The 72,089-nt window shown below is 38.0% G+C and overlaps 4 protein-coding genes across 4 annotated transcripts; 2 read left to right on the forward strand and 2 right to left on the reverse strand.

Annotated features, from left to right (window-relative positions):
• Window positions 1–6,689: 6,689 nt before the first annotated feature.
• On the forward strand, window positions 6,690–9,231 carry tbxta (T-box transcription factor Ta; the record flags this gene model as incomplete). The annotated part of the gene is made up of 8 exons (XM_079380418.1): window positions 6,690–6,874; window positions 7,178–7,442; window positions 7,580–7,714; window positions 7,796–7,857; window positions 7,949–8,010; window positions 8,100–8,273; window positions 8,758–8,881; window positions 8,967–9,231. 8 exons carry the CDS (start codon window positions 6,690–6,692, stop codon window positions 9,229–9,231), a joined length of 1,272 nt encoding a protein of 423 aa, XP_079236544.1.
• An 18,523-nt stretch (window positions 9,232–27,754) lies between these two features.
• LOC306846919 (nuclear migration protein nudC-like) lies at window positions 27,755–35,411 on the reverse strand. Its single transcript, XM_079380622.1, has 9 exons — window positions 35,177–35,411; window positions 34,640–34,717; window positions 33,621–33,833; window positions 33,244–33,318; window positions 33,023–33,136; window positions 30,173–30,367; window positions 30,018–30,101; window positions 29,724–29,842; window positions 27,755–28,036 (listed from the first exon to the last, which is right to left on the reverse strand). Exons 1-9 carry the CDS (start codon window positions 35,249–35,251, stop codon window positions 27,985–27,987), a joined length of 1,005 nt encoding a protein of 334 aa, XP_079236748.1. The 5' UTR covers window positions 35,252–35,411; the 3' UTR covers window positions 27,755–27,984.
• Window positions 35,412–36,962: 1,551 nt separating this feature from the next.
• nr0b2b (nuclear receptor subfamily 0, group B, member 2b) lies at window positions 36,963–40,181 on the forward strand (the record flags this gene model as incomplete). The annotated part of the gene is made up of 2 exons (XM_079381852.1): window positions 36,963–37,482; window positions 39,320–40,181. 2 exons carry the CDS (start codon window positions 36,963–36,965, stop codon window positions 39,574–39,576), a joined length of 777 nt encoding a protein of 258 aa, XP_079237978.1. The 3' UTR covers window positions 39,577–40,181.
• A 3,835-nt stretch (window positions 40,182–44,016) lies between these two features.
• On the reverse strand, window positions 44,017–53,281 carry LOC306846989 (uncharacterized protein). Its single transcript, XM_079380722.1, has 4 exons — window positions 53,055–53,281; window positions 50,584–51,519; window positions 48,582–48,650; window positions 44,017–45,587 (listed from the first exon to the last, which is right to left on the reverse strand). The coding sequence occupies exons 2-4, from the start codon at window positions 51,440–51,442 to the stop codon at window positions 45,508–45,510; spliced, it is 1,008 nt and encodes a 335-aa protein (XP_079236848.1). The 5' UTR covers window positions 51,443–51,519; window positions 53,055–53,281; the 3' UTR covers window positions 44,017–45,507.
• Between the last annotated feature and the right edge of the window lie 18,808 nt (window positions 53,282–72,089).

Raw genomic sequence — 72,089 nt, forward strand, 5'->3', positions numbered from 1 at the left:
AGACTGACATGGCATAGATTCACAGAATTGTTTTACTCATTTTCAGTGTTGTTACAGTATTATCCATATACGCACACGTGCCATGAAAAGGCACTGCCCCAGTGACAGCTTTTGTACCTTTTATTCTGAGTGTGAAAGTTTCAATATCTGTCTAGTGTCCTTATGATGATGACATTATTGCCAGAGGCTGAGAGGAAATGAAGCGTCAGCGTTACAGCATCAGTCGCATGCATATTCACTGCTGACGTGTTTCTACATACACTGTATTTATAATGACATTGTTTCCACGTGCATTCAAGTAGAACATCACTGGGATTCAAATCACTTGCATTCAAAGCCAGTCTGATACAGGAACCATGATGGAAAGAGGAAGTAAAACTCTTTATGTTTGTAAACAATTACAAATATTAGCAGTGACAAACATGTTTCCTTTATATAATCTGTTTGTGCACCATGAGAGAGTGTGTGTGTGTGTGTACTGGTGCTGCAGTGAATGTTTTAATTATGTTTTTTTCTTCTTCACACACTGGTGAGTGTTGACCTCAGTGAGACTCCACAAAACAAAATCTGTTTAAAGAAACATCTCTTTCACACACACACACACACACACACACACACACACATTTGTTTTTGTGAAAAGTGGGTACATCCCACAGGCGTAATGGTTTTTATACTGTGCAAACTGTATGTGCTATTGCCCTACACCAACCCCTTGCAGGAAACTTTGTGCTATTTCAGATTTTTAATACACTCTATTCTGTATGATTTATAAGCGTCCTGAAAAGTGGGGACATGGGGTAATGTCCTGAAAAGTCACCTTCTCCTTGTAGTACATATGTCATACCTGTGTCATTATACAAATTTATGTCCTCATTTGTCACACAAACGCACACACACACACACACACACACACACATGTTGGGTTTCCATGTTTTATGGGGACATCCCATAGGCGTAATGGTTTTTATACTGTACAATCTGTATGTGCTATTGCCCTACACCAACCCTACACCTAAACTTAGCCCTCACAGGAGACATGCTGCATTTTTAGATTTTCAAAAAACTTTATGCTGTATGATTTATAAGCTTGTTTCCTCATGGGGACCAAAAAATGTCCCCACAAGATTAAGATTTACTGGTATTACTATCCTTGTGGGGACATTTGGTCCCCAGGACGTGATGAATACCAGGTGCACACGCACGCGCACACACACACACACACACACACATACTCTCATCACTTCACTTGAATGCAAACAAACCTATTTTCATTCTGTGAATGGTGATTTGTGTAACACAGATATCTGGACGTTCAGTGCGCTTTCTGTACTCATTGTTTTCCAGATTTATTTGCAATTGCCAAAAATATCTCAGCACGTTATGGTAATGAGGTAAAGTCTGAATTATTTGAGGCAAAACAATAAAATTATAATTGATATCACCCAAACTAAATATATAATCTGCCAGTGTAGAGTTGTGTAAAATGAAAGTGCATGTTTGAAACAAGCATCAGTGTGCAGATCTTCTGTGAGAAGTGTGTGTGTGTGTGTGTGAGTGTGTGTGTGTGTGTGTGTGTGTGTGTGTGTGTGTGTGTGTGTGTGTGTGTGTGTGTGTTGCTGGGCAGCCTGAACTCAGATTGTGCTGTAAATCAGTGTGTTGTCACTCTCTCTGTGTGCTCAGACCAGATCACACTCCAGTGAGATCACACAGGTTTCCATGCCTACACATTAAGTATTAATATTAGACATAGAGACAACTGCTCCCTAAATATAGTCAACTATTCAGTGATTGTTATTCGTGCTTCATTACATAATTTAAATGTCATTGTGAAAAAAATATTTATTATTAATTATTATGATGGTGTGAGAGAGTTGACGAGGCTCTAGATTAGACATTTTGCTTTTAAATTGAATAAATAACAGAGAGAGAACAGCATCAAATAATCAAATAGTAATAGAAAAAGACAAAGTGATGTATATTGTATTATATTATGTATATATGAAATTGTACGAATGTATGTAAAGTGAAGATATTTATAATGACAGTAAAGATATTTATAATGTTACAAAATATTTATTTTCAAATTAATGCAGTTCTTTTGAACTTTCCATTTTTTTTTCTGTGAATCCTGAAAAATAAAATGTATCATGGTTTCCACAAAAATATGAAGCATCACAATTATTTTCAACACTGATAATAATCAGAAATATTTCTTGAGCAGCTAATCATCATATTAGTATGATTTCTGAAGGATCATGTGACACTGAGTAATGATGCTGAAAATACAGCTTTGATCACAGGAATAAATGACACTTTAACAGATATTAAAATAGAAAATGGTTATTTTAAATTGTAATAATATTTTACATTATAACTATTTTTACTGTATTTTCATCAAATAAGTGCAGCCTTATCGACTCCAAACTTTTGTAAAATGTTTTAAATTTTTTAATTGATTTGTTTAATATTATTATTATTTATTATTTATTGTTTTGCTGTTGGTTTTAACTGTATGTCCACACCAACACCAAGTTAAAAAAGTTCAAATGTAAAATTAGCTTAATCTGAGTACCTCTTGAAAATGAATATTTCAGGAAAAACATGGCTGTGCACATTATCTGGAAACACCGTCATCAAGAGTAAGTGTCTTCGGTGTCAGAGTTTGTCAAATACAGACTGAACAAGCATGTAATTTGATGCCGTGATGATCCTCCAGAGCGGTTCTTCTAGGATCTGTGTGTGTGTTTCTTCAGCTCTCACCTCACTGTGTCCTACAGGATGAAGTTCATCAGAGGCTTCTGAAGCAAAGCCATCTTCTCTCCCTCGCTCATTAGCATCCAAAAGGCCTGACATCTATTGCATGGAGGGGGGCGAGAGAGAGGGAGAGGGGAACAATTACTGTCCCTCCAGCCTTTTTTATCCTTTTCAAAGGCCAGGGTGATTAGGAGAGGAAAGTTTAGATTTCCTGAACTTGAAGTGGAAACGCAGCAGTGACAGACGCGTCTCAGGACTCAATCCACATCTGTCTGAGAGCGGGGGAGCGAGTCTGTGCCTCCACACACACACACACACACACACACACACACGTTGGTTTTTGTGGTTTATGGGGACTCTCCATAGGCGTAATGGTTTTTATACTGAACAAACTGAGTGTGCTATTGCCCTACACCAACCCTACACCTAAACTTAGCCCTCACAGGAGACTTTGTGCATTTTTAGATTTTCAAAAAAACACCATTTAGTATGTTTTTTAAGCCTTTTGAATTAGTGTCCTCATAAACCACCTTCATATTGTAATACCTCTGTCATACCCATGTCATTATACAAATTTGTGTCCTCATAAACCACATAAACATGCACACACACACACACACACACACACACACACACACACTGTCCTGCACTGCTAAAAATACACTCACAATACAGTCACTACTGCGCTACTGAAACCAAACCTAGCTAGTTTCAAACTGACTGTAATACACTTGTCAAATAAATTAACCAACCAGATTTATTTTATTTGGAAATGTTCATTTTATTTTATTTTATTTATTTATAAACCAAAATTAAAGCTAAACCTTAAACCGTAGAAACACATTTTCAAAAAAGTAATAAAAAAAAAAAAAATAAAAAATAATAATTTAATTTAATCTTAGTTTCTGAGGCAACATTTCTCAGTTTAATTTATATTTAATTTTAGCAATTGTTAATAATAATAACAGCAATGAAAATGAAAAGAAACGGCAGACAAAATTATATTATAACATGATGGACAGATACACAATATTAAAAATAAAATAAACAGTGACAAATAATAAAATGGTAACACAAAAAAGAAAACAAAGTAAAAAGTAATCGTTCTTATATTAACTATGAAATTGCATGCATATGCTGTACACTATAAAATGTAAACCACTAAATCAAAAGCTTGGGGTCAGAAAGAAATTAATACTTTTATTCAGCAAAGATACATTAAACTGATGCATTTATAATGTTTTCTAATATTTATAAAGATTCTATCTCAAATAAATAAATACATTTTGAATTTATCAACACAATACAAAATAACAGTACATTTTGGAGTTTGACTGTCTCCACAGATATTAAGAAAACAGCTGAATACTTATTTTGGTTCAGACAAAATGTGTGTGTTTATGTGTGTGTGTCTTTTATTTTCCAGGCACTGACTCATCCGACTGCCCTGTTTACTGATTTAGGCCGGAGAGGAGAAGTGTGGAAAATATGCATCTTCTCTTATAAGTGTCCTTTTGTGGAGCACCAGGCCTCTGTAATATTTCTCACTGAGGTGAGAGGCTCCTTATGCCAGAGAGAGACAGCATCTCTTCTTAACCCCTCCATCACCAGACACACACACACACACACCACAGTCAGCACGCACGCAAGCAGAACAAATAATAATCATAAAAAGAAAAAAAAAAACACTGTACACCGCAAATAATGCTAATTTTATAAAAAAAAACAAAAAAAAAATTGTTTAAAAAAAAAAAATAAAAAAAATAAAGTACTTTTATGGCAACATCTAAATGAAATATTCAGGTTTATCAATGGAAGGAGTTTTTAAGGGTCAGATGAGATATTCAATTATTATTGTGTTTCTTTTCAGCTGAAAAATGAAATCTATTTTGAGGAAACTGAGTATAGTGTGTGAGTGTGTGTGTGTGTGTGTGTGTGTGTGTGTGTGAGTGTATGTGTGTGTGTGTGTGTGTGTGTGTGTGAGTGTATGTGTGTGTGTGTGTGTGTGTGTGTGTGAGTGTATGTGTGTGTGTGTGTGTGTGTGTGTGTGTGTGAGTGTACAGGTTTATATATCCTGGTGGGGACTTTAACCTGAATACCCACAGACTCATGGGGACTCGTGTCACGGTGGGGACCTAAATTGAGGTCCCCAGAAGCTTATAAATCATACAGAGTGAGTTTTTTTGAGAAAGTAAAAATGCTGAAAGTTTCCTGTAAGGGGTAGGTTTAGGTGTAGGGTTGGTGTTGGGCGATAGAAAATACGGTTTGTACAGAATAAAAACCATTACGTCATTAGTCCCTACATGGATAGCTGACCAGATGTGTGTGTGTGTGTGTGTGTGAAACAGAAGCTCAGGAGTGTGAGTTGGTGTGTCTGATGACAGGTTGTTTGTTGCTCTGTAAATCAGCTGAATCTGAGCAGAAAGGTGTGTGAGGGCCCTTCACATTTACGGCCCCCGAGAAGCGCAGACTACATCAACATCCTCTATCATCATCTCCAAGTGCAGTGTTGTTTAAAACACTTGATCTTAAATGACCATCACAGTTTTCCCTAAAAATCTGGTGATTAAAGATTTGTGCAAATAAAGGTTTCATTGTACCATGATGCATAATAAATAAATAGACATTATCCCCTTTTTTCAACACTAAGATATTAGGTTAAATGTGTATGAATTTTAGATGCCTATTTATTGCTATCCTAGAAACTATCAAGTAACCTAATATAAATTCAAATCGGCACTAAGAAATAAATTATATATATATTCAAATATTAAAAAAAATTATAAAATAAAAGCACCTATATGGCTATTTCTACAATTACTTATAAAAAAAATAAAAAAATAGCCTATTTCAGTTGTAAATAAATATGTAGGCTATGCTTATTATTTGAAACATTCTAATTCTCTCTGGACTGGAGTCATGCTGGATTAAGGACATTCACACATATCATCTTCGGGCCATCACCCACACTTCAGTCGATGGCCCTGTCCTAATGGGCGTCCCAGTACACACCAGCTTTCTCACATGAGTATCTGGGCCAACAAAAGATTAGCATTATTCGCAAATATACAGCTGAGTTCAAAGGCAGCGCGGAGCAGACACTGTCTCTCTTCTTTAGTTTCAAAGACGAGTTCCTGAATAGGAAAACAAGTTTGGATTAGGGTAACTCTCCTGCCACACCGATGAAACTGTTCCCATGTTAAATCATTCTAATAATAACACATATAAAAAAGAAATAGGCTATATTTAAACAATTTAATATTATGCCCAATAAAATCAAAAGAACAAATAACAAAGTACAAAATGTGCAAAAGTAGCTAAATTATAATAATTATTGTTAATTAAAAAAACTAAGTTGCTATATTCAAAAACAGTAGCCTAAATGAATGAATTTAAAGTTGTGCTTATACTTTGCTCCTTGTGTCATTTTCAATTTTTTAATTTAATTAGGCAATTTTTTGGTAACACTTTATTTTAAGGTGTCTTTATTACACATGTTACACGTATCATAATAACAATTAATTATGCATAATTACATGCAAGTAAGCCTAACCATATAGTAAGTAGGCTACATGTAGTTAATTTATATTAATATTAAATAATATGACATATTAAAAAATAAAGTGTAACCTATTTTATTTTTATTTATTTTTTTACACAAAAGGCCTATATCTTAAACGTTTTTCATTGACTGTGGACTTCCACGCTTTGTAATGGGCCTCTATGCATGTGTTTTGAGGCGACGTATTATCGGGCGCTATTAGGGCGCGATGGGCCTGGTCTGGCGCTGCGGGTCACGCCCCGTAACAGCGGGAGCTCCGTATCGGCCCTTTAAAAAGGCTCCGGCGCGTTAAAGTGCAGATTGAGACGCGATCAAAGCATCGCAACCCAACGGGATTTAGTGATTTCGGACTTGTATTGATTTGATCGGAAATATGTCTTCCTCGAGTCCGGACCAGCGCCTGGATCACCTCCTGAGCGCCGTGGAGAGCGAGTTTCAGAAGGGCAGCGAGAAGGGCGACGCGTCGGAGCGCGATATTAAACTTTCCCTAGAAGACGCGGAGTTATGGGGCAAATTTAAAGAGCTCACCAATGAAATGATTGTCACTAAAACTGGAAGGTAAATTGAGATTTGACGAGATCCACTAAAACGCTTCCTTTTGATGAACGGAAATGTGCTGTTTTTGCACTTTTTTCATGAATGCTCCTAATCTATCTAAAAATAAAATGACGAAGCAGTAGGTGAAATTTGACTAGATGATGAATACATTTTTTTGTAGCGTTGCTATGGTTTCGATCGCATATTAGAGGTCTAATTTTGTGACAGATAATAGTCCATAATAATTTTTCTTATCGAGTTTGAATGCTATTGAAATGTTTTTGACCAGTCTATTTATTTATTTATTATTTTTTGGTCTTCTAGGCGAATGTTTCCCGTGCTCAGAGCCAGTGTCAGCGGTCTGGACCCCAACGCTATGTACTCGGTCCTGCTGGACTTTGTGGCGGCCGATAATAATCGGTGGAAATATGTGAACGGTGAATGGGTGCCGGGAGGGAAACCCGAACCGCAGAGCCCGAGCTGTGTCTACATCCATCCAGACTCACCTAACTTCGGCGCACACTGGATGAAAGCGCCCGTCTCCTTCAGCAAAGTCAAACTCTCCAATAAACTCAATGGAGGAGGACAGGTAAAGACACTCTTTAGTGCTCAATGGAGAAAAATGCAATTCTTTTAAATAATAATTAAATTCATTCAGTATATATTATATTCAGTATGAAATTTCATAACCATTATGTTTCTTCTTCTATTTATTAATTTTTTTAGATTATGTTGAACTCTTTGCACAAATATGAACCCAGGATTCACATTGTGAAAGTCGGTGGGATCCAGAAAATGATCAGCAGTCAGTCTTTTCCTGAGACTCAGTTTATTGCAGTCACAGCTTATCAGAATGAAGAGGTGAATGTTTGTTAAGATGCCTCCTCGACCTTTAAAATGTTGCATTTTCCTCTATATTAATTTGCTCTAATTAATTTTCAGATCACAGCTCTGAAGATCAAGCACAACCCATTCGCCAAAGCCTTCCTGGATGCCAAAGAAAGGTATACAATTACTTGACATCATTTCTTTATACAATTTATTTAGATTTTGTTATGCACTTATTAACATTATTAAAACTGAACTTTTCAACAGAAGTGACCACAAGGAAGTCCCAGACCACAGCACTGACAACCAGCAATCTGGATACTCACAACGTAAGTAAACCAGTTCAACTTCATGAACAAATAAATCTCCCCTCAAACAGTGTATTAGCATATTTAACACATGTGTCTTCCTCCAACAGTTGGTGGCTGGTTCCTGCCCAGTAACGGCCCTATGGGCCCCAGCAGCAGCCCTCCTCAGTTCAATGGGGCCCCCGTTCACTCCTCTGGCTCGTACTGCGAGAGATACTCCAGCCTGAGGAACCACAGAGCTGCTCCGTATCCCAGCCATTACCCCCACCGCAGCACTACCAGCAGTAAGAGCAAATTAACTCTGATACATGTGTATCATTATACACTCTTAAAAAGAAGCTTCTTGATTGGCATCTATGATTCCATGAAGAACCTCAAACATCCATGGAAACTTTCCATTCCACAAAAGCTTCTTTAGATTTTTAGAATGTTCACCACACCAAGAAAAAAAAAGATTCTTAATATTTTTAGAATGTTCATCACACCAAGAAAAAAAAATGTTTCTTTGGATTTTTAGAATGTTCATCACACCAAGAAAAAAAGGTCTTTAGATTTTTACAATGTTCTTCACACTGAAAAAAAGGTTATTTTAAGAACTATTCACTGAAAGGTTTCTTGAGGAACCACATTTGTTCTTCTGTGACATCACTGTGAAATCCCCCTTTTGGAGCTTGATTTTTTTAAGAGTGTAGTTTTCTGGTGTATGTTTTTATTGTATATTTTGAGTAATGTCTTTGCATTTATTTATTGCTTGTGTTGTGTTTGTAGATAACTACATGGACAACTCTTCAGGAAGTCTTGCTTCTCACGATAGCTGGTCGAATCTGCAGATACCCAACTCCAGTGGAATGGGCACCCTGGCCCACACCACCAACACTACCTCCAACACCAAGTCAGTGCTTCCTACATCTAAACAAAGATCTCTTTAAGGTTTTACAGTGGATTCGCTGGCTAACCGTGCGTTTTCTGCGTTACAGCCAATACCCGAGCTTGTGGTCCGTTGCGGGGACGACCCTCACCCCATCTGGCTCAGCATCGGGGTCCATCACAGGCGGCTTGACATCTCAGTTCCTGCGCGGTTCCTCGGTGTCCTACACGGGGCTGACCTCCTCTCTGCCTGTGTCTTCTCCCTCCTCTATGTATGACCCGGGCCTGAGCGAGGTTGGCGTTGGAGACGCCCAGTTTGAGAGCTCCATCGCCAGGCTTACAGCGTCCTGGGCGCCTGTGGCACAGAGCTACTGAGATCCATCTGACTTCAGACTGTGACTTTCAGGACTTGATCTGAGGTGAAGATCCTACAAACGCTGGTCAGAAGTCTACTTCCAGAGGGAATGTAGAAGAGCCTCTCGTCGTTTCGACAATCAGAAGGCCTGTGCAAAAGGAAACGGGTTGATTTTCTTAATTCATATCTGTATGGTACCATGGCACGAAGTAACGCAATCAAGAGAGAGACAATCACTTAATCATAGAGTATCTATATTTGCAAAAACCATCGTATGAATTTTAGAAGTTAGCCATAAAAATGGGGGCAATTATGGTGTTTATTGTCCTTAAATAATATCTAAAAGATTAATACGACCAAATTGTGCTGTTGACTGACTAAAATGTATATGTGTGTAAATAAATAGAAATTAGCGCCCATTTTCAAGGTTTTACCGTATGTAACAGTAACAGTCTTACATGTGCTCTCTGTAGAGCGGGAGAAAGACAGACTTTGCTGGTCTGAAAACGCTTTGAAAAGTGACCCTGTAGTTTTGTCTGCAATCCATCCAATAGAGAAATCATTTGTACATATCTATCTATTGTATTTGTTGGACTCTTGTGAGTTTTATTTATGTCATTTTAATAATAAATTAAAGTTGTTGGGTTTTTTTTTTCTGTCAAACATTTGTCAGTAGTCTTTACCTTGTTTTTTTTCTTAAATGCATATCATTTACTTTTGGTTTGTTACACAGATATAATTATGAGAATATCAATTGATCATTTTAAGAAACTGATCATTTATTACCCATTTTTGCATTGACCTTTAACCTCAAAACATTTTGAGAGTTCAAAAGCTTAGGGTGATGAAGCTGTTTTTTTAAAAATCAGCAAAATTAATTAATTTGATCAAAAGTGAAAAAGACTTCTAAACTACCGCAAAAGATGTCTGTTTCGACTAAATGCTAATGTTAATAAAAATGTTACATAATACATCACATTTCTTTTTTTTCTGTCAAACACTTTTACTAACCTTTTATTTTTCTTAAATATATTATTTACATTTTGTCTGTGCAAATGATTTCATGATATTGTAAAGACCCCTGTATCGGGGGGATATCAGAATAACAATAGTATGAGAATATAATAATTTTTAATAGCTTGAAAACAGAACTCTTAATTTGCTAATTGGTGGTAGTTTCCAAGAAAACAGTTCAGTATTAATAGCAGGTTTTAAATATTTGCTTGTTCAAAATACATTTTAGCAATTTACTTTTTTACATTTTACTTCTTTCTAAATTAAGCATTATACGTTAATAATCTGATGACAATCGTTTCCAGGTCTTTCTGTACACAAATATATCAATCCACTTCAAGTCTTCTTACAGTTCTATTCTGTCATGTGTGTTGTTATCTAGTGGAGTTATTACTGTGGTTTCAGTAAATTGGACAGCAGGTGGAAGATGTTCCTTGAGTTCAGATAAAGCTTGTGATGAGCAGCAGCAGGTGTGTGTTAAGTGAACGCTGTAATAGAGAGATTCACAGCATGTGATGAGCTTCAGTCTCTCACAGCACTTCGTTACAATCTGCAGATCTGTGTGACAAATGGTCAACACATCGCAAAAAAAAAAAAAAAAAAAATCAATAACAAATTGTAACTGATCCTGACACCAGTGAAGAAATTGAAATAACAAAACTTAAACACTTCAAATATAATATCATATTTTAAATAGTAAGTGAAACGTTCACAAACATAATATTAATGTTGTGCACAATTTCATTTTTGACATTTTTTTTGTGTCATACTTCTTTTATGTACTGTTGGAGGTCTCTGAGATTTTAATCCAGGGACTAACCTAATAAAACAAGATTATTCTTATACTAATACTACTAATAATAATATCATAATTTTATTATTATTAAACCCGTTTTAATAATACTACTCGTAATTATAAACAATACTAATATTCATGTACTCATACTAGTAGTAGTAATAGTATATGATGTATTGTTTTTATTATTTTAATATTTCTTCTTATTATTATTACTATTAATAAAATCAAAACTGCTAATGATACTAATTATACTACTATATACTACTACTACTACTAATAGTACTAATGATATTAATATTAATCAATATAATAATAAATAATAATAAACAGCTTTGATGGAACAATAATAAGCAGCTTAAATAACACTATTAGTAATAATACAACAATACAAATGCTAAGAATACTAATTAGCAGTAGTAGATAATGTATTGATTATTATATAATATATTGTTGTTATTCTTTGTATATTTATTGTTATTTTTATTAATTATAAAATTGTTATAATAATACTACACTGTAAAAAATGACAGTGAATTTAACGGTAAAAGATTGTAAAAATGCTACAGTGAAAACCTATTAAATGGTTAACGGTAAGTTCCCCTACTATATATGGTGAAAAACTGTATGTAACCATTACATGTAATTTTACAGTAGTATACATTTTTTGAAGTGAAAAAGAACGTATAATTTACAGTGAATAACCGTAAATTGACATTCCCAGAATTCCCTGCATTATATTTCAAATGTTTCTTCTTAGTTTTTTCTTATCAGTTTTGCACATTAGGGTTGTATGTTACACCTAATGTTGTTAAATTAATATTTATTGCATTATTTCAGTTTCATGTGTGTTACCATGATTGTGTTTAATGTTTGTGTGAATGACACTGCACCTTCTATATATATTAATATGTTAATATATGTTAAGCAATAGCTGCTTGTGATTAGCTTTGGTTCATCATGTGACTTTCTCATCACCACCTGCTATTGGTGGCTATCAGTGTATTACAAAAGTACTTTCAGTACTTCAATATGTTTGTATATTAACATTATATAAGTTAATGAAATTACGGTATTTAACTGTAAATTTAAGTTAAAACCGTAAAATCGTGGCCTAATGGTTAGAGAGTCGGACTCGTAATCCAAAGTTTGCGGGTTCGAGTCTCGGGCTGGCAGGGATTGTAGGTGGGGGGAGTGAATGTCCAGCGCTCTCTGCACCCTCAATACCACGACTGAGGCACCGAACCCCCAACTGCTCCCCGGGCGCCGCAGCATAAATGGCTGCCCACTGCTCCGGGTGTGTGTTCACGGTGTGTGTGTTCACTGCTGTGTGTGTGTGTGTTCACTGCTGTGTGTGTGTGCACGTTGGATGGGTTAAATGCAAAGCACGAATTACGAGTATGGGTCACCATACTTGGCAGTATGTCACTTCACTTCACTATTAAATCTAAAACATTTTTTTTTACGGTAAAATTCTGGCAACCACAGCTGCCGTTTTTTTTACAGTAAATTTTACGGATTCTTTTTTTTACAGTGTAATATACTACTTTAAATGTTACTACTACTACTGCTACTAATTAACATGGTTATAATAATAATAATAATAAAAATAATAATTCTGAGTAATTATTATTACAACAACCTTTCATTGAAATAAAACAATTGAAAATGGTGGGAAATATCATTATGAAATTCATGTTTTTCTCACATGTTGGACACAATTATTGGTACCCCTAGAAATTCTTATGAGTAAAATATCTCTGAAGAATATTTCTATTCATATTCACAATTTTGAGCACTCCAGGGTGATTATGAACATGAAATTATCCAGCCATGGCTTCATGCTTCACAGAAATATAAATAGGAGGGAAAACAAAGCCCAAATTCCCTTAATCATCCATCACAATGAGAAAAACCAAAGAATATATTTCTGATGTGCAGCAAAATATAATTGAACTTGACAAATTAGTGAAGTGACTTTAAGAAAAGAGCTAGAGCAGTGAAAATTCCCATTTCCACCATCAGGGCAATAATTAAGAATTTCCAATCAACAAAAAATGTTATGGATCTGCCTGGAAGTGGACGTGTGTCTATATCATCCTAATGCACGGTGAGAAGGAGAGTTTGAGCGGCTAAAGACTCTCCAAGGACCACAGCTGGAGAATTGCAGAAAATAGTTGAGTCTCGGGGTCAGACAACCTTAAAAAATTGCCAAACAGCCCCTACATCACCACATGTTGTTTGGGAGGGTTTCAAGAAAAATGATCCTAGCTCATCCAGAAACAAACTCCAGCATATTCAGTTGTCAGACACGACTGGAACTTCAAATGGGACTGGCTTCTATGGTCAGATGAAACTAAAAAAATACCTTTTTAGCAGCAAACACTCAAGATGGGTTTGGTGAACACAGGGATAAAAGTACCCCATGTGTACAATGAAATATACTGCTGTATTTGTGATGTTGTGGGCCTATATTTCTGCTGGAGGTCCTGGACATCTTGTTTAGACACATGGCATCATGGATTCTATCAAATACCAACAGATAAAAAATCAACAAGTGACTGACTCTGTTAGAAATCATATAATGGGTCATGTTTGGATCTTCCAACCGTACAATAATCCAAACACAAACTTCAAAAACCACACAGAAAAGGGTCAATGAGCACAAAACCAAGCTTCTGCTGGCCATTCCAGTCCTCTGACCTGAACCCTGTGGAAAATGAGTGAGGTGAACTGAAGAGAAGAAGCACTGGAGCTGTGAATCTAAAGGATCTGGAGTGATTCTGGATGAAGGAATGGTCTCTGATCTCTTGTTAGGTCATCAGGCATTATAGGAGAAAATGTAGAGCTGTTAAACTGGCAAATGGAGGTTTCAAAAAGTCTTGAATAAAAGGGTGCCATTAATTGTGGCCAATGTGTATTAGAGAAAAACATGTATTTCATAATATTTCCACCCATTTTAAATTCTTATATTATTAGGTTGGTATATTAACATTATATCAGTTAATGAAATTACAGTATTTAACTAAAGTTAAGTTAAAACCTGGTAAAATTCTGGCAACCACAGCTGCCGTTGTTTTACCGTAATTTTTACGGATTTTTTTTTACAGTGTATACTACTATATATAAATGTTACTTCTACACTAATTAACAATGTCATCATTATCATATTTTTTATATATATATATATATATATATATATATATATATGTATCATATATATAATATAATCATAATACAGTTTTTCTCAGTGGCTTTGGTGTATTTCTCAGATCAGAAATGAAATTCTCAAAACTATTGTTCAAGCTCCACATCATCTAGTCACTTGTGCACATCATAAAAGCATTTTCTCATTCTTTTTAACAAATTGCGATTGCTTTGGTACATTCAGGCAACTGATTATGTGCATTTGTCTGCGGTTTCTTACATTTTCAGTTGTTAATATCATGTTGCTCAAAATGTATTATTTAGTTACTCTGTGCTATAATCTTTCCCCTCAAAACATCCAGTCATTAGTTCATAGTATAAGTCATTAGATGCAAAATGATTGATCTAGTTGTCATAAACTGTCAAACATATTTTCTACACATCTCTATTAAACTTTTTGTAAATTTGCCATGAATTGTTCAAGTGAATCTTTCACTAATGAAGAGAATGTAGATCAACCAATTATAAACCAGTTCTCTGAAATAGCTCAAAGGTACATCGCATGAACCTTCAGTTGGAAAGCATATATAGACAGAGGACAACACAAGAGTTACAAATTCTGACAATGGATGGACATCCAGGAAACGATTACGGTCAACAGCTGAGAGGAAGAAGAGGAGTAAGGATCCATGGTGGAAAGGTTCAGAGGCAAAACAGAGGAAGAGGCAGAAGAGGCCGAGAACAGAGGCACATATCAGATGAAATAAGGGCCTCTATTGTGGACCACGTTGTCAATCATGGCCTTACAATGGTTGAAATGTGCAGCTAAATATTGGGTGATCAACCATATTCTCAATAATTCAAACATTTCGAAAACAATCAATATCCCACATACAGTAATGTGTAAATTTGTACTTTTGAAAGGATATATGGCATACATAAGAAGCACAGCCTTCTGCATTTCAGTACAGTAACTGTCATCCAAACTGTTGCCATAGTTTTCATCTTGTTTGTGAACAATGACGTTTCATTCTGATGGCACTGATATGTTCATTGACATAAATACTTACTTTTGAGAGATGAACTAAAGATTTTGAGTAAGTTACAGGCTTTTTCAGGAAATCCATTGTCTGGTGCTGTTTGTACAAATAGTTTTGAGAAATGCGTATACTTCTTTGCAAATATTAAGAATGATTTGAGAAATGCACCAAAGTGACTGAGAAAAACTGTAATATACACTCTCACACACACGCACACACACACACACACACACACACACACACGCACACACATGTTGGGTTTCCATGTTTTATGGGGACATCCCATAGGCGTAATGGTTTTTATACTGTACAATCTGTATGTGCTATTGCCCTACACCAACCCTACACCTAAACTTAGCCCTCACAGGAAACATGCTGCATTTTTAGATTTTCAAAAAACTTTATGCTGTATGATTTATAAGCTTGTTTCCTCATGGGGACCAAAAAATGTCCCCACAAGATTAAGATTTACTGGTATTACTATCCTTGTGGGGACATTTGGTCCCCAGGACGTGATGAATACCAGGTGCACACACACACACACACACACACACACGTCTGTGTGATGTGTGGCGTGACTGAGCTGCTGATGTCACTGACAGCGCTGGAGATCTGCGCTCTGAGGCTGTGATTGAGCACTCAACACCTGAGCGTAAATGAAGCCTGGAGGGTCACAGGGCCACAGGCAAACAATAATGAAGGAGCAATGTGACAATCAGCTGTGTGTGTGTGTGTGTGTGTGTATGTTTCCAGAGTAAAGAGCACAACCCATGAAAGTTAGTCTTTCTAAACTGATCTCTGTTGACCTGTGCAGGATCTGAACTCTCACAGCATGAATCCTGAAAAGCTCTTTGTAAACCACATAAGACGCAGACTGCGGTATGAGCACTTCTACATAATGCAAGGGTTTTAAATGCATAGAGACAAAATCTTGTAATAAATGAGTAAATACCACGGCAAGAACAAGCTGTATATGCGCTGGTGCTGTTTGAAAAATTTGCACTTAGAAATACATGAGCTGATATGAGTGCATTAAATGCAATAACAAAACTCACTCATTGTGTTATTACCCATTTTTGCACTGACCTTCAAGCCCAATATCTTTTAAAAATACACTATCTTTCACAAGTTTGGGGGATTAAGAGTAGTTTTTTTACTGATACTTTAATTCAAAAGTGACAGTAAAGACATTTACAAAATATTTTTATGTGCTTTTCTTTTTATTCTATTAATCAAATAATCCTGCAAGACATTTATCAAAGCTGTGGGGAGATATGACATCTTGAATGTTCAGCAGGAACCTTTTTTAATGAAATGATATATATATATTGTAAAGGGGTGGAAGAATCACGCAACAAGGAGAGCTCAGATTAAATTCCCCGGAGGGTGCATTTATTATGGAAAAAGCGTCTTTAACTGCCGTGATTCGTGCTCCGGTGCAAAGGTGCTCTTTGAATGGGTGATTCCAGGTCCGGTGGGTCCGTGCGTTGCTCGGGGTGGCTGCTCGGTCACACACTGCTCTCTGGAAGAAAGTAAGGATAAGCATTAGTTCACAGCTTCCTGGAGAAAGGTCTCACCTTCGTCGGTGCTCACGCAGCTTATCTAGCCGTGGGCTGATTAAGAGCAGCTGTGACCGATCAGCCTGAGATGATGTTTCCAGGGCAACGCTGATGAGAACTCAGGATGCTCGTCACAATATATATACACTGTATATAAATCCGAAACCTGTACATATGAAAAACTGTAGCCTCAAAAATATAGACACTTAGAAATGTCTGAATGTCATTACATTGCATTAGAAAACAATGTGTCACCTGCTCTCAAATTCTGTTAGCATCTCAAAAATTATTTTACATTTTCAATGCATTTTTCCAATAACTTTTAATCAACACTGTTTTGCTGATGTTTAGTGGATGCATGAAGTCACTTCTCCTCATATTCACACAGGAGTCCTATATAGAGCCACCACAAGTGTAGAGAATTACATTAACAATCAACATCATGCACTGCTGTATGAAACAGTGTTTCTTTAAATGCCACCTGCCCTGATCACTGATGAATCTTAGAGTATGAATAAGCACTTTGTGTGTGAGGTGGATCTGCAAACTCTCAACACACACACACACACACACACACACACATGCACACACACACACACACACACACACACACACACACACACACACACACACACGCACACACGCACACACACACACACACACACACACACACACACACACACACGGCAACCTGCCTGTGTTTATCCCTGTTCATAATAGCTTCATTGGGTCTTTACATCTGTCTTCCTGGCAAGTGTGTCTTCTAAATACGCTCTAGAAAGTGTGTTTGGCATACAGGCGAGGAGAGGAAGGCCTGCAGGACCCTCGCTGTGAGGACTGTGCTCTGAAGTGTGCTGTTTGGTCATATAGAGCTCAACCGTCCGCAATCTGCTTGTTAACACTGCTAACATCGCATGTGACTGAGAAGATGCCATGTGTTTATGAGACATTAGCCATTCTCTGAGACTGATTATGTGTTCCGTATTTATGTGGTTATTCTTTCTATGTAGTTCTTTCAATCAATTTGTAACATTGCCCATGCTATAGCACATTTGAGCATGTTTTGACAGAAATAATACACTTCAAATAATTAAAGTTTTAGCAAATATGCATTTCCAGTTAGCATTATTTGGCCACTTAAATAGGACTTAAGTAAATATTCAGATGTAATGTCATAATTACTTCTATTGTATTGAAATATTAAGTAATGTACTGACAAGCCTTTATGTTAAAATAAAATATACTTTAATATCATTTCTATTGAAACTTGTAGGCCATCAATTGAAATATATTTGTAATTACACATTTGTTAAGATGAAGTTGCAATTCAATATACTAGAAAAACACACTACAGTTAAAATTGTAATCAGCAGTGTTGGGGAAAGTTACTTTTAAAAGTAATGCATTACAATATTGTGTTACTCCCTACAAAAGTAACTAATTATGTTAGCTACTTTTTATGGAAAGTAATGCGTTACGTTACTTTTGCGTTACTTTCATGTTACTTTTTAAATATGAGCAGGGCTTGATTTGTTTTTAATATGAGAAGTTCTATTTATAGCAAATGTAAAAGCTTTCACACCAAAAAGTGTAATGAATAAACCTCAGGCTGAAGGAGAAGTAAATTCACGTCTGTACAGTAGAATATAAGAAGGTTCAACACTCTTCAGCAATAAAAAACAATGAAGCACAATTGTTAGCTTATTAGTATGGTTGAACTGGATCATCAAAGGTCAGCAGCAAAGACATTGGTTAATAAAATGAGATTAGATACATTTGTGTTATTTAACATATTTAATTATTGCAGGTATGCGTCATATTCTGAGTTTGCATTTCACTGTTTTAATTCATTTTGATGAATACTATCTGTTTTTGTGGAGGTGAGATGAATAAATACATGTTCACATTTAGTGTAGAACTACAGTAACAACATGTTCACACAAAACGCCTCTGTACTTCCGATTTCTCCCAATATGGGGACAGGAGATTTGTCAGTCAATAAATGGGAAAACAAAGTAACTGGCTGTCATGAATCTGGTTCATGAACTTCCGTTAACTCACCACCAGAGATCACTCGCTAACTGGTGCACCACACTAACTGTTGCACGCCACCTCAGACTACAATTCCCATCATCCATTGCACTGACGACACAGCTGATTGCACTGATCACACAGCTGATTGCACTGATCACACAGCTGATTGCACTGATCACACAGCTGATTGCACTGATCACACAGCTGATTGCACTGATCACACACCCTACATAAACCATGGACTTCCTCTTCCTCTCTGCCGAGTATTGTATTGCGTTTATCACTCTCATAGCGATAGCTACTCTACGGAGTCCTAGTCCTAGTCCTAGTCTTGCCTTGTGTGGCCTCTTGTGTTTTGACTCCTGCCCATGTTTTCTAGATTTACCCTTTTGCCTTGCCATTCGGACTCTGTTTGCACCTCGATTGGATTATTGCTCTCGTACCTGGATTACCCCTTCTGTCAAGCCCTTTGGGTATTGTACGCCGATCGCCGACCACGCCTGTTTACTTGAGTACTCTTCTGTCTTGCCCTCTCTATACCTGTTTGCTGTTTGTTCGACCCTGCCTGTTATTGACCATGCCTGTAAATAAAAGCTTGCACTTGGGTCCGCACGTCTCACCTCACGTCTTGTTCGCCCCGTTACACTGGCGTTACTTTTTTGAAAAAGTAACTCAGATATTTTCTTGTAATTAAAAAATAATGCATTACTTGAAAAAAGTAATCTGATTACGTAACTCGCGTTACTTGTAATGCGTTACCCCCAACACTGGTAAATCAGGTACTTTGCATGTGCTCTAAGTTAGTCAACACATAAAAATAAAGTGTACTTTAAAACACACACACACGAAAAGATTATTAATACATAATGATTTGAAATGTACAGTACTTTAAAGCTTTTCATTTGACGTTATTATAAAATGCTCTTTTTTTTAAAGTCTGCTCTCTTTAAGTGCACTTAAGTGTCCTTTTATTTAATTAATGTTATATTATCTGCATGTATAGTTTATTAAACATACAGTATATCTTTAAGATTTGAGGTACACTACAAGTGCACATTCAATAAAATTAAGTGCACTTCTTTTTCAGAAGGTCAGAATTAGGAGAAAGATATATTTATTTATTGTTGAGATGAAAGATAACCTAACCTAACAGGAATCTAATATGATCGCAATTTCAAAGCTAAATTAGCTGTAGATCAATGTTGTGATATTGTTCTGTTGGATGAATGGCAATCTTACTTAGTATTTGTTACTTAGACTTACTTAGATTATAACTTAGACTTTACTCAGTATTTGTTACTTTAAAGGACTAAAATTGAATGAATACCCTAAATTTGGCAAAACAGTGTTTTCACCTGAATGAGTGGAACAAGTACACTATATTCTCCTTAACATGTTATGGAGTTAAGAGTTTGTGTTTTTGGAAGAATCAAATCCAACAAAATGTTTTAACTCTAAACTGTCTCTTTTGGCCAAAATATAATCATCCATAATCCATAATAATGCTTCCTCCAGTGAAAAAGTCCATCTCCTGTTGTCTTTCACATCAAAATGCACCCACATATCTGTTTAGGACTGTTTTTGTAAATGGTGTTTTATCTGTGCACATTTCTCTCCTGATACAGACAAGACAACCTTTTCACTGGAGAAAGCAGCTCTAATACAGACTCTAGATGTTAACTGATGGACTGGAGTGGTGTGGATTACTTGTGGATGATTGTGATGTTTTTATCAGCTGTTTGGACTCTCATTCTGACGGCACCCATTCGGATCCATTGGTGAGCAAGTGATATAATGCTACATTTCTCCAAATCTGATGAAGAAACAAACTCATCTACATCTTGGATGGCCTGAGGGTTGGGTGAACTATTTCTTTAAACCTCTGGTGCTCTTCAGTTACTTTTAACCGAAAATCTTCTGTTTTGAATTTTTTTAAAAATCACAGCTTCATTGAAATGGTACGAAACTTGGTGACTTTTATGGCCTTTGGAATGTGAACAGACACTTAGCCTGCTTGATTTGATCAGGCTAAGTGGTCATAAAAAAATAGTCACACTTGTGGTCTTGGACAAAAATGACCGACCATAGGAAATGAATGGGAAATTGACAAAAACAGAACAATTCTGCGTATTTTGTGTGTACAATCTACAAATCTGCCACAATGCAGAAAAAAAAAACACACAGCAATGATGGGGTGAAACTCTAAAACATCAAGAGTGCAAAACCAACACACACACACATACACAAATATACACGTTCAAATGAATTGATATGGTTATAACCATAAAAACTCAGAAAACTGAAATAAGAGGCTGAAATCAGATCAGACCCAGATGGATTAAGCTCTGATAAAACATTCCTGTTCATTTTGGTTTCTTTTTATAGAATATTAATATTGGGCAAACAAGTATGTAGTCAGCCACCAATTGTGCAAGTTCTCCCACTTAAAAAGATGAGAGAGGCCTGTAATTTTCATCATAGGTACACTTCAACTATGAGAGACAGAATGGGGGGAAAGAATCCAGGAAATCACATTGTCTGATTTTTAAAGAATTTATTTGCAAATTATGGTGGAAAATAAGTATTTGGTCAATAACAAAAGTTGATCTCAATACTTTGTTATATACCCTTTGTTGGCAATGACAGAGGTCAAACGTTTTCTGTAAGTCTTCACAAGGTTTTCACACACTGTTGCTGGTATTTTGGCCCATTCCTCCATGCAGATCTCCTCTAGAGCGGTGATGTTTTGGGGCTGTCGCTGGGCAACACGGACTTTCAACTCCCTCCAAAGATTTTCTATGGGGTTGAGATCTGGAGACTGGCTAGGCCACTCCAGGACCTTGAAATGCTTCTTACGAAGCCACTCCTTCGTTGCCCGGGCGGTGTGTTTGGGATCATTGTCATGCTGAAAGACCCAGCCACGTTTCATCTTCAATGTCCTTGCTGATGGAAGGAGGTTTTCACTCAAAATCTCACGATACATGGCCCCATTCATTCTTTCCTTTACACGGATCAGTCGTCCTGGTCCCTTTGCAGAAAAACAGCCCCGAAGCATGATGTTTCCACCCCCATGCTTCACAGTAGGTATGTCAACTCAGCATTCTTTCTCCTCCAAACACAACGAGTTGAGTTTTTACCACAAAGTTCTATTTTGGTTTCATCTGACCATATGACATTCTCCCAATCCTCTTCTGGATCATCCAATTGCTCTCTAGCAAACTTCAGACGGGCCCAGACATGTACTGGCTTAAGCAGGGGGACACGTCTGGCACTGCAGGATTTGAGTCCCTGGCGGCGTAGTGTGTTACTGATGGTAGCCTTTGTTACTTTGGTCCCAGCTCTCTGCAGGTCATTCACTAGGTCCCCCCGTGTGGTTCTGGGGGTGAGATCTTGCGTGGAGCCCCAGATCGAGGGAGATTATCAGTGGTCTTGTATGTCTTCCGTTTTCTAATAATTGCTCCCACAGTTGATTTCGGTTGATTTTCACACCAAGCTGCTTGCCTATTGCAGATTCAGTCTTCCCAGCCTGGTGCAGGTCTACAATTTTCTGTCTGGTGTCCTTCGACAGCTCTTTGGTCTTGGCCATAGTGGAGTTTGGAGTGTGACTGTTTGAGATTGTGGACAGGTGTCTTTTATACTGATAACGAGTTCAAACAGCTGCCATTAATACAGGTAACGAGTGGAGGACAGAGGAGCCTCTTAAAGAAGAAGTTACAGGTCTGTGAGAGCCAGAAATCTGGCTTGTTTGTAGGTGACCAAATACTTATTTTACCAAGGAATTTAATTCATTAAAAATCCTACAATGTGATTTCCTGGATTCTTTCCCCCCATTCTGTCTCTCATAGTTGAAGTGTAGCTATGATGAAAATTACAGGCCTCTCTCATCTTTTTAAGTGGGAGAACTTGCACAATTGGTGGCTGAATAAATACTTTTTTGCCCAAATGTATTTTGTTTAACAAAATGCTATCTCTGTGTTCAGGTTTGACTGTAGTAATAATAATTCAAAAACTGAAGCTTCAAATCAACATTTCAAACCCAAAAAAATCTAAACTTTTACAAAATGTTGTCTTTGAGAATATCTAAATATATATATCCAAACACACAACTTATTTATGTCTAAAAACAATTAGAGAATATATAGGCCTTTAAAGTTAAATTTTAGGTGTCACTTTTGACCTTGAAGATCACAAGGGTGATTCCCAAATAAAGGAGCACCAGAGGGTTAAAACATACTCCTCTAGTGATCAGTGTCAGTCCATGTTTTATGATTTTCCCGAGGCGCAGAATAGCAGCACATGACAGGGAAGGTTCCAGATGCCTCGTTTTCCATCAACGATTCCAAAGAGTCTTCGTTTCCCGGTATCGGTGCAGTCAGTACAGATGAGTGCATGACTGGGTAAACACTTGGGTCATAATGGCGAGTCTGAATGCAAGGGCCTGTGGATGAGTTATGGGTCCCTGCTGCCAAAAACAAGTCGTCAAGTCTGGAGCGGCCTGTCGTGGAGCTGTGTTTGCCCATCATCTCTCTTGCCTTTAACCCCTACACAAACCCACCTCGCCCTCTGATGTCTGTGTGCCTTCGTTAATGAAGAAATTCTCGTACCTGGGTGAGACATAGCTGTCAGCTGAGCTACTCCAGCTCTCTGTCCCGGGCCGAGCTACACACACCCACCCACAGCAGTCCCAAATAAAACATTACAGATGACCAGCTTTACCACGTCTCTCAGAATAACTGATGAAAAATCACAAAGCAGATCTCTTTAATAATATCTCTGTCGTTCCTCCTAAACAGCAGTGAGATTAAATCGAGAGCAAATGGAGACAAAACTCTTAAGACTCCTGATCTTTTTGCTTGAAAAACTTCGGTCACACTTTAGTTTGGGGACCAATTCTCACTATTAACTATGACTTTTGCCTCAGTAAATTCTTAATTTGCTGCTTATTAATAGTTAGTAAGGTAGTTGTTAAGGTGTGTTGTAGGATTAAGGGATCTAAAATATGGTCACACAGAAAAAGGCATTAATATGTGCTTTATAAGTACTAATAAACAGCCAATATGCTATAATATGCATGCTAATAAGGACTGGTCCCTAAACTAGAGTGATACCACATTTTCATATAGAGACAGATTTGCCGATGTCTGCAATAAAAAGATCTCAATAGAAACTCAAACACTTCTTGTCAAATTATCAAAATAACCATTGCTAAAATTAAGTCCACTTTTAAAAAGAGTACTTATTACAGAAATAATATACTTTAAAATACTATACTTGCATGCAAACTGAATGTAATGCTTTCAGACACTTAAATGCATGCTAAAGTATTAGGTATTAAATGTTAAATAAATTATCTGAACATTACCATACTTTTTGGACCCACTTAAGTCCTACTTAAGTATGATGGGCAAACACAAACACTTAAGTCCTACTTAAGTATCTTTATGTGTAATTTCATATTTATTTTTTACTTTTGTACTGCTGAATGTACTGACAAGCATTTATGGGTAACTAAAATATACTTTAATGTAATTTCTATTTAAACTTAAATGGCATATATGTGTGACCCTGGACCACAAAACCAGTCATAAGGGTCAGTTTTTTTGTTTTGTTTAAGATTTATACACCATATAAAAGCTGAATACATAATCTTCCCATTGATGTATGGTTTGTTAGGATAAGACAATATCTGACCGAGATACAACTATTTGAAAATCTGGAATCTGAGTGTGCCAAAAAAGTCAAAATATTGAGAAAATCACCTTTAAAGTTGTCCAAATGAAGTCCTTAGATATGCATATTACTAATCAAAAAATAAATTAGGAAATTTACTAAATATCTTCATGGAACATGATCTTTAATTAATATCATAATGAGTTTTGGCATAAAAGAAAAATAATTTAAATATATTTGAAGAGTTCAGATGCAAAAGCTTTTAAGTGGTATCTGATATTTTCTTCTAAAATGAACATTTTTCTCAGGCTCCTATGTTTATGTTCAGTTATTTTACTTTAATGACTTAACTTTTTTTAATAACTTTAATTTATTGCCATTAAAGTGAAATTACTGAACCTACACATCAGAGAAAATTTCAAACGGCACTTAAAGGCTTTTGCATGTGAACTCTTTTGAAATTACGAGTTTGTTTTGATGAAGTTTACTTTGCATGCTTTAGTATGTTAGTCAACACATCAAAATAAGTGTGCTTCTTTAAATACAAAGATAGTATTAATAACAATATTAATACATTTTTAAACTCTCAAGTTGTGTTAACTAACATAAGTTAATGCATTAATAACAAACATGAAATAAACAATATAACAATGCAATTTATAATATGAACTTATTAATAACTGCTGTACAAATGTTGGTTATGTCAGTGTTAATGAAGATACTTTATGCAATAGCTATTGTTCAGGAATTATTAACATTATTGTGAAGTGTTACCAATTATTTATGTATTATATGGACACACATTTGACAAGCCAGTTTATGGAAAAAAGAGAATAAGACTGAAAAATCTTTTAGGTTGTAACTGACTAGACGTCTATAGTTCACTAAATCGTTGGTCTTCTTCTTAAAAAATAAATAAATGTGGCTGTGTTAAACATCATCCAATGTTTGTCTACCATTTTGACAAGTGAGCTGTGAAACTGTCTACAAGAGGCAAAGTTACTAATAAGTTTTGGGAAACATATGTGCCATTTCACGTACAACAATCACTTGCTGGTTTGCAGGAGCTAATGTATCTGACAGGCTGGAGGAAGATGCTCTCTGACGCTCTCACCATCATGATGAAGAGCCGCTGAAGCCGAGAGAGCGGTTAACAAACGGCACACTCTGCTCCAAACCATTAGCAGTGATACAGAACATGCTATCAAGCCTGGGTGAGGAATAACTCCTGCTGATGTGAGAGAGAGGAGCTCAGAGGAGGCACTCATTCGAAATAAATAAAAGAATGCATTACATACTGACATTTTACATTTACATTTAGCAGATGCTTTTATCCAAAGCGACTTACAAATGAGGACAATGGAAGCGATCAAAAGAGCAATGAAATGCAAAAGCTATGCTTTGCTTTTTGTTAATTGTATAATAAATAAAACAAATAGATAGAATACAAAAACAGAGAAGCCAGAGTGCAAGTTTTTGTAAAGAATAGAATTAGAATAGAGAGTGCTATAATTAGAGGGTCAAATACAAATGGAAGAGGTGTGTTTTTAGCTGATTCTTGCTCGGATTGAGTTGGGCAGGTCATTCCACCGGGAGGGAACGTTTAATGTAAAAGTCTGTGAAAGTGATTTTGTGCCTGTTTTGAGATGGGCTAAAATTATTTTTAAAATGTAATTTATTTCTGTGATCAAAGCTGTATTTTCAGTATCATTATTTCTCCAGTCTTCAGTGTCACATGATCTTCAGAAATCAGTCTAATATGATGATTTGATGCTCAAGAAACATTTAATAACAGTTGTGTACAAAGCATTAGACGTTTGAACACTAGTAGCATAGATTAAATCTGACTTTTCTAAAGAACAATCAATGTGAATAGCCTAATTATTCTATGAATAATGCTAGAACAATTGTATGAATAATTCTGTATAAGACGACAACTGTGAATTGATGAAAAATGTACTTTTTCATGTTAAAATTGTCAGTTTGGTGATTTGCTCTAAAGTGCTCCCAAATACAAGGACTGCTTAACTTCTTTGTGGTCTATATAGTTACAGTTACATTATCTGCCTACTGGGTTTTAAACTATTATTTTCTACACCTGCAGTTCAAAAGAGTCTCTAAGGTCTTTAAAAAGGTTTCATGCAGGCTCCATGTAATTCTACCATTGCTACTACAGTCCCTTTCCTATACTGTAAAACTGTGCTAATTTAGTAACCACTGTTATCAAATAGTTACATTTAAAATACACTGTTTGACAGAGACAACATTCATTTATTTTGACTTTACAGTAGTAGCAATTGTAAGTGACAACTGTAGTGAGTGTTATGTTAGCAGTGGTTACCATTGTAAAATGTGCAAGGTGGGTTAAAACACGTGTTCAATGGCGCCACCGGGTGGTCGGGAGAGGAACAACACTTCAGTTTTCACAGAAACGGCACGTAGAAGCAATCTCTAAATAATTATTTGCCAACACTGCCCTCTTGGGGTGCTAGAGATTAATTAGACACCGTTGACATTATAGGGATTAAACGTTAAAATGTTTAAACATTCAAATTCATAAAATTATAAAATGCATAACATTGAAAAAAGGCTTAAAATAAAAAATCACCCTACAAAAGTCATTTTTTTATTTGAACAATTGATGGAAGGTTTGTGTTTCATAGGGACAGAGAGAAGTTGACTAATCATTATAGTTTGCGGTTAAAGAAATGTATTGTTAAATTTGCCCCCAGTTAAGGTCAACTAGTATAAAAGCACCTGTTAAATTCATAAATGTTAAAGCAAGAAAAGCTTTCATGGGAATCATCATAACCACACTATTAAGCTCTTAGGGGTTTTCAGTCAAATCTAAAAGTCGTGACGTATTGTCAAGTATGGTGACCCATACTCGAAATTGGTGCTCTGCGTTTAACCCATCCAAGTGCACACACACAGCAGTGAGTAGTGAACAAATGCACACACACACACACCGTGAACACACACCCGGAGCAGTGGGCAGCCATGCTGCAGCGCCCGGGGAGCAGTTGGGGGTTCGGTGTCTTGCTCAAGGGCACCTCAGTCGTGGTATTGAGGGTGGAGAGAGCGCTGGACATTCACTCCCCCCACCTACAATCCCTGCCGGCCGGGGACTCGAACCCGCAACCTTTGGATTACGAGTCCGACTCTCTAACCATTAGGCCACGACTTCCCCGGAAAATTCACCAGAAAGTAATTTCATAATCTTACAGCAGGGTAATACTGGACTCTAGCCAGAGACTCCCAACACAATAGTGACGCAAAGAGGCAGGGTTGGAAATGATTTATTAAAAAAAGACAAGAAATAAAAACACAGCATGGTGTGTTAAAACACTTCCATCATGACAACGGTGAAATTGTTAGACAAACAGTCATAGAACTGAAAACAAACTCCTCTGAGGTAAGATGAGACTCAAATCACATGTCACGGTGATGATGCGACTCAGATCACATGTCACGGTGATGATGCTTCAGAGATTGACGCAGCACATGCGGCTCTCAGCTGAACTTGGCTTTGGAGAAGTCCATCTCTGGATGCTGAGCCATGAACCTGCAAACACATCAGTGAATTCAGAAGAGTACACTTCAAATGAAAACATACAGCGAGAGGATTTCTATACAACACCGTTAAAAAGTTTGTGGTCATTAGGATAGTTTTATGTTTTTCTGCTGTACGGTGACCGGGAGGGGACATGTCTGGTTCACTCAGTTTTGTCGTGGCCACCAGATCATTTTGTTGAGGGAACAACATTATTCTTGTGGCCAGGAGTTTAATGCGTAAACACACCTGTGTGACCATAACCTGGGATTATCAGAGATGGATAAAACATTTGAACTAATGAACTAATAGTGTCTTTTTATTCAATATTTGCTATATTTTTGTATTTGTTGTTATATATGCTTATTTCCCCTCTCAATTCGTGTATCGCGTTACCTAATTAATGTTCTGTATAATTGCGCTAGTATTATTAATATGCTATTGCAAATACTGTAAACGCCTGACAAATATGCCAATCACGTTTTGACTTTATGATTGTATTTACGCCCATATGTGACGATAAATGAGCGTGTTGTATTTACAAATGAAACTATGTGAATGATTTATTCCTCAATGAAACACTGTAGTATTTATAATAGTCTATTAGCCGAAATAAAATTAAATATGTTAAATTCAACTTTTAAACTGCACTTGCAGTAAAAAATCCAGTCATATAGACTGGTCGGGCATTTACAGTAGGCTATTATTAACAAAACCATTCAGAACGTTAAATAAAGAGACCGAAATGAAAAAATCAAATACACAAATATAAAAAATATAACCTATAATAATAATGATAATAAATATTATGGAAAAAAGACGATGATGTAGGATGTGGGATGGATAAAAATGTTTTCTTGTGGGCCTATTGTTAATATAATAATGTAATGATTTCTATACTCATTTCTTAATTCAGAATAAAATATAAATCAATATCTGATAATCCCAGGTTGCTATGGTCAATTAAGTTTCGCTTACGCATTAAACTCGTGGCCATGACATAACTCGTGGGAACATGATATATCGTGACAAAACTAAGAAAACCCCTCCCGGTCACCAAAGCTGCGTTTATGGATTTATTTGAATAGAAATCTGTCATATTGTGAAATAATATTACAATTGAAAATAACTGTTTTCTATGTGAATATATAGTAAAACGTAATTTAGTCACATGATCCTTCAGAAATCGTCCTAATATGCTGATTTGCTGCTCAAGAAACGCTTCGTATTATCAATGCTGAAAAGAGTTGTGCTGATATTTTTGTGGAAACCGTGATACATTTATTATTGCAGGAATCTTTGATGAATAAAAAAAAATAAGCATTAATTTGGTATAGAAATCTTTTGCAACATTATAAATGTCTTATTACTTTAATGCAGTGTTTCTCAAATGGTTTGGCCTTGGAACCCACGTTTTTACTTGAACTGCATCTGACAGAAGTGTCAACAGCTTTCATGCACATTTTAAAATAAAAGTCTTGCATCAGAAAAACATTTAGAATTACGTTGATGTCGTTTCTTTGGCTGCACGCTCAGAACGGTTTGGCGACCCACCAGTTGAGAAACACTGCTTTAATGTGTGCACACCGAATAAAAGATATCTAGTACTTTAAGAGACGGTCATGAGGGTCTGCAGGTGTTCTCTCAAGGACATAATTTCCTGTTTTTCTGGTCGCACCACATGACTGTGTGTTCTTACTTCTTCAGGATGTCCTCTTTCTTCTGCTCTTCAGAGGTGGGCAGCCCCATGGACTTCTGCCTCTGATCATACATCATCTTCTCCACCATACTGCGCGTCTCACCGTCCAGATCCGACAGCTGAGCACGTTCGATTTAAAACCCGACACGAGATGCAAGAGTGTGATTAATCACCTTGTCTTGTAATAATCAAATATTAATTAGTCTGCACAAAAATCCTGAAGTTTCATCAAGCTCGAACAAGTTTGAAATCAACTGTTTTGAAAACATTGACTAGGTAATAGCTAGCTCTTACCTTGGAGTTCTCTGGGCAGATTTTCTTGGTGTTGATTTCGGGGTCTGTGGTCACTAACCTGCTCCACCACTCCATTTTGTTTATCTGGAGTAACCGTGCATCATTAGTCATCTGGGCAAACCACAATCTCCATCTATGCATGTTCTCCTCCATACCTTCTCAAAATGGATGGTGACCACTTTCCCATCCTCTATGAGCCAGGAGCTCTCCTCCACCTTCACCTCATTGTACAGCTGTCCGTCGATCACAGGTGGATGACCCTTCAGCCCCACCTTCAGGGTGCGCCGCTGTATGTCCACCACCACATCCTTCCCCTTCAGACGGAAGTTCACATCGAACGGCACAACCAGCTGCGAGAGGTCACAGATCAGATAGTCGTGCTTTTATATTGTGACATTGTTTTCATGACAATTTTTCCTCAGTTTCCATTAACATTTTTTTTAATGCGACAATGTCTTTATGCAAAAAAACTATTTTTCCCTTTTGATTTGGGGTAAAGTACCAAGTGCACAGCCGCCAATCCCGTGGGTGCTCGAACGGCCGAGCACCACCGAAAAACACAAGACTTCATTAACTTTAACTGATAAAAAAAGAAAGAAAAAAGAACAAAAAAAAAAGATTTGGGAATCTCTCTGATTGGTGGATCTCACATCGTGTCCCCGAGGGTTGTAATAATTGGCGCTCCGATTAGTCATCGTTTGTTCAGTGCGCGCATTCGCTGACTGAATTCTGCCATCATACACTACAATGTGCAGTCAGGATGCAAGTAAGAGACTTATTTGCAGCTTCTGTGATTTTAACAGGAGTTTTAATGAGTGCAGAATCCGTGCTAGACTTGAGTCATGGACTGCTTTAGTGATGGGGAATATTCTTTGCTCACTTTCTGCATGTAATTTATTCCCAGCTTGAATGACCATTTTGTTTGCACTTACCTGGCTACTAAAATTGCGTAAAAAGCAATAAATTAATTCTAGACGGTTCTAAGCTTGTTTTGTCTGTGCAGTCAGAACATGAAGTGACACAAAAACATTTTTATATATTCTAGTGATCAGTCAAGTTTACTTTCTTACAGGATGTTTTACAGTACAATGACCTCTTTAGGGCTGGACCAGAATATTAGATTATTCGAATATTCGTTCGGTGGGTTGGCATTCGATTTTCAATTTTGAGATTCGAATATTCTTTTATTTTATTTTTCCCGAACACCTGGCATCCCCCACGAAACGGTTCTCATGCGTGCTTGAATATGAATCGCCCATGAGTGAACGTCATGATTCAGTTCGTCTGGAAGAGAAGACAAAAATGCCAAAGACCTCAGCTGTGTGGGAGCACTTTAAATGGAGTGAGGACAAGATAAAGGCAGTGTGCCAAATATGCAAGCTGGAAAAATCAGTTCTGGAAGTAGTACACCTATACTATATTGTTGGTGTAAAAAAAACGAGCTGCTTTTATCCGCCATGTTAATCAGTAGCTTTACACATGATAAAAACGTGCACTTAATTTGCTTGGAAAGTACTTGCGATTACAGCAGTAAAAAAAAAAAAAAAAAAAAAAAAGTACAGTAGCCCAGCCTAATAATAATTTGTCTATAGGTACATCCCCAGGTATTTAAATAGCCTACCTTTCACGATATCAGTAAATACATGTGCTGCTAATTTCTGATTTGGGAGTGATTTGTTTGTTAGAAAAATGTTAGGCTACCTTATTAAAAGCATTGCTCTTAACAGACCTGTGTGTTTTGTATCACTAGTGCAATGTCCGTTCTCGGCATGAGGCACGCCGCTTCCGGCTCACGCTGTTCTGTAGATTATTAAAAGTTTATTAACTCTGAACGTGCCGCGTGTCCATATTGCACCAAAGCGCGACACTGCACTCCCCTGGGTCCGAAGCAACACACCGATTGGATGAACAGTAAAAATGCAACCAGACAGAAATTCTTGCCTTTTTTAGAAAGAACGCTCAGCTCCCTCCCTCCGAAGCGTCGGTGTTGATTACTACAGAAGCTCCGAAGCTCAATTCTTTGCATATTGCGACGCTAGCATAGTTTTTGCTCATAGTAAAATGCCCCACTCCAGGGTCAGACACTAAAGGTGTCCAAAATCCCTTGGTCTTTTGACATATAAAAGGTCTAGGGCTGGTCCGAATACCATTTTTTGAGCTTCGAAGCTTTGGTAGTAATCAACACCGAATATTTGACGCTCAAAAAATGGTATTCGGACCAGCCCTAGACCTTTTATATGTCAAAAGACCAAGGGATTTTGGACACCTTTAATGTCTGACCCTGGAGTGGGGCATTATACTGTGAGCAAAAACTATGCTAGCGTCACAATTTGCTAAATTTCTTTGGTTGAAATATCAAGACTGGCTTGTTGTCAACATAATTTTACTTTACGTTTCATGTATCATCTAAGACCATACTTGCTTATGACAATGTATTTCTGATGTTTCTAATTATTGAATTTTCCACTGTTATACTATTTAAAGTCAATTGGTGGAGTACATATTGTTGATTGTTTATTTAAACTGTAGGCTTGTATAATAATGATAAATGAATAAGATAATTCTTGCCTGAGTCACGGATGTGTAGCGTGATATACTAGTGAATATGTTGTGAAAATTATTTAGTAGTTAAAAGGAAATGGTTGTGGTGATTCAACATTGACTAATGAGTGATGGCGTCAACATAATTGGTGAAAAGTGGAGGGATGTAATTGCTTTACACACCGAGGAAGGCTTTGTAGCCGAAACGCTTGTGTCTTTTCTCCATTGGTGATCGTCAAATAAAACAGAAAAAGAAGACTGCTCTCGTGAGTGCGGATCATAATTTCTTATATAATTTATCATCTAAGAACACAACATCCTGAACAGAAAAAAAAAGTTCAATTACCTAAATATTTCAGTAAAAAAAAATCATGTTGCATTACTAATAATCAACATGGCTGCATAATCCCATGCACAGTCTAAGTGGCTGACTCTCTGGAGCATAAAGAAAAAATAAGACTCACGTCAAGTTCAGACAGCGTCTGAGTCCAGCGGTAGTTTGAAAGATCTGCTCCGTTTCCAGCATTGGGCTTTATCTTGTCTTTGTCCTTTTCATCTTCCTCTCCTTCTGAGTCCGACTGAGACACACACACCAGAGAGCATTAGACATTATCTAGAGCCGCTCAAACACACATAATCAGTTTTCACTGGTATATTTAACAATGATGAAATATACCCCACTTACCCCTTTTTTGTCTTTTTCTAAAGTATCGCCGTCTGTTTTATCAGGTACCTCTGCGTTTTTCTTTTCTTCTTTTGTCTGAGAAATAGTGAAGGTTACAAATAAATCACATTTGATGCTTGCATGATTTTAAAGGGACACTTGAGTCACCGTTGCCTAACCATCATGTCGTTCCAAACCCAGTAGGCTAAGGTTTTATTAAAAATATCTTAATTTGTGTTTGGAAAGACATGAGGGTTGAGTAAATGATTCATTTTTGGGTGAACTATGCGTTTGAGTTGTAATAGTATTTGGTTTGTGCATATTTGGTTTTATAAGGTAATACATAAACAGGGAAGAAATCAATTTGATGAATGTTAATGGCATAAATATGCTCTCACTTGATTTAATTGTGCCTGGAGTCTCTCGGCCTCATCGTCTGTGAGTTCTTTGATTCTGGGCTCCTCGGTGTCCTGCTTCCTCTTTTTCTCCTCTTCCTTCAGTTTAGCAGCTCGGTCAGCCTTCTCCTTCTTCTCCTTCTCTTGTCTGGACTGTTTCTCTTTCTGGACTTTGAGGGCGAGCTGATTGTGATGAGCAAACACCTCTTTAACCAGCTATAGGACAAAAAAGGGAACACAGATCAATCATTGATTGGTGCTCAATATGTGCTGAATTTAAATAAAAAAATAACTCAATTGAATGACAAAAAAATGGAGCTTATGGAGCTTAATAGCCTGAATCACAACTGATTATAATTCTGTGGAAAAGAGCTAATTTTATAACATACAGGCTTATATATACACTGATTATGATTCAACAGTTTGTGGTTTGCAAGATTACATTATGATTTTTTTTTAAAGGAGTGTTATGTGCAGCAAAGCTTAATTTATTAATATTTTGAAATAATATTACAATTTAATAATTAGTTTTCTACGATAATATAATGTATTCCTGTGGCCAAAGCTGTATTTCCAGCATCATTCCTCCAGTCTTCAGTGTCACGTGATCTTCAGAAATCAGTCTAATATAGTGATTTACTGCTCAAGAAACACTTCTGATTATTAGCCATGTTGAAATGTTGTTTTTGCTGCTTAAAATTTTTGTGGAAACAGTGTTTTTTTTTTTTTTTTCGGGATTCTTGATGAAATAGAAAGTGTACAAGAACAGCATTTATTTCAAATAAAAACATTTGTAATATTATAAATGTCTCTACTGTCACTTTTGATCAATGTAATGTGTCCTCACTCAATATTTAATTTTTATTCAAAGAAATATATCTTATTAGTGCATAGAATATATAAAATATTATATCTTATTTCCATGCTGATGGCAGAATATTTGAGTTACTTCTCTAAGATAAAAAATAAATAAATATACTGAAATATACACGACTTTCATGAAATTCAATCAAAATCCAAACCTTCTCTGGGGCTCCAGGCTCTCCTCCCGTGAAGAAATCTGTTTTCCTTCTTAGAAAACTGAAGAATGTGTTCACCAGCTGTTAATAATAATAATGAAGAATAAATGAGATGCCAAGAGTGATAGAAGGTATATCACAACAATGAATCATAACTTCTCACTGGAATTGCCTATTATTATTATTGGTTGGATCTTAATCATCAGACATAGAGCAAAATACATTAGTATTTATACAAAACCTAGTGAGCTGGATTTTTTGACACATTTTAACACGCAGAAATAAAAAATGTAGTCTAGGCAGCTCACTGGGTTTTATAACAGAAGCCTGACTCTCTAAATTAGAATAACACTCTAGTACCTAATCCAACTCCTACATATAAACAATAACTGATAACAGCGGATTAATGTGCTGTCCTGCCAAGCCAACACTAACAAACAGTCCAGTCCTCTTTTACTAATAACATGTGTTTATATATGATAGCTAAGTTAGTCACCATGCATCAGTTAGCTTGGATGCTAGCATGTGTTGGCATGTTACCTCCTGCACTCCTCCTTCATGCTGCTGCGCCATGGCCAGCAACATCCCATCGTATTTCTCGTCTTCATCACCCATTTTCACTATTTACTTCAGATAACAGATGATAATAAAAATATGATTACTGCGTGAAGCTAACAGTCACGCTATCACCGGTGTAACGCCTAGTCTTCTTCCTAGATACAAGGACCGCCCACGTTTTGGTTAGAACCAATCAGATCACAGACATTTGAAGAACAAACGCACGAACCAATCAGCTGGCGTCTAGAGCAGAACTTTCTAGAGCAGACACAAATGATACACTTATACACGTGTGTGTATGTATATATATATATATAGGATAATGGCCCGGTTTCACAGACAGGGCTTAGACTAAGCCAGGATTAGGCCATAGTTCAATTAGGACATTTAAGTAATTTTTATAAACATGCTTAGAAAAAAACATTACTGGGGCGCATCTTGAGACAAAAGAAAGTCACTGATATATTTTAAGATCAGTCAGTGCAAGTTTATTTCATTTGAAACAGCTAAGATTTACATTTTAGTCTAGGACTAGGCTTAAGCCTTGTCTGTGAAACCGGGGGATTATTTTATATTACGTTTAAGAAAAAAAAACTAAAACATAAATACACAATAACTACAAAGATCAAATGAAAACAAAATATAATAGTGCAGGATTAATCGCATCCAAAATAAACGTTTTTGTTTATATAACGTGTAATGTGTATATTTATTATGTATATATAAAAGCACACTCATACAGTATATATTTTGAAAATATTTAAATGTGTATATTTATATTCATGAAATTTATATTATATATAAATATATTTATTATGTAAACATATTTTCTAAAATATGTGTTTGTATTTATATATACATAATAAATATACACAGTACAAACGTTCATTTTGGATGCGATTAATAGTTTGACAGCACTAATTTAAATATATTCTGTATGTAAATATTTGAATATATATATATATATATATATATATGTGTGTATTTATATATACACAGTACACATTATGTCGACTTTTATTTTAGATTAAAAGTCGCTTGACAGCACTAAAATAAAATAATAAAATGATAGCTTTCATTATTCCCTTATTAGATTGTCAGTTACATTTCATTTGTATATGGCTTATATAGTATATATAAGATTTAATTAACAACATTGTCATGATGGTGATAATGATTTATTATATGGTTTTAGACTGAATATTCAGCTTGCCTGCTTCTGAACACAAATGCTGATTAATATGATGATAATTTGAGGTGAACGACCGAGAGCGCAACCTTTGAGTAAGATAACAAATCCCTGGCTCTGTTATCTCAGACTCTCAAAAGGTTTTAGTGAATCTTATAATACACGCTGAAATAATAAGAACATTGATATAACTTTTCAAACAGTAGGATGTAGCCACTTATAATGAATGATAAACAGTGATATATAAACCTCCAAGAAAAAGAAAAGCAAAATACTTTTATCTGATTATATTATCAGTCTTTATGCAGTGGCATACTGAACTTTTGGCCCAGATTCAAAGCCAAAGCCCAAAGCCAAGATAGTATGACTCTATTAGTCCTTGGTGACTTGGTACAGACTGAGTTAATGACAGCTGAGCATGATAAATGTCATTAACCCCTACTTTCCCCGTCCTGACCATGATTCAGCTCGTGAACCTTACCGTCTCCACGTGGAGGAAACTGGTCTTGTCCAGGTCAGAAGAAAGGTCAAGGCTGAAGATTAGTCAAATATCACATGAGCTGCTATAAATAAGTCACAATGGCAACAGCTTCACATCAGAGGAAAATGAAACAGTACTTCAGCGGCCGGGATCCTCGTGGGATTCTCTTCAGCATCCTAAGCCGTGAATGTGACTTTGCACACTTCGGTTCTCCAGACACACGCAGCTGTCACTGTAAGCGTTTGGTGTGCTTGAGAAACCCAGAGACCACCTGCTGTGTGGCTTTTGGGGTTCTGATAAAAACCATTCACTTCATGAAGAGCTTACCTTCCTTCCAAAACCTGGCGCTCAGAGACCGGCTCGTCCTTGTTCAGAAGCGCTGGGTGCCGCTCTTCCTCTTGGGTCTTGCTCAGGAGCACGTCACTTTCGATGTGAGGGCCGTCCCTGCGGACAGCATCCTTAGAAACATACTGATGCACGGGCGGCAGAAATCAGACGACTGTCCGCCCACCCTGGCAGGAGTGCACAAGCTCAAGACGTTCCTGAACAAAGTCTGGAGTCTGGATCTGAGTCTCAGAGAGTATTCATGTCTCAAACGTGCAATACTCTTCAGTCAAGGTGAGTTTTAAAAATAAATGCATGAACATGGCAAAAATTGTATTGAATGTGCACTTGTGTGCTTCAAATCTAAAAAGTGTTTTTAAAAATATAGATAATGTAATAAAAGGCCACTTACGTGTACTTAAAGAGAGTTCACTTTCATGGCTAATGCACACTTAAATACACGTTTAAAAAGAGCACTTTACAATTATGTTGAATGAAAAGTTTTACTTTAAAGTACATTTTAAATAAGTACACTTATAACTAAAGCACATGAGTTATTTCATTATCATTTTAACTGTCTGTTATTAAATATGGTTTCATTGTATTTAAAGTATATTTATTTATATATGTTATACTGTATATATATATACCCCCCCACACACACACACACACACACACACACACTTAATATATTTTACATGTAAATTGCAACTTCATTACAAATATTACAAATTACATGGCATACAAGTTTCAATATAACATCATTTTAGTTTATCATTACTGTATGTAATTTATAGGCTAAATGAACATTAAGTACAAAGAGTGATGTTTTTACAACCTGTGTACATGCATTAGTTAGCATAAGTAAATTTGTCCTATTTTTAAACAGGAAATTTAAATAATCAAATAATAAATAGGATTCTTATATAAGAATACATTTTACATAAGTATTTTTAAATGCATTTTACACAATAATAAGAATAAATTTGTAAATCTAATTAATTTGATTTTTACAGACGTCCATATGAGAAACAATTACCGTCCGAATCGGGCTCTAGTTAATGTTAGTTAATAAAAATACAATGGTTCAACGTACATGCATATAAGTTCAGTGAATGAGGAAATGTGATGTTATAATCGTCTCCGTTTGCAGATATAATGTTGCCAAGTTTATTTTTAAACATGCATATGAAGGTTCAGATGATATATGCACTCACTGCACTCTCGTTTAGCTGCACTAACTGTACTGTGGCCCTCAAGCGGTTAAAAATGCACTACATAAATCTAGCGGAGGAACATTGTTTTGGTCGTGCTTCGGTTCTGCTGCGGCGGATGAATACGCTTCGAGGAACCGATATATATGGATAAATCTCATCACAGCGGATGGGCAAATAAATTATGATTTTTGCTTGTTTCTACAACCGTGATTCCCTGGAGGTTTACCGTTGTGAATGATCCATGGATGCCCATTTTTTCAGTTTCAGCCAAAGATTATAATAATATCCTATTATTTTGTTCTTATAGCCTATATCAAAACAGTATAGCTTTAATATGCATTGACCTGACCATATTCATATATAGATCATAAATCATATTAAACAGTTATAAAATGATTTTTTTCTACTTTTTTGTCATGCAAGTCCTTTATATTTATACTCAGAGATTTATGGGCCTTCATTGGATAGCAATTGCATCCCTGCATCTAATTTAAGTTAAAAACTGATGTTACAATGCACCCCAATCCTGATATGAACAAAGCATCACACACAAACTGTATTCAAGTAGGCTATATGTCACCGTGTTGCACACAAAAATGCCTGAATGTCTTTGCATTAGAAACAAAACATCAAGTAGCATTTATTTTAAAAGAACATAGCACACCTTTCAAGCAAAACATTTCACAAAAGTTCATTATATTTGAAATGATACAAAACTAGATTCAAAATGAAGCAACACTGTTTACAGTGTCCATGTTCATAATGTGATGAACTACACCTTTGGTTACTCTGCTGTATATAATCTGTTATACCTATTATAAAGATGTGCGGTGCGGTTTCTGTTTTCTTCACGTTATATAATGTTGAAGTGATGATGATGACAGAGTGTTGTGTATAATTCTGTGTTGTGTCAGATGCTCCTGGACTGAGGAGCTCAGCAGTGATGGCAGGACCGCAGGAGGAGGCACAGAGAGCTCTGCACATGCTGATTCTCGCCCATCCTCACCCCACAGATCACCGCACATTCACGGACATGCTGTTTATGGCCAGCGCTCTACAGATGGAGGCCCAAAGCCTGGTGACAGAGCTGTTTTTCAGACCCATCGCCGGCCAGACGGATCTCCACAAACTTCTCCATGAGATGATTGTCAATGAACTGCTGCAGGAATGAATACTAAAACCTGTGAATGAGTTCGTATTTTTGGACTTTCGGTTCCATCATTTCAAAGTCAATATGTTTTTTTAAAAGTCGGCTGTTTTTTTTTAATCAAACTTTTTTTTTGTAGATTTTAAATTAAGTCTTGAAGAGGTGTCAGAAGCTCAGTGATGGTGATGCTGAAGTCATGTGACCATGGTGTAGTTCCTTTAGCCTACATTTAGCTTTTTACTTAAAGGGATTGTTCACCCAAAAATGAAAAACGAAGCTACGAGAATGCTTTTTGTGCACAAAGAAAACCAACAATTTGTCTCCTCCGCGTCACCCTATAGCACTTTGGAGAGTATCACATACATAAATGGCGTACAAATGATGTAAATAAATGAATTTTCATTTGTGGGTGACCTATCCCTTTAAAAGATGCTGGCACTGCAACAGTTCATTATTCTTTCTGACTGTAGTTGAACAAACGTGATTCAATTCCAGTGGATCTAAGGATGGCTTTAGTATTTCCCCCCCTAGACTGCTTACTTCCTAGACATGCACTGATATAATAATCATATTCAAATTATTATTTTTCTTTCTAAAAGCTAATAAGTAGCCTAATAAAGAGAGCTTATAAAACACAAAGATGTTGCTTGTTGTTTGGACCTTTTATTTTGCACTGCACGTTACATAACAATGTTAAAGGGGTCATATGATGCGATTTCAAGTGTTCCTTTCTCTTTGGAGTGTTACAAGATGTTTGTGCATAGATAAGATCCCTGAAGTTGCAAAGACTAAGGTCTCAAAACCAATGATTGTCAATATTAGTTCTTCTGTTCTTTGTCAATAATCATTTGTGCTTGTATAACTGCTTTCATATTTTGGATGTAATAATGACAGACTAAACACCATAAGATCAGGAATAATATCAAGATCAGTCTCTACAGCACACAGCTTCCTGTCTATGAGAAGCAACAAGTCTATTGTTGATCCACCCAACTTCAAAGATGACAGTATCACCTGGAGAGAGCTCAAACTCTGGCATGGTACAACAAAGGTCTGTCATTTCTGTTTCAGTAATAAGTGTATTTAACAACTTCCACCAGCTCTAAGCTTGTGACAATGCATACCGAATTACAACATAAATGAAAATAACTAATTATGAACAAATTATTATTGTTGTTTCATCAGCTTTGAATATGAACACGGTGGTTCAGCTGGTGAAGGTTAGTCACTTATTTGTTAAAACACATTAATGCAACAAACCCTCTGTTTTGAAAGTCTCAATTTTGAAATTGTAGATAGCTATCTGTTAGTTTATTTTAATTTATAGAGCAAAATTTTGGAATTTCCTGCGTGTTTGTTGTTAGTGTAAATGTTGCAATTTTATGTATGTATGATTTACCTGTCCTAATCCTTGTAAGAGTGAAACTTGGTTCATGTTCTGCCAGATAGTCTAAACCACCACTCCTCCAAATAAAACTGAAATGTCAAACTTGTGAAAGTGATTTATAGTCCACAAACCAAGCTAGAAAGTGCAAAGTCTAATATGCTTAATCAAACGCAGGTTAGAATATACTCTGCACTGTATCTAAAGATTTACTGTAATTTGATCAACCTTTTCTGTCAGAGAAGTGTTGTACAGCTTTGGCCTCAGCTGTCAGTTCAAAGAACTCCTGCAGGGAGCTAAACTTAAATGGAAATGGACTGAAGGATCAAGGTGTCACAGGTCGAGTGGGCCAAGCTAGACTGCACCCACCCCTGAACCAGGACCACCTCGAGGAGCGTGTCAGAGGGAAGAGTCAGAGACAGAGAATAAATTTAACAAGTTTTATTTTGAAGTAAAAGCAAATTGGAAATCCTAATCTAAAATCTTCTTCCTTGTTGCCCTCAAAGATCGAGGGTGAACGGTGCTGCGACTGGAGACTCCCCCGCCCTCTTCCTCAGTGCAGACCCTGCAGCAGATGGCCGGCGAACAAGCGGATGGTCAAGTAGGTCTTTCACAGGTGGAGATGCAGTTGGCAAGTGAGCGGTCCGATAAGTCTGCCCTGGTAAGGAGGTAATTCCAACCTTCCTTCCTTCTTTCACAAGTGCGAAATTTGGGGCAGATGGATATCAGTCAGGTGCGTATACGGCAGGTACACGGTCTTATGGTGGGGTGGCTAGGGGAGTCTTTCTTGGGTAAGTAGATAATTCCAACCTTCCTTCCTTCTTTCACAGATACGGAATTTGGGGCAGGTGGATATCAGTCAGGTACGTATACGGCAGGTACACAATCTTATGGTGGGATGACTAGGGGAGTCTTCCTCGGATAAGGTGTGATCGGGCTCTTCTACTTTCTTTGCAACACCAGAGCAGGGCCTTCAGCAGGTACACAGCAAGCCGGTGAGTAACTAGGAAGGGGGCACACTGAATGGCGGCTCCAACACGGCACACTGTTCCCACGCTTGCTCGCAGCGGGAGCGGGCACTTCTCCAGTGCAAGGGGGTTACAAGTGGTAACGGACTCCACGTCGACTGCTGAACGGGGATTCTTCTGACACCGACAGAGTGGATATTCCAGACAGAGTGTGCCAGCCTCACGTTCGGGACAGAGGGACAGCCCCTTCTCCCAACACAGGTGACTATAAGGATGCAGCAGACTCGAAGTCGACAGGCTGCACGGGGCTCCTACTGAGACAGACAGAATGGATGCTGCAGACAAGTATACAGTTCACATGCGCTGACAGGAACGAACACTTCTCACAATGCAGGTGAGTTGCAGGAATACAGCAGACTCGAAGTCGACGGGCCGAACAGGGCTTCTTCTGACGCAGACAGAGTGGATATTTCAGACAGAGCGTGCCAGCCTTACGTTCGTGACAAGGGGACAGTCACTTCTCCCAGCACAGGTGGGCCACAAGGATACAGCAGACTCGAAGTCGACAGGCTGCACAAGGCTTCTACTGAGACAGACAGAATGAATGCTTCAGACAAAGTATACAGTTCCACATGCGTTGAAAGGAGCGAACACTTCCCACAGTATAGTTAAGTTGCAGGGATACAACAGACTCGAAGTCGACAGGCCGAACAGGGCTTCTTCTAACACAGGCAAAATGAATATTTCAGACAGAGCGTGCCAACCTCACATTCGGGGCAGAGGGACAGTCGCTTCTCCCAGCACAGGTGGGCTACAAGGATGCAGCAGACTCGAAGTTGACAGGCTGCACGAGGCTTTTACTGAGACAAACGGTGAACATTGCAACAGGGCATCTCCTCTCCTATTAGGGCAACAGAGGGGTTAATTCAAATCCCAGATGATAATTCTTCAACATCCAAACAGTTAAAACAGATCAATGTCACAGAACTCTCACTATTGACGGTAGACCAGCATAACACAGGGAGAGTGCACGGCAAAAGGGAATGTATCTTCCACACACACGGCAATTCCACTTCAAGCATATAATGTGGGGGGAAACGTCAATCATCGGCACTGCAAACTCACTTCACAAGTGCAATTTAAAGCCAGCACTCACCCTTGGGTCTCTGTGCGAGTGGCCGTGATCATCAATACTGCTGAGGATGGTTTAGGATGTCTTTCTTCACATACACAGGCAGAGTTCACCTCACCATTTTTAATGGAGGGAGAGATAAGAGATCGGTAATGAATCAATACAATCCACTCAGTGATATTTATAAACGTGATCCAAACACTCCCAGCCACATCCAATTCAGTGTCAAACACATGTAATTACGAGACTCCGTTCTCAGTTACTTAGCTCTTCTCCAATGCAAACGGGGTATTTCACTCTCCCTCTGTTGTCCTCAGGTCTCTCATCAAGCCGACACTCTCCTCTTCATTCACCCGTACTCAAATAACTGCAACCACCCAATAAAACAACTTCTCACGGGGGAGAAAAGACCAACAAACAACCGCCTCTCTCTCCTGCCTTTTATCCTCTCAAATACTGACGGGGCTTCTTCCAAACTCTCCGAGTAAATTCCCCACACCTGTCGCCAATCTGTTGGGGTTGTCATGACAACAGACACACACTCAGGCCGGGGGACGGAGTTTCACTCACAAGTGTCCCACCGGAAACACTGCTTCAGCGGGAATAAGTTCCATATGCTTTTTGTCACATCGTGACAAAGGAGCAATGGACTTCTTTTCTGGTCTGGAGAGCATTGTAAACTGGAGGTACTGAGGTAAGTATAGCAAGGTTGCAATCCATGAACATGAGACAAGGACACCCTCACAGGCAGTCATTTGTAATGGAGTTGAAAAAAATTCTGCTGATAGTCTTAGGAGTGGGAGGTTAATTGCGATGTATTTATTTTGTATATTTACACTATTTGTATCCATTACTCATCTTTGTTTTTCAGGGACTTTTTTTTCATGAATCTCTATGCTGCAAAATATTTTATGAATTGTACACCATAATTTCATCTAACACACAACGGTGTTAATAGGAGTTTCCTTAGAGATATAATTCATCTTAAACTGTGGAACATGAAGGATTTTCAGTTTTTATTGAAGTTTACATTGAATGATTAAACAATCAAAGAAAGCATGTACATCCAAAATCTACACAATGTGTATTTGATAGGAATAAAACATGTCGTCCATTAATTAAAAGGATTATTATTGCCGCTTTCCACAGAAATCAGTGTGTAGCCTATTTAACGACCTAAATGTCTTTTAATTAATTGAAGAGTATTTAAATGTCTGAAATAAACTTTATTCGGTTGAAAACACTGAAGTTATGAAATATGAAAAGCACTGTGCTCGTCTATCTCCGTCTCAGCGCCAGCCAAAGCGTGGCGCGTCAAAGGAGTAAAAATCGATCGTGTTTTGGGGGTGGAGGGGGTCAAATTCAACATGGGGGTTTTGTGACAAATCAGGGGTGCGTTTCTCAAAACCATTGTTCGCTAAATATGGTCGTTATTTCCATTGAACTATTGGTAACGACAATTTTTTTCCTAACAAATTACTTTTGTAACATTAAAATATACATGAAAATAAAGCATTGATTAGATGCTATCCTAGATTTTGCTTACGGCAAGTGCATATGTTGTTTCTATGGAAATCTAAATAAGCACCCAGGCCCATTTAAAACTCTTTAACATTCATTCAAAGGCTCAAAGCATTTCGTTTGGTCCAACAAACTTCACACAGCCAAACTTTCACTCAAGTGCCAACATTTGACCAATACATTCTTCATCTTAAAGTCAAACATTTACAAATGAAAACTTTCATTTTTCTCACCCTGCACACCCTTTTTTTCTTCACTGAATTTTCCAGCCAATCTTTGGGGATACCATTAAATTATCATAAAAGTAGTCTGACTTATTCGCTATATTACAAGTCTTCAAACACCATTGTGTTTTATATGTATTGTGACCAAACCATCAACAAAACTGCTTTTAAGTGAGAGTTTCCATTTAATTTCAATATACTGAAGAGTGGCCATGATATTCCTCAAATTCACCACTTAAGTGTTTTATGAAAGAAGGAAATCTATATGATTTTGGAATGGCGTGAGGGTTAATAAATGACACAATTTTAATTTTTGGATGAAATATCTCTTGAAAAGGCAGAAGTGAATGGAAAGTTAAATCATTATGAAAAAAATCAGGCCTATTATGGCCATATTGCTCCTACAGTATATGTGCATCTGTTGGCAATAAAGAGGTCAGACTGTTTCTTATTCTTCATTCTCAGCAAGTCATTTGTTGGCTTTTGTCTTCTGGACAGCAGTGTTAAGATACTTCACACATCCATCTCAAGAAAATATGAAATGGAAGCATAAATACACCTACCATTTCAGATACGTTGAAAACTACCCATGAAATCACAATTTTTAGGGGTATACTTCAAAAACAACCCACTGACTCCAAGCCAAAGGACATATTCTTCACAGAGACGAAGTATTCATTGTTTATGGACGTCTGGAAATGAAAATGCATGTCTGACGGGACACTCTCACGCTCGTATGCTGCTGGGGAGTAAAGGAGTGTCTGAAGTGATCGGCACACCGGTTTCCTGGAAACTCGGAGAGAATGCTGCAGGGTAAGAGAGAGAAAAAAAGATTCAAATTAATGTGCAATTTCATCTCATAGGAGTTAAATCATGAGAAACAGAACATTCATTAACCCTTTAATTAATAACCACCGAAACAGAGCTCATTCTGAAATCCTAGATTCCTGAACAACGATTTGCACAAAACAAACAAACAAAAAGTCCATTTATGGAAAGATAGAGAGAAAACTGTATAGATTATGTTCACCAAACCATGTGCTGTGTGTGTATGAACTGCTGCTCTGCATATCATTTAATTTTTCACAATGTAATGCGGTTCTACAAAGAGGCTGTTAGAGGCAGCTATGAACTACACTTCCCTTGTGATAAAATGAAGTGCACGTAATTGTACTTGAAGTGTACTTAAATCAGTTTCAAAACACTGTACTTGCAGGAAATACAATTTTAACTAAATAAAAGCCCAATTAGTGTACTTAAGACAGTTTCATGACTATGTTCCTTAATATACCCAAGGGGACTTTTAAAAACGTGCACTTTGTAATCATTTCAAAAGTTCCACTTTAAAATACTTTTAATAATCTTTTACTGTGCTTTAAAGTACATTTATTTCGATGTGTTGACTAACATACTAAAGCACGTTAACTACTTGATTATTTTAACTGTATTGTGTTCATTATTTCATTAAAAGCTAATATAATTTAAATGTACTAAAGTGCAACTTCATCATTACGACATGTAATTACAAATATATTTAAATTGAAATTATATTAAAGTATGTTTTAGTTTACCATAAAGGCTTGTCAGTGCATTCAGCAGTACACTTTAACCAGATTTCAGACAAAAGAATTATGAAATTACATATGAAGATTGGTCAAAAGGTCACCAAGATTAACCAATTGCACTTAATATACATTAGTACATTTTAATTAGTTTGTAAATAACATGCAATTAAGTGCCAGAAAACATTACATTGGTTCACTCAAGGTTAAAGGGGGTCATATGATGCGATTTCAAGTTTTCCTTTCTCTTTGGAGTGTTACAAGCGGTTTGTGAATAGATAAGATCCCTGAAGTTGCAAATACTAAAGTATCAAACCCAAAGAGATTTTCTTTATAAAAGTTCAAACTCGTCCACGCCCTCCTAAAACACCTAGTTTAAACACGCCCCACGTCTATGTCACTGTGTGGGACGATTAGCAAAACACCGCCCAAATGTATACGCAAAGTTTTTTTTTATTGTTTTTGTCTCGTCGCGCCGGGACACGCCATCACAATACGATAAGGGGCGTAACATTTCCATCACACGCTTGAGGTATTCGGCCAATCACAACGCACTGATAGCTGACCAATCAGAGCACACCTCACTTCTCAGAACGATGAGCTTTGCAAAAATCAACGCTTTTCAGAAAGACAGGGCATAGAGGAGCAACAATAATGTACAGTATGTGGAAAAGTGTTTTTTGAACCTTAAACCGCATTACACCAAATACACAAAATAATGTTCTTTAGCAACATCATATGAACCTTATTACGGTTTTTAAAAGTACGCTAAAGTGTACTTGTTTTTCACAAGGGTGACCCGGCAGAAAATGCACAGCCTGTGAATAAGCTTTCATCTCACTGCATTTGAATCTCATTTCACCTGTGAAGAGGATATTTACATAGTCTTAAAAACACAGCAGGAAAAAACAGCCAGCTTGTTTTTGGAGGTGAATATGATTGTGATTATGACTGTGTCTGACCAAAAAAATAATAAAGAGAGAGAGAAGAAAGCAGTATAAGTGAAACATGCAGAAAGACACTTAAATAGTTTTAAATGGTAAAGCATGATATGACCCTACTGAAAGTAAGTAACAAATCTGTGACCTCAGAAAGGCATGCTGACAGTTATTATACTCTTAACTTCATGTTCTAACAAATGTTTATACAATGGCATAAAGGCAAAAAATCCAGCTGCTTGCCAACTTTGTACAGCATGCAAACAACATCAAGCAAACAGAGCGAGAAGGGGTAAACCACCGCTGATGAGGAAAAGAGAGACATTCAAATTCAGAGGAGTGAAAGCGATCAGATGGCTGCCAGACAAGAGAGCATTGTTTGTGGCAATGTGGTTGGTTACATCACAAACCCCTCAAACTCAGAGTCGCCACACACCTCTCGCATTCTTCCAGAGCCGATGCAGCCACTCAACAGCCTTTAATACAGGCAGGGAGCGGCACTCAGCTCATATATGCAAGTCAACTATATTAGCATGAGGACTTTGCTTAGTTTTATGCAAAACAAACTGTGGGTGAATCTCACGAAATTCCAGGTCATATTTAACCCCAAAATCAAACAACAGAATTTTTTTATATATTTTGCAGGTAAAAGCAAAAAAAAAGTTTTTGAACCATTGAGAACTTTTTTTTTTTGGCATTGCAATATTATTTTATGATATTTTATAATAATTCCCACTATCGTTTTTTCTTATTCCCATTACTGTTTTTTTATGTACTCTACCATTCAAAACTTTGGGCTCTGTAAGATTTATTAATGTTTTTTTAAAGAAGACCCTTATGCATTTATCTGATCAAGAATACAGTAAACGGCAATAGTGCAAAATATTAAAATGTAAAATAATATTTCTATTTGAATATATTGTAAGGTGTAATTTATTTCTGTGATCAAAGCTGTATTTTCAGCATCATTACTCCAGTCTTCAGTGTCACATGATCCTTCAGAAATCATTCTGATTCAAGATTCTTTGATGAATAGAAAGTTCAAAAGAACAGCATTTTTAAAAACCTAAATCTTTTATAACATTATATTATACCTTGTTTCATTCTAAAACTTTTGAACAGATTTGTATTACTGAAATACAAATATTTAAATTGCATTTATACATCATGGGAATTTTAACTGTCATCAAAATAGTTTTGGGGTTGAAATGCATCCATGTTTTCCTTGCCATAATCAATCACAATTTTGTGTTTTAAGAAAAATCAATGTAAATATCACAAAATCAAATACTCTACTTACACTGGCTACTGTTGTTGCGTAACTTCCTGGCTTCAATGTCATCTGACCTCTCCATCGAAATCTGCAACTCTAAAAACAGAATGAAATGGTTTATTTACCTATCCAGATGCCATTATATGCAACACATAGCATGCAGTGATTTCCAGGGTGCAGTCAGGATACTAAGCCAAACAGTGTTACTGACTCAATCTTGCTTTCTGCCAACAAGAACTATGACACACACTGAAAATTCAGAGCGTGACAGCATTTAAAACCATTCGCTTTTAAAGGAATAAAAAAAAAGCCTTGTGTTCCACTAAAGTTAGGAAAGAAATGTGTGTAAATGATGCTGAAAGTTTAACGTTTGCAAAAGGCCACTGAGAATGAAATTTCAGGAACGTCAGGACTATCCTGGAGAAAAATAAATTGTAAAATGCATTTGAAATTAATTTATTTTGTGCCAAGCATACTACAAATAAAAGTACATATTTATGATACTTTTGATATACTAAAATGGTAAACTTAAAGTCTGCTCAATTGGAACAACTAATTTAGTCCTTAATGCACTTTAATTGTGGGGAAGTAGTGCAACTAAAGATATACTGAAGTATATCTGATTGTGCTAAAGTCGAACTACTGCAAAGATAGTTTAGGTACACTTGAAATCATTTTTATTTAAAGATCATACAATCCTCATCAATAGTGACATTAAAACACATTTTTGGCTTAATATTAAGAAATGTGCATTGTGCACAAGTAGTACCCCAAATAAAGTTGAACTCTTTCCCCGCCATTGTTTTTGAAAAAAAGTTGCGTCACCACCAGCGTTTTTTATGATTTTCACAAAAATTTCATGGCCCCCATTATATTTTGTTGTATGAATATCTGAACATGCAATACATCCAAATAAAGAACAGACTCTCTACTATTAAACAAAAAATCCATTTCACTATAGCTTCAAGCATTCTTTGAGCAAAAAGCATTATCAAATACTACATCTGGATCATATTCAGTACGATGATCAACGCACAGATGCAGTAGATGGCTTCCATCAGTACTCCCAAAGCTTGCACACTCCTTTACCACTTCCTGGATCAACATTTCACTCTGTAACATTAGGCAGATTTCATTTATATGCGGTTAGTGTTGATGATTGCATTATTTTTCATATGCATATGCTTACAAATGAGATCCCTCGTTTCTTCCTCGCCTGTGCTTTTGATCGAGTGATTCTAGACTCATTCAGGAGATGCGTAATAGCACCCCTGAGCGTATAACAGCGAGAACACGGAAACCTGGAAAAGTCTGTGTTTGGCGGGGAAAGAATTTTTTTTTTTTTAATATCAGTTAGTTTCGAGTGATATGTCAGCAAATATGTTAATAGGTTTGAACTATACTCAGTATGAAATAAATGCATTTCATATAGATACATTTTTACTAGCGCTACGACGATAAATCGATGCAGAATGCTTTGCGATTCTCTCCAGAATTGATTCGGAGCTTAGTTTTTAACAGCAGATGGCACTCTAATCTAGTTTTTATCCGCACACTCAAATGCTCATGAAGAAGAGCGTTGTGCATTCGGCTGAGTCATGTAATTTCACCTCGGCTCAGAATGCTTATTAATGTAAACACAGCCCACTGTGAACACCCTTGTAATTCACTTCAAACTTTTTAAACTTTATGAATGATTATTTTAGGCTCAAGTGTGTTTAAGGATTTGGAAACAAGCGGAGTACGGCTGTTTCTAAAGCATCTGCTGTTCAAAACTAAGCTCAGAATCGACTTGAGAAAGAATCGCCATGCTACCCAATATCGCGTTCATAATCGAAGGCGATTCATCTGCGATTATGAACACAATATTGCGTAGCTTGTCAGTGATCTACGGCTCTGTGTATTAAATGCCGCTCCATCTGAAAGCACGTGATGGAGATTTAATCACAGAACCGGCTTTACTGACTAGATGCCCATGACAATCGCATGCGATTTATTGTGAAAAGACAGAAGTGTGGTTGCCACTCACTTCCATCGCTCATGGAGTTGAAGCTGCTCTTCTGGCTGTTCCTCTTGCTGTTCCAGGTGTCATTGCCACTGTCCCGCTGCAGCTCCTGCGGCCTGACTTGCGGCTTCTTCTTACTCTTGCGTGTGCTGATGCGAATGATCTCTCGCACCAGCCTGCACTCGGCCTCCTGCTCCTCCATCTTGTGCTCTTCCACGATATCCGAGATCAGCTGACTGATCTCCCGGGAACGCCGCAGGAACATGGAGTCCGTGGTGCACTTGGCCAGCTCGTTGATCTCAAACTCAGAGAAGACCTCCATGAGCTTCTGGGTGATGAGTTTGTCCACGTCTTCCATCCCGCTGCCGTTGATTAAGTCATCCTCCGGTAAGCTACTGAAGTAAATCTGACTGTCCATCTCGAGTTTGGAAGTGGAAAACGGCACGTGATCGTCATCATCTTCAATGACGGACGGGTCCACTTTGACGCCACCAATGCGGATGTCAGAATAGAAGCCGTTCTCAGCCTGTGGAGGACTTGACTGGTTCTCCACCGGCGCTTTGGGAGCTGAGCTTTCGCTCGAAACCAGACAAGGCAAGCGCCGGCACACGCGGTACAGTCCACAAGTCAAAACGCTACAAAAGAGCTTCCTGCAGCTACTCACAGAAGCGCAAGGTCCGCACATACACGTCCCCGAGACGGGCTCCTCTTTGACAGGGAGAAAGCTTACAGTCTCCGTCCCGGTCGTATTGCCGTTGGCATCCTTGTTGACTTTGAGCCTCACTCCGAAGTGCTGGATCTCAATCTCCACGGGGTCGACGGAGCGCTCTTGGTATGGCCCTTCATCAATGGGACCACTGGTCAAGGACGGGGTGCTCTCCATAGGGACAACACTCGGCCCAAACCGTCCTCTGGTGGCTGTTTCAACAGTTACCTGACGCTAGACTGAGGCCTCAGGGTCTGTTAAAGAGAAAGAGATATAATAGAAGAAAACAGGGAGGAGATGACCTCCCTTACACTTTCAAGCAGCCTTGGTAACAAATCTGCAGCGAGTTGTCCCAAATTTCCCTAAGAGATGCAAACCAACCAGTTTAAGAGCTGTTTTGTGTTTGCTTTCTTGCCTGTTGTCGTTGTTAATATGATAGTGAAAGTAAAACTTTCACCTCAAAAGTCTGTCAACTAAAGCCTTATGAAAACTAATTAACTTATGTACGGTAAAAACTATACATTTTAAAACAATACATGTGATTTTACTGAAAACTGCAGATTTTTCAACATTATGTGGTCTTCCATTATACCATCTTAACTACAGTAACAAATACATTTCAGTCGATCATATTTAGTTGTATATTAAGCATTGTGATACATGTGAAATATGCAGTAGGAAAAGAAAGTGAAATGGTTCTGTGTGTGAAATAGGGCTAATTCAGCTTAACTGGGGACATTTTTCCCAGTCATCTCAATGCAAAAAGTGTCCCAATTTAACTGAATTCACCCCTATATGATATAGTCATCCGGTAACGCTTGTAACATCATCAATACTCCCGGTTTCAGACAAGGCTTAAGCCTAGTCCTAGACTAAAATGTAAGTCCGAGCTGTTTAAACTGAAAGAAACTTGCACTGACTGATCTTAAAACATATCAGTGCCTTAGTTTTGTCTCAAAATGCACCACCAGTAATGTTTTTTTATTTCTAAGCACATTTATAAAAATTACTTAAATGTCCTAATTGAACTATGGCATAATCCTGGTTTAGTCTAAGCCCCATCTGTGAAACCGGGCCTTAAAGTATGTCCTGGCACTACTGCTGCCGGTTTTCACCAGAAATATAATAACATGCATTTAAAGTGTACCATATTGCTTACTAATAAGTTACCTATTTTAGGCAAACATGTTTCTATAATTAGTGATGACGTTTAGAGGGCAATAGAATTCAGGGAAATTCCAAGCATCATCATTAACAGTATAAATCTGTCAATCAATTATTTCAAATATTTATATTAATATTTTTCATAATCTAATACAATCTATACACAATAGATTATATATCAGAGACGGGTATTTTTACATTACATTTAGCTACACTTACGCAATTTAATAAAAAAAAAAAAACAGCTTCAAGGAAATAATGTTGATTGACGTTTTGCATTTCGAAAAACTTTGACACTAATGGAAATTTTTTAAAAGCCGTTTTAAATAGTTTTGATGACACTCAAGCATTTTAAATGTTAAACACGTTTTAGATTGGACAATAGATCTATTTTAAGGCCGCCTCTGATTATTTACAAATTCGGAGAAGCTAGAGTTCACGCCGTCCCCAAACAAACATACCGCAGTTTGACCGAAAACCCAGTCAAATCACAGACATGCGGCTTTTAGAAACAGACCAACTAGTGAACTAGTTCACCACCGCGGAAAACACGTCAAACAAGCATTCATAAGGAGCAACATTAATAAAGAAAGAACCAAGTGTGTTATTGTTGGACTTTACTCACACCATATGGTGGAAATGTCGCAGTCTGGCGAGTTTCTTCCGGAAGTCCGGGGAGCACAAGAAGGTCGATCGACCTGGATTAGACTATTAGTCCACAAATATCCCGCCGGTGCTCAATCAGCTGCCTTTAACTTGCGTTAGAAAGAGCAAACAGTGAAGGGACATGATCTGACCTGCATGCTCGTCGCTCACACCTACACCTACCTGAGTCTACAGGTACATCAGGACATGGACACTGCTGACGTCATGCTTTAACCATTTTCATTTGACTGTCATCACATCAGTTGACGTTTGCACCCGAGGCCATACGTAAATTAAAAATAAATCTTTTTTTTTTTTTGCGGATAGTTTATCTACATTTTATATGTTGCATGGGCAGTGAATTTAGTGGCGAGATGTTTAACCAACAGATGGCGTCGTTGTTCCTCAGATACCATGGCGGTTTCTAACAGTTAATTATTTTCTATTTTCCCCCCAAGCAGGACTATACCAGGGCCGGATCTAGACATTAGGAGGCCCTAGGCAAAATTCATGCTGGAGGCCCCCCACCCAAAAAACGATTTTCTTAGTATTTTGTGCAATCAAAATTGTTAGTTTTTGCTTAAAACAAAGCACAAATATCTGCCAATCTACCAAATACAGTCTGGATCTGGGTGGCTACGGTGATCTTAGAATAAGAAAGAAACACTAAAATTAGCGTAGATGCCATTCTTGTAACAATTACATCAGGTGTTTTGGGAAGTGTTCCCGGTTGATCTAATTAATGCAGCCTAACGATCCTTTAACGGATTTGAATTATAGAAATGCAATAGAAGGCTAAACAAGATTTTTCTTGCCCCATTGGCAGATATTTTTGCTTGTTTTAAGCTTTTTTTTCAGAAAACAAGACAACGTCTTAAATCAAGATGAATGTACTTGACAAAAGTACTTAAGGTACTTATACTAGAAAACAGGACAAACACCAAATAAGATTTTTTGCAGTGAATAAAAGCACTTGAAACAAGGATGTGTTCTTTATGCAAACATTCAGATGGTGGGACCCGCTTTGAAACCGTAACGTCAATTGGTTTAAATCGCAGATGAGTGACAATTCAACTATGAACAATGAGGCTAGTATTTTTGCCCGTCTTGACTGGTGGACTGGCATATAGGAGATGTTACGTTATGGAGGCCCCTCCTGAAAGCCCGAGGCCCTCGGCGATCACCTGCTCTGCCTACAGCGCCAGCCCTGGACTATACATGTTCGAAACTGCATATTACTATTCCCACAGAAAGTCAAATCACTTTACATCCATTTATACAGTATTAGGAGATTACGCTATAGTTACAGGCAAGAACTGTCATTAAGTCCAGTTTCTTTAAGTTGCATGTGCGTCTGATAAAATTACTCCGCTACATGTCCATGTTCTTATGTCAAGAGTCACAGTCACACAAAAAGTGACAATTTGGAAAGTAAACTTTTTGGAAGTTTAACATTTATTAACATTGCATGTACAGTTTTTGAAAGGGTGGTGCATCAAGAGTGGAGTCATTGCCAGGACAGTTTCCGGTGTCCACTGAACAGCAGCGCGCTGGATCAGTCAGAGCATCCTGCAGTCCTTGCAGAGACCGGAGCCTGATGACTGACAGCCTCCCCAGCACACACCTAATCAAGGCTGCAATAATGTGAAGAGAAACCATTAATGGTGAAATGCTAGATGTAATAAAAAAAAAAAAAAAAAAAAAAAAAAAAAAAATTCTGCAGTATGCATTTTGTACACATTTTCTTTACACATTAAAATACCCAAATGACCTACTACAGCTGCCAAAAAGTGCAGTGCGTTTTATGCCGTGTGTAATACTGTAACCCACAATGCAGATTGAGTTACACATGCAGCTAGGTCAGTTTGGTACCCAAAGTCTGCTGGTTTTAAACATGCTGGTTAATATGGCCAAGCATGTGGACAATCATATTTCTTGATCAAAATCCCAGTCTTGATGAGGCAATAGTGTAAACACAGTTGGTTTGCATCTGTCTGAATGTAAACATTGAAGGGAAGAAATAAACTTGCACTTTACACACACATTATGGGGACCACAGGCCGGTCCCCACTATGTCAAATTTTACTGTCCTTGTGGGGAATTTTGTTCCCCTCAACATAGCATAAGTACACAAACCTGCTGCCGTTTATTATATAGGGATTAATCATTAATACTGGTATCAATGTGTCTGTGGTACTGAAACTGGTATTAGATTCAAATGCCACTGACTACATTGAAATTGTGACAGCTCCTACGTGAAGTCATGTGAGTGCAGCATACAACTAAAACACTTGAAATGTTCATTGCATTATACATTTTTCTTTTTAAATGGTGGTTAGCATAGGTCACATACTGCACAGTACAAAGTAAACTGAAACCCCATTCTGAACATAGCCATAAAAATCCTGAATTACACTTAGGAAATGAGGCAACCCACTACTTGAAGCAAAGACAGATTTCTAGGATGTTGTAAATGCTGAAATAACCATCCCACTTTTGGACAACAGTATTGCTTGCAGAGGGCAGATCATTTCCTGCTAAAAACCAAATATAGACGTTCTCGGTGTAGACTGTAAGTGAAGCAATTGTACTCACTTTATAGCAGGCGTTGAGAACTGCTTCTAGATGGAGAGGTTCGCTTCCTGGAATCTAACTGGGCCCTGTTGACCAAAACCTGCAGGGCTATTCTGGGTTACTTCACACTTCGAGGCCAAGGAATCAAAGCTGTTAACTTGAGGCTGGTTTTGTTCAGCTATGGCAGATGCAAAAAATTTAGTTGTTTTCAGTCTAAAAATCTAACTTCAAACATGCAAAGTGATTATGAAGCGATTACCTTGTCTGTAGCTGCTGGAAAGTGTAGGAGAAATCCTTCGGATGGTACCTTGGCCAAACTCGCTTGGAATGGCAGTAACACACCTGGTGCCATCTTGGCTTTGGACTCCTTTGGAACAATGGGATGAAGAACTAACAGGCTTTTGTACATTTTGACCTAGCCTCTGGCCCGGGTAACTTGGAGGTAAGGAACTTTGGAAAGCACCACTGCTAATATCACCAGAAGCCCATTGGTTCTGAAAACTTCCAAAGCTGCTTGTGGGTGGTTTATTAAGCCTTACGCGGACCGTATTGATCTCATTCGATCCAGCAATAGTGGGGTTAGATGCACTGAATCCTAGTTTACTTGTAGAAGGCCTTGAGGGCACTGAACTTGGTTTGTATGGGGTTCCCTTCAAATAGGAGAAGGCCTGATACCCAGACTGGTATTGAGGAGCAGTCTGACCAGGTGCAAATGGTACTTTATGCTCTGGAAAGCTAGGATGAACTTTGGGCTTGTTGGATTCTGCTCCATTTTGAACATATGCAGGAGCCTGCATCAGGATTGCACCAGCACTGGCAATTGAGGACTTTGCTACATCAAACTGAGCTCCACTTTGAGAGGGGTATACAGGCTTAAAGATTTGATTACGTTGACTGTGGATATTGTAGGTCTGCTGGAATTTGGGTTGGGTAGCTTCATAGTGAGGTGGTATCTTGTTTATTTGAGCACTTTCTGGGGTCTTGAGGAGATTCCCACCAGAGCTAGCAATTGAAGATCTAGCATCATTGTCCCTACAGTCATTTTTGTAAGGTTTTCTTGGCTCAGAGCTGGGACTGTATTGAGTTCCACTCGTGAAGTAGCGAAGAGGTTTATTCCATGATTTGCCCGGACTGCTTTCAGTCAGTCTAGAGACCTGACTGGCCTGATAGGGGTTAACATGACTGGGACCTCCAAGTGGTTTTATTGAATCTGGATGTCCACTATAGCCTCCAAGACCTTGAGCATTTCCTTCACCTTGAACTACAAAGACTGGCCCCGAGCTAACAACCAAAGTCTTGGCCTCAGTGTATTTAAGTCCACTACGAGACTGTTTTTCTGGATTCATACTTGAATACACAGGGATTCCCTTCATGAATGGGCCATAACTGCTACTGGCTGTCTGGAGCTTGCTATTACTCTGGCGTCCCTTAGATGAAGTATACTGATGGGAAACCTGACTTGAGATAGCGGTTGATCCATGATTTGGGCCTCTTGCAAGTGGGTCTCTGGTAACTTCAGAGTTGAACTCCATATGGCTTTGTGTGTTTTTAGACGGCTTTACTACAAAGATCTTGTTAGATCCAGCAGTTTTAGCCACCTCATAATTAGATTCACCTCTAGAGGGTACTTTTAGGGTTCTCATCCAGGTGGACCTGCTCTGAGATGAGGTAGAAGCCAGCCGGTTACCAGGCTGCACGTTTTTGAAGGCATCTGTACGAGACTCATACTGAACAGAGGGTTGTCCAAACACAGGCAAGTCAGAGTTTGAAACAGAAGGCTTATAGTTAATCATTTGATTGACTTGATTATCACTTTTAGCATAAGTCTGACAATCTTTTGAATCTGATTTTACGTTTGATCCCGCAAACAATCTCTCTTTATGAGCATCATAACTTCCATGGGTGCCTTGACTGTGGGGCAAGGGAGCAGAAGCGTAAGCAGGATCAATCCAGTTTCTCGTTTGTTTCACCATAGGGCCAATCACAGGGAAAGTGTGTGCTGAATCTCTTTGCAAATTAGCGGTTGGCATGCTCCCTGATAGAAACAAATAAAGAGGACACAAACAGCATGAGACAGCAATGTTTCCGAAAAATATCAGCAGTGTGTTATATATTTACCTTCATAATTCCCCAAACAGGTTACATAAGCAGGAAGCAAGGCAAAAAGAATCCTGAAAACAAGCAACAACTCAAACATTTGGTAGAGCAACGTATATGTTCAGCTTAAAGAAAAAAAAAAAGTTTTGTGCTCACCTTAAACAGTATGTAGAATCCATTGTTAAATAAAGCACCCCCAGAGACAGAATAACCAGCAACTTCTGTTATAGTCCCCTCACTTGATAACTTCTGGCTAAACCTCAATGGGAATGCCTTAGAGACTTCACACATCACCTTCAGCCAATCAGCAATCAAGATACCTGCTCGCTGCAGCTGCTAGCAATTATCTTTTAATAAAAGATTCAAGAAAAAAAAAAGATATGCTTGATAAAATTACTTGTAGGACATAACAGAAAATAAAACAAATATGTGAAAATTGTAAAGAAATAATAATAAATTAAAATGTATTAAAATTTTATTATGAAATGTTTTGTCAGGTAACCTAAAATGTGTTACCTAAAATATTACCTACTATATATTTTATTTAAACATGACTAAACCTGGCTACATTAGCTTATACCAATGAAAATCATTTTTAAGGGTTAGACCAGGAGGAAATTGCTGGCAACTGCAGAGCTTCACTTGTGCTCAATCCAATCTGCTCTTTACAGGGTTCCCACAAGTTAATTGTTGAGTACTGTATAAGGATAAAAAAAAAATAAAATAAAATAAATTCAGAGTAATTTGTCAATCAGTTCAGCTTATTCTCAGTCTGTGATCATTGCTTCAGTCTGTTCCTGTCTGTTGTGCTGCTGAGAGGTTTGCGTTTGTAGCTCCGCTTTTTTATTGAATCTTTACCTTACTTTCACTCTCAGTTGTTTGAAGTGATAATACATAACTTAATTCCCACCATATTTCTGGTATTATCTATCAAACTAATGTAACTAATTTGATCGTTCGCTTTTTAAAACCGCTAGCAGCGCATCAGCTGGTTAGCTTGTTACTCGCGGTTCCATTCGCGCCTATTATTGTTTTCTTTTTTCTCGCTCCGTTTTCATTTCTCCCTCGCTCCGTTTTTCACGAGTTCATCAAACTACAGTGGTAAGTGGTAAGTTAAGTTGGTATCATTCATCAGTCACGGCGAGTAATGGCTTCTTCTCCTGCTATTGTTGTTTGCACTTTATGTCACATGTACAGTTTATCTCTCTCTGTCGGCGATGAGGGATTCACATGTGATAAATGCAGGGAAATAGTTAGGCTGACAGAAAAGGTTTCAGAATTAGAGACACGCATCCAAACTCTAGTTGAGGACAGTAAGAATGTGAGTGCTGTAGATACTGCTTTGGATGCGACTAGCTCAGGGAGTCCTGTACATTGTTCCTTTCCGGCATTAGAGCCCGTGCAGCAGGGCAACTGGGTGACTGTGAGGCGGCCTAGTCGCGGGTCAAAACACCACTCTTCTGTTCCGATCAAAACATCAAACAGGTTCTCCCCACTCAGTGACGCACCCACTGAGAAACCTGATGAAAGTGCTCTGGTTATTGGCGATTCTATTGTACGGAACGTGAAAATAGTCCAGTGTTTACCGGGAGCCAGAGCGCCTGACATCTTGGCAAATTTAGAAGTGCTGGCTAATGCTAAATGTAAATTCAGTAAGATTGTTATTCACGTTAATGATGTTCGGTTTCGCCAGTCGGAGATCACTAAAAATAATGTTAAAGAGGTGTGTGAACTTGCAAGTACGATGTCAGACACTGTAATATGCTCTGGTCCGCTCCCTGCTTACCAGGGTGATGAGATTCATAGCAGACTGTCGTCACTCAATGGCTGGATGTCTAAGTGGTGCCCGCAGAATAACATAGACTTTATAGACAATTGGACAAGTTTTTGGGGCAGACCTGACCTGTTGAAAAGAGATGGTGTTCATCCCTCCTGGGGTGGTGCCGCTCTTCTCTCTAGAAATATGGCACATAGTCTTAGAGTTCGTACTTGACTAACTGGGGCCCATGATTGTTCGGGAGGCAGACACACTCTGTCAGTTTAAATCTAGATTAAACACACATTTCTTTAACCTGGTTTACACATAACACACTAATACACTTCTCTTATTCAAATCCGTTAAAGGATTGTTAGGCTGCATTAATTAGATCAACCGGAACCGGGAGCACTCCCCATAACACATGATGTACTCGTTACATCATAAGAAGAATGGCATCTACGCTAATATTTGTCTGTTTCTATTCTGTTTCTCAGTCCATGTCCGGATCACATGGTGGATCGGCGCCGGGAGATGATGTATGTGGCCCTGATCGTTGGCGGAGGCCGGACACCTGGAGGAGCCCCGGGGACATATCCCCAGTCACCGTAGCCACCCGATCCGGTCCGTATCCAGCCCAGATGTTCACTGCAGTCACCAGATCCAGTCCGTATCCAGATCAGATGGTGGATCAGCACCCAGAGACGACCTCTACCGCCCTGAATGTCAGCGGAGACCAGGGCACCGAGATGAGCGCCAGAGACAGATCCCCAGTGAGGACCCCGCCACTTAGACAGCCATCGGGAAAGACCACTGGAACCAGTTGAGCCCTTACAATCTGACTTTGCTGCAGTTGGAATTGAACTGCTGGTTCGTTTGGCCAGAGGAGAACTGACCCCCCGACTGAGCCTGGTTTCTCCCAAGGTTTTTTTCTCCATTCTGTCATCGATGGAGTTTTGGTTCCTTGCCGCTGTCGCCTCTGGCTTGCTTAGTTGGGGACGCTTCATTTCCAGCGATATCGTCGACCTGATTGCAAAGACACTATTTAAACTGAACTGAGCTGGATGATGACATCACTGAATTCAATCATGAAATGCCTTTAATTGAAAATCTTTTTTAATAATCTTTTCATTTTACATTATTGACACTATTTTCCTTTTTTGATATTGTACAGTTGCTTTGACACAATGTTAAAAGCGCTATATAAATAAAGGTGACTTGATTTGACTTGAGTATTCATTGTATAAGAAAAAAAGGAAAAATAAAATAGAGCATAAATAAAATATATATTTACTGTATGTCAAAGAATTTAATATTTAATACATTTTCTTGACTTTTCCAAACCTGGAAAATATTTTATTTGCTATTTCTAGGTTTTCCATGACTGAAGACGCAGTGTATTTAACCTTATTTCTAGACTGTGGTGAATATATGCTTTCTAACCCACTGCACAACCTCATCTGGCCATAATTAGATTCTCTTCACTATGAACTCACATCAGTAAAATACAGTGCACAGCTTTTTCATGGACTGAACACGGTAAAGAAAGCACATAGTTGATATCATTTATCATATTTATATGGGCAACGACAGGCATTTTGTGTTAAAGTTCAGAGAATTGCAAAATATTATGTATAACATACAGGAATGGTCTGTCTCCACATCCAGTATATATTCTGAAGCGAGTGCTTTCGAGGAAAAAGCTTCATAATGCATCAAGCTCAAGTACAGACATGTGTTCACAGTAGGGGTTTTATACCTTAAGGAGGTATGCAAGCCATTAATGCTGTCTAATACATAGCCTTCCCTCATACTCGCACTGCTCTGACAATTTCCCATTCCCACCTGTGCACATTTGATAGATAGGGATCATTAGTGTCATTCTCCTGCAGTCAGCAGGAAGGAGAAGCATCCGTCAGTCTCCTGATACCAGGTACTTCAAGCGCTGAGGAGATCTGTCACACCGGCCTATATACTTTTCCTTGGCATGTCATTTCATCCTATACATTGTCCCTCATTTATTCCTCCAAGTCGAGAAGTTGGAATGCAGTAATTTCCTTATATATTAACAGGATCCTTCACGAGCTCTTCACCTGCCATTATGGAAAGTGAAGGGACTGTGTGACCTTTACATGGAGCTGTGATTAACTGTCGGGTTGACATTCAATTGTATGACGGTAACTTGGTGGCTGTTAATATGTGGAACTTGCAGATGTTTTCAGCTTTCTGTAGAAAATGAATCAGTGATTCCTGTTAATCCCTGTTGGGGAACAGAAAAAGGACATATAAAGTTGAGTAAAAAGCAAGTTATTTCTTGCTAACATCGTCAGAAATCATCAGAGTGGTGCAAATAAAGTGACTCAGTATGGAAAGAATGAAAATAAAAAAAAAAGTTTTTTTCAGCTGCGATGAGTCTCATTAATCAGAAAATATGTATCCAGGAAAACGCATTCCATCAGTCCTGCAAAACCCTTTGTTTTAGTCTGCATTTGCGAGACAATTTTCAAGAATAAGCTTCAGTAATGGCCAGCCACACTTGGCAAACTCCCTCGTCAGCAGATTCTCCTCAGCAAGCAGTGGCATTCAGGAGAGAATGTCCCATTGTGAGGTGTAGTGTGAATCTATTCATCATCGGACATTCAAGGATTCTTATTATAAGACTTGGACTAGATACTGTACTTCCCCATCAATCTTACACTCTGCGCCACCACCAAACAGATCTGGCTATATGATTGAATCTTACAAAAGCATGCTCAGGTCACGTCACCCTAAAAATTAATTACATTAAAGACACATTATTATTTTTCTCATTCTAATTAAAATACATCCATTTTTTTTGTTGTTGAATTCATATTATTCACTTTAGTGATTCTCATTAGATTCTTACTTTAGAAATCTACTGAAATAGACTGTAAACTATTGTACTACTGTTAAGTGCATGCAAAAAAGCAACTTGGACACTATACCAAGAATTTCTCTTTTTGTGTTCCAATAAAGAAAGTCATATGGCCAGTATGCATTTAAATCAATATTTACTTTTCCTGTACTTGTACATTTTTACGAACTGAAGAGACATTTGACTTTGTGAAAGATAATTTTTTAAGATTAATCTGTTGAATTGGTTCGCAAATGGCGCTGTATGATTCGTTCATGAATTGGACTGATCAGATTGCTGTGGTTCTCAAATCAGAGGGTGCTTCTCAAATTGAAGGCTGCATCTTATTGAAGCGGAGTCCTTCCTAGTCCAGGCCTTCAGAGGCTTCTATGCTAGCTCTCCTTAGCATTAAACACTATAATGAGATGTCTAGTAAGTGCACGTCTATGCCATAATGATTTCCACCCCGCAGGCAAATTGGAAGAGCCAAGCACCGACTCATTTTCCGCCAAATCTTTTTCGTGAATTGAAATGTGTTGAATGGATTCACTTGATGCATCCTTTAAAATCTGCTGAAGGATTCAGCTTTCCAATTGAGAAGCACCAACCAACTTACTGATTCAGTGATCCGGTAAAAACTCGCTGAATTATTCATGTATCAAAATGATTTAAGAACCTCTGAGCTTGAGTGTGTGCTCAACTAGGGTATCTGTACTTTTACTCAAGTACTTGAATTGTGTAGGCCTACTTTGTCCACCACTGATATTTCCACCCTGAATATGGCTTGAATGATTTTTCAGTCCTGGATGGCCACTGTCCTGCAGAGTGCAGCTCTAACCAGCTCCAAAACACCTGCCTGGAGATTTGTATAGTAATCCAGAAGACCTTGATTAGCTGGTCCAAGTCCAGGTGTGGTCCAGGATTGGAGCTAAACTCTGCAGGATAGTGCAGGACTTTTTCACGACATTCTAATTTATTGAGATGCACCTGTATATAAGTATGTTTAGGCTGTTTAAAAAAAAAAAAAAAAAAAAATATATATATATATATATATATTTATATAGCACTTGCACGTTGTCGCTCTTTTGTTGGTTTTGATTGCTTCTTATGTCCTCATTTGTAAGTCGCTTTGGATAAAAGAGTCTGCTAAATGACTAAATATATATATATCATAGAGTTGGTTGGTGTGGGGCAAATTAAATGCAATCGTGTTGCATTGTGGTATATGAATTAGTCCGAAGGGTAAAATATTCACAGCCCTTGAAATCCCCAATGGACCTTTTTCACATTTCTGGGTTCCTCAGCAGTGGAAGTCGTCATAGTTTGGTAAACTTCTATAGTGAATGGGAGACACAATTATTATTTTATTTTATTTTTTTGCATTCCAATTTGCTCAAATAGCAAAAGAAAAACTCCACGATAGTGTTTTCACAACTTTCAAAAAACAAATGAAGAAAAAAAAATGGAGTGAGACCGATAACGGCAGCCAGAAGAGAGAACAATGTCAAATTTACCATCACTCCCATAGACGCTGTATTAGAAACACCCTCGCATTTGCCTTAACGTTTTTAATTAGTTTTTTGTAATTTGATGCAAAGGTAATGTACTACAAAGAACAGTTTTATAAATGTATATATATATATATATATATATATATATATATATATATATATATTATTATATATATATTATAATATATATTTTTTTAAAGAAAATATTAAAAAAACTTTGGAGGATTTACGATGCGGATGACCGTTTATATGCATCATCACAGTCTTGTGAAAAGGGTCCATATGGACAAAGGGGCTACCTAAGGTCTATACAAACCAATCATAAAACTGCCATAAGGAAAACAGAGAAAAAATATTATAGAATACAAATAATTGTTTATTGTCCAGCAGTGTATTTAATTTATTAGCCAATTAAAATATAAGATAAGAGAAAAAAAAGGTATTATTACATTTGACATGTATGTTCCCCTTACTCCTGAAATGATGGTTATGCCCCTGACTAATGGTTAGGAGTTTATTCAAATCACTAACCCTAATTATGACCAATATTGATGCTTAGAGAACAGTATCTAGTAATATAATAATTATCGAAAACTTATCAATATTATCATTACTAGGCAGAAGACAACAGCAACTTTGTCCATTGGCTTCTTATGCTCACTTTTATATTATAGGTGTGTGATGGTGAAGTGGTATGTGACTAAATATTGATCTTTGCCAATCTGTAATGGTTCTCATTGACAGGAAGGAACACTATAAGATCAAAACGAGAGCCTGTCATGAGTCAGCAGTGGTCCAGATGGTGTCTTCCCTTTGGAAGTATCTGCCCTCTGACCTCTAGAACCTTCTCCACATCCCAGCCAATCACGCACAGCTATCCCTGGCTTGGCACTTAGAACCCCCTCCTGCTCAGACATCTGGTCATCTTGAATAATGTACGTAATAACAATAACTTGAGTCATAATGGGCTTAATGCACAGCGGGAACAAAAGGTCAGATTACCTCTAGAGAAAGACATGCCCACATCTCTTCATGCTCTTCCTTAAAAAAAAACAAAAAAACTTAATAATAATTATATTCCATTTGACTAGCACTCCCTGTACAGCGGGACTAATATTGTTACAGAAGATGTTCAATAATGTGGTCTTGGAGGATTGTTCCTGCATTCTCTTATGTGGTCAAGTGAGACCCAATTAGACAAGGTCAGTTATATTGATTCTCTGTGTTTGAGTCATTCTTTTGATTCTGTTTTGCGGGTTAGCTTTGGCCCCTGCTAGTAGATGCCAAATCTACATTATTGAAAAAAGCAAGGTTTTTTTCACCGATGCAAAAAAACAAAAATATATTTTGCTTATTTAAATCACAAAAATATCAGTGTGTTTTAGTAGATGGGACATATTCTTCTTGGAGATGCCTTTAACAGTGTTAATTATTAATACTAGACTTTTCTTTCCATCAACTTCCATTCATAAGCACTGGAATGCAAGAAACCAGTAATGTAAGCTCAAGTGAAGATGTTTTGAATTCCGTGTGACTAATAGAAGATCAGAATCAGACTTAGAATGATCGCAATAAGCTTTATTCACCAAGTGTGAACAAACACACAAGGAATTTGTTGTGGTTTCCAGGAGATCTGGGTACATTCATGCATACATACATAACATTAGAGAAAGAAGAAAATAGAACATTTAAATAAGTAAAAATTAAGAAAAGAAATTATAATGAAAAAAAACAAAACAAAAAAAAAAACAGTAAAGTAACATTAGATCTGATGGTTTGTACAGATGTGTGTATTATAGACGGTACTGTATATACAGCTGTATGAATTCAAAGATTGATTAATCACTGTAATTAAAAGGACATTAAGAACACAAACTTTAAAGTAGGAAAGTGGAGTTCGTTTTATATTTTTTTACTATTGTATGTATTATTATTATTTGTTATGTGTTGAATTTGTGTGTTTTTTTTTAATTGCAGTAGAGTGTGATGTTATACCATGACTGTTGCAGTGTCTAAAGAAATTGCAATTAAGGAAGCCTACCTTGTGGCCTTGTGAGTAGCAGGAATGCTCACTTTCCGTTGACCATTCTAGGCCTTTATTTAAACATTCTTTTTTTTTGTTGATGTCCTTAAACATATATTAGCATTTGTTTGTTGTGTTGTATCAATAAATGTTCAAATAATGTAAACGGACGGGAACGCACCATGGATTCTATCCTTCTACTTAGCCTCTCAGTGGCTATAGGCTGTCGCTATAATTCATTTGAAGCCACAGTAGTGATAGAGTCTGTTCAGTAGTGATTCATTTGGAGCCAGAGTCTGAGCAGGAGTGATTCATATGGAGCCCGAGTCTGTTCAGTAGGGATTCATTTGAAGCCAGAGTCTGCGCAGTAGCGATTAATTTGGAGCCCGAGTCTGAGCAGTAGCGATTCATTTGAAGCCCGAGTCTGAGCAGTAGCGATTCATTTGGAGCCAGAGTCTGCGCAGCAGCGATTCATTTGGAACCCAAGTCTGAGCAGTAGCAATTCATTTGGAGCCCAAGTCTGAGCAGTAGCGATTCATTGGGAGACCGAGTCTGAGCAGTAGCAATTCATTGGGAGCCCGAGTCTGAGCAGTAGCAATTCATTTGGAGGCCAAGTCTGAGCAGTAGCGATTCATTGGGAGACCGAGTCTGAGCAGTAGCAATTCATTGGGAGCCCGAGTCTGAGCAGTAGCGATTCATTTGAAGGCCAAGTCTGAGCAGTAGCGATTCATTGGGAGACCGAGTCTGAGCAGTAGCGATTCATTGGGAGACCGAGTCTGAGCAGTAGCAATTCATTGGGAGCCCGAGTCTGAGCAGTAGCGATTCATTTGAAGGCCAAGTCTGAGCAGTAACGATTCATTGGGAGACCGAGTCTGAGCAGTAGCGATTCATTTGGAGCCTGAGTCTGAGCAGTAGCAATTCATTTGGAGCCCGAGTCTGAGCAGAAGCAATTCATTTGGAGCCTGAGTCTGAGCAGTAGCGATTCATTGGGAGCCCGAGTCTGAGCAGTAGCGATTCATTTGGAGCCAGAGTCTGCGCAGTAGCGATTCATATGGAGCCCGAGTCTGTTCAGTAGCGATTCATTTGGGTCCTAAGTCTGCGCAGTAGCGATTAATTTGGAGCCCGAGTCTGAGAAGTAGCGATTCATTTGGAGCCCGAGTCTGAGCAGTAGCAATTCATTGGGAGCCCGAGTCTGAGCAGAAGCAATTCATTTGGAGCCTGAGTCTGAGCAGTAGCGATTCATTGGGAGCCCGAGTCTGAGCAGTAGCGATTTATTTGGAGCCTGAGTCTGAGCAGTAGCAATTCATTTGGAGCCCGAGTCTGAGCAGTAGCGATTCATTGGGAGCCTGAGTCTGAGCAGTAGCGATTCATTGGGAGCCCGAGTCTGAGCAGTAGCAATTCATTGGGAGCCCGAGTCTGAGCAGTAGCGATGCAATGTGAGCCCGAGCCTGAGCAGTAGCAATTCATTGGGAGCCCGAGTCTGAGCAGTAGCGATGCAATGTGAGCCCGAGCCTGAGCAGTAGCGATTCATTTGGAGCCTGAGTCTGCGCAGTAGCGATTCATTTGGAGCCCGAGTCTGAGCAGTAGCGATGCAATGTGAGCCCGAGCCTGAGCAGTAGCGATTCATTTGGAGCCCGAGTCTGAGCAGTAGCGATTCATTGGGAGCCCGAGTCTGAGCAGTAGCGATTTATTGGGAGCCCGAGTCTGAGCAGTAGCAATTCATTTGGAGCCTGACTAGCAATTAATTTGGAGCCCGAGTCTGAGCAGTAGCGATTCATTGGGAGCCCAAGTCTGAGCAGTAGCGATTTATTTGGAGCCTGACTAGCAATTAATTTGGAGCCCGAGTCTGAGCAGTAGCTTTTCATTTGGAGCCCAAGTCTGAGCAGTAGCGATTCATTTGGAGCCCAAGTCTGAGCAGTAGCGATTCATTTGGAGCCCGAGTCTGAGCAGTAGCTTTTCACTTGGAGCCCGAGTATGCGCAGTAGTGATTCATTTGGAGCCTGAGTAGCAATTCAGTAGCAGTTCATTTGGAGCCCGAGTCTGAGCAGTAGCAACAGAGATTATCTTACTATAGGGAGATGAGAGGGTCTCAATCAACGTTTACAGATACCATAGGAATGAATGAGAAGTGCCGTGAGATGAATCCTTCCTGTCGCAAAAAGTCAGTGACTTCTCTTATAAAACCTAATTTTTTCAGTGTAAACTCTAAAAATAGTTAAATCCAAAAGTATTGCTTAGTGTAAAATATGTAGAAAATTAGCAGATAGGCTGTTGATTCATTGCTCTAAAAAGCTGTTTATTCAGCGTAGTTGTCAGGGTTTCTATGAGAGAGGACTCAAAAGAGGAATGAGCTGTGACAGGTTATTAACATGACTGACAAAACAATAGATGGTGGGGAGGGGAGTGAACCCAATTCAGACAGTAGGCGGAGGTAAGGGAGAGGAGGCTGTGCAGATGGAGACCGGAGGTTGGCAGCGGTGGCCTGACAGAAACACGAAGCTCAGCCACTCCCCACTCGTGGTCTCTCAGGCACTACACAGGCCTAGCTGCATGCCAGATCCAGGGAGAAGACCGGTAGCTCAGCCTGCAGGACAGGACAGGACTGAAGACAGACAGGAGGATTAACTACACTCTACAAACTATCTGGCAGGGAGAACTTAATAACACAATGAATAATAGTACTAACAAACACGCAGGATTTAACAACGAACTGACAACACAAGAGGGAAGGGGAGAACAATATAAAGGACAGGAGAACATGAGGAACAGGTGACGACACTCAGACAAACGAGGACTAAACAAGGGGGCAGGACAGGAGAAGCACATGGCAGACAACAACAAAGACAGAGCCATGTGCTCAGACACAAAACAAACATAGAAACATGAAACAAAGACAACACTGACAAGACAGTGAGGGCAGGATCCTGAAAGTAGTGAAGCCTCTCCTCCATTGACAGCCATAAAAAAAAAAACAGGCCTCTGGTCTCTTTTCCCACAAACTGCTTTAGCATTAGCCGTTACACTTTTTTTACACTTTTTACATTACACAGCCTTGCCTTCTAGTGGCTTTGGTAGCGATTCATTTGAAGCCAGAGTCTGTGCAGTAGTGATTCATTTGGGGTCAGAGTCTGTTTGCAATTAGGTATTTTTTGAGTTTGATTTCAAAGTTAAATTTCTCTTGAAGGAGATAACTTATACTTTTTGTCTGGGTTACCTTTTTCCATGTCGTAAACTCGTAGGGGCAAGTCTTTTAAACCGGGGTTATTTAGGGGGTGACATTCAAATGATGATTGTTTTCAGCTGCCACATTTATCAACGTACGATCATTTGTACGATGTTATTGGCAGCATATGATGTTTCATGAATCACGCATGAACTCTGTTGTAAGGTGATTTGTGTGCCCAGATCTGCACCCGTTTCTACATAGATTGATAAATAAGGTCCAGTGTGTTGGCCCAGCAGGGACAGCGGCCCATTGGTTTGTCTTCTGTAATGGCAGCATAAACACAATCACAATGTGCCATTGATGGCGCAATGAAGTGTCTTGCTCTGCCTCCACCTATGTACAAATAAATATTGCTTCACCCCTGAAAATTTGTGGATTAAAATAAAAATTTGTAGAAATATTACTAATTCTGTAAACAGGATGTCTTTGACAGATGCAAAGAGGTCGAAACAGATGCATCAGCAGAGGAGAGCAAGCTCACTGTTCACGATGCTCGAAATATTAGAAGAAAATCCTAAATATTGAAATGGGAGTGAGGGTTGAAGGAAATGCAATTCACATCTGCACAGTAGAGGGAGCAGCTTAAACAAACCTTTCAGCTGTGCTGTCATTCTTGAGTGCATGAAGAATAGAAGGAAGGAGAAGAAAGTTCAACACTCTTCAGCAATAATAATAATAATAAATGAAACACAATGGTTGTGTTTATTTTAGCTCATTGGTATGGTTAAAATAGATCATCGAATGTCAGCAGCAAAGAATTTAATCAAAATTTGATTAAATTCATAAAGAATATTTGTGTTATTTGATTATTGTATATTTGCGTAACATTCTGAGTTTGCATTTCACAGTTTTTTTTATTTTTATTTTGAGGAATACACAATCTGTTTTTAATGCAAGTGAGGTGAGTAAATGCATGTTCACATCTAGTCTAGATCTACAGTAACATGTTCACACAGCGCCTCTGCACTTACTCCTGACTTCTCTCAACATGAGGAAAGGAGAGTTGTCAGTCAAACCTTGGGAAAACAAAGTAATTGGCATTACTTATTTGAAACAGTAAAAATTTCTTGTAAATTAAAATGTAATGCGTTACTTTACTAGTCACTTGAAAAAAAGTAATCTGATTATGTAACTTGTGTTACATGTAATACGTTAACCCCAACATTGGTGGTCACATATGATTTTCATGGCTACTAGTGTGAGAAGACAATATGCACTTGACTCCAGTTGCTCATCAGTGCTCTAGCCGCTATTGTAAGCTGCTGTGTGAACAGATGTTTCGAGACTCAAACCTGTAAGTAAATATGATGGTAAAGCCTAAACACTGATAGTGTGAACTTGAAAGGATGCACACTTAGGATAGTTCTGCAAAGATCAGTGCTAAAAGTTTTGCAGTATTGTGGTTTTGACTTACATACAGAAGATACAACTGTTGAAAAATACCATGGTCTGAGACTGGAGACAAAGATACACTGTGTCAGATCCTGACATGGAGATGAAAGTATTTATCAACTGTTACTTGCATATATGCTGTATTCATACCCACGCAATTTGTCATAACCCCACCAATGGCATTTTTCTCCCCAAGACGATGACTAGAGCTAAACAACAAGAAGTTGTTCCAAGATCTTCTGGTCGGACACACCAACAGACAGGGAGGCAACACAAGAAAGAAACCCACATAACAGCACCCACAGCTGGGCAGAGGGCAGGGAAAACCCAGAGGGATGATATAATATCTGACTGTACTGCATTAAGGGAACGCAGTATGGATGCAGTCAGAGATCAAAGCGCTTTGATGGCTCTTTTGTTGTTCGGGATGTCAGAGACATTATCCTATTGTTGGACGCAGGGTCACTGGGTTCCACATGCTTTTGTTTTTAATTTGAAACCCAGTCCACTTCATTCTGCCTCTCTGTTTGTGTGGGAGAGGTCTGTCATGATTCCTTATTTATGCTTGCATGCAATAATCATGATTTATTGACTTATTGTGTTTCAGTTACATTAACACATTAAATCACGCTAAAAATAAATTATATTAAGCGTAAATTAAGCAAGGGTACTCATAAATGTTCACTTTATACCCATTTAATGTATCGTTTTTTTCTTCTGGGAAAACATAAAACATATTGATGACACATCCTGCAAAACACACTGCAGTAAACACATTTTTGTTTAATCAAATGCTCAAGAATAAGAATGACCCTCCTGCTAACACCAGCTGCAACTGATTAGCAAGTAGCAAATGTAGCATTACATCACTTGTTCAAAAAACAAAAAAAACTAAACATGGTTAATTTTTGTTTTGTTGGAGTAATTTTGTTGTGGTCCGTGCTACTTGAGTGTTTCTGTATTTGGTTGTGTTGTGAGTATTTGCAGCGTGTTTTGTATTTGGTTGTGTTGTGAGTATTTGCAGCGTGTTTTGTATTTGGTTGTGTTGTGAGTATTTGCAGCGTGTTTTGTATTTGGTTGTGTTGTGAGTATTTGCAGCGTGTTTTGTATTTGGTTGTGTTGTGAGTATTTGCAGCGTGTTTTGTACTTGGTTGTGTTGTGAGTATTTGCAGCGTGTTTTGTACTTGGTTGTGTTGTGAGTATTTGCAGCGTGTTTTGTACTTGGTTGTGTTGTGAGTATTTGCAGCGTGTTTTGTATTTGGTTGTGTTGTGAGTATTTGCAGCGTGTTTTGTATTTGGTTGTGTTGTGAGTATTTGCAGCGTGTTTTGTACTTGGTTGTGTTGTGAGTATTTGCAGCGTGTTTTGTATTTGGTTGTGTTGTGAGTATTTGCAACACGCGCTGTCAAACTGATGAAGATTTTTCTTAATTTGGTTGCGCTTTTTCTATTTGCATGTGTTTTCTGAGGTTGCAGCGTGTTGAGCTCTTTCGGCCACCGTTTACTGTAAAGTCATGCAGTGTATAACCTCCTGTCGCCGATCCAACGTGCAATGTGAGCACAG

Source organism: Barbus barbus (assembly GCF_936440315.1).
Source record: "Barbus barbus genome assembly, chromosome: 27".
NCBI classification, from domain to species: domain Eukaryota; kingdom Metazoa; phylum Chordata; class Actinopteri; order Cypriniformes; family Cyprinidae; genus Barbus; species Barbus barbus.

What these genes read in the sequence shown, in the direction of transcription:
- LOC306846919 (XM_079380622.1), bottom strand. Translation starts at nt 35,251, where the DNA reads ATGGGTGATGAAGACGAGAAATACGATGGGATGTTGCTGGCCATGGCG. An exon ending in TCCAGGCACAATTAAATCAA is followed by an intron (nt 33,319 to 33,620) that starts GTGAGAGCATAT and finishes ACTATTTCTCAG; the next exon opens with ACAAAAGAAGAAAAGAAAAA. An exon ending in AAAGAGGACATCCTGAAGAA is followed by an intron (nt 28,037 to 29,723) that starts GTAAGAACACAC and finishes ATGTGTTTGCAG; the next exon opens with GTTCATGGCTCAGCATCCAG.
- LOC306846989 (XM_079380722.1), bottom strand. Translation starts at nt 51,442, where the DNA reads ATGGAGAGCACCCCGTCCTTGACCAGTGGTCCCATTGATGAAGGGCCA. An exon ending in CAACTCCATGAGCGATGGAA is followed by an intron (nt 48,651 to 50,583) that starts GTGAGTGGCAAC and finishes TTCTGTTTTTAG; the next exon opens with AGTTGCAGATTTCGATGGAG. An exon ending in ACGCAACAACAGTAGCCAGT is followed by an intron (nt 45,588 to 48,581) that starts GTAAGTAGAGTA and finishes CTTACCCTGCAG; the next exon opens with CATTCTCTCCGAGTTTCCAG.